Raw genomic sequence first — 72,089 nt, forward strand, 5'->3', positions numbered from 1 at the left:
TCAGTTGCACCATCCCTTGCTGGCCACCTTCACATTCTTCATCTTCGTCCTGTTGGTGGCAAAATATCATTTCAGCACATGGTATCTGTGTGCGTGTGTGCGTGCGTACATAAGCAAGACCAATACATGCCTATTTTCCTGGCAGAGAACACACTCATTGGAGTAGGTATGGCCATCACTGCCGCAAACTGGATCCATCTCCTTAGTGCAAAACCCTGCTTCATACCTATCACAGGCAGGCTCGACACAGATGTAGTAAGATTTGCTTACTCTCGCAGTCAAATCTTAGAATAGTGTATCTTTGACATACTTCTCACATGAAGATTTAAAATAAAAAATCAGGCATTGTCAGTTTTGGTCATAGCCTATTGTGCGTAGTGTGTTTTAGTAAAGGCCGCTCTTTTTTAAATATTTTTTTTGCCGTGGACTTTGTTAGATTTTGCAAGTGTCTACAATGTTGTGGTGTGTAGAATAGCTTATTGGAAAGAAAAACGCCTTTCCCTCACCTCCATGAGTCCACCTTGAACACGTGGATTGCTTTCTGTAGACAGAGCCACCACTTGCAGGGTTTGGACTACACAGACACACAACACGGTACTTGCTATACAGTACATTTTCTTAAATGGTCTAAAATTCCACTACAGGGGGAGGGATACTTGGGGATAAAAGTCATTATGTTGACAGCCATAAATGATCTTACCAGAAAGTAGCAGGTTAAAACAGAGCAGCACAACAAACTTCATTTCTTCTATGTCGTTGCAGTGTCTGATTGATAACAACTGTTTGTTTTCCCACCTATAATGCATAAGTAGTTTGGCGCTGTCCCTGATTGGTTGTATTTCAGAGGCGAGGAGGCACACAACCTTGTGCAAATGTTTAACGAAATCGAAAACACTGTTCGTCAGTATTTTTTGTGAACCAGCTGGGACATGTGAGAAAAAGACAAAACCGCTGTAAGACATTGCCAAAATTTCATACATCTACAGTATTAGGTTGCACGTTCAATAAAGCTGATGCATATAATCTCACACTGAAATTGTAAAACTAAATTTGACTTTTCAGAAACAAACTAGTTTGTTGTGTGCTATTCGTAACCATGGACATGCACACACTGCATGGGAGACTTATATGATGCTAGAATCAATGAACTATTACGATATTTTTTGGTATTTAAGAAGTAATTCAATTAAATTTACATGTTTTTGGTATCAATAATTTGCAATAGTTATTACATTTGATAGCTTAATTGCTAATAACTAATTATTAATAATCTAGGTACAGACTAATAACTAATTACTAATAACCTAGGTACAGGTTATTTTCACCCCTTTTCACCCACTAAAAACTTGTTACATCTAAATCTTTTTCCACATGGCTCAACAAACACATCCCAGTTACTACACTTAAAAGAGGCCTACAGAAATTGCCCAGACTGCTCTGTCCAGTTTCACATGTATTTTAGTAGCGCTTTTCTGTCGAGAACAGTTGTTTGGGATTGTAGAGTAAATAAGAAGTGCCAGAAGGTGGCGCCATTAGAGTGGTTATTGTACATTACAAGTCTACGTCGTCGTTTTATTTGTAAACTGAACCTTATTTTAAAGTTTTGGTTTAAATTTGATTTGACGATTTCTTTTTGCAGTGTAGTCAGTGTAGACTGTTTTACTTATTACACGACAAGGCTTGAAATAACATATTTTGCTTTTTGACCTATGCCGGTTTAGATCGAACCCCGTTTCACTATCTACGAAAACGTTTTTTTTCGTTCAATTACATATTTTAATCAGTTCCAATGAACAAACATGTTAATTTTAAATATTTCGATTGACTCAGATAAAATCCCATAGAAGCCACCGTGCGAGAGAACGCCATTATTTCCGATAGCGCCTGAATGCGCCACGGGCTATCAAACCAAAGCAAATGTTGTCCAACGGAAACCAGAGCGAAAGGGTAGAGAAGACAAGATGGAGGATTGAGTGGGTTGCACTGTGGACCAACGGTTGCGACCCTTGAGTTAGCCCGCTAGATATTAAGGACTGAAATATTCGGATAGAACAACATTATCATCCGAAGCGTGACTATTTGAGTTTTTTTTAAAGCCCCAGTGTGTGGAGGTCGGTTTTTTTTTTTCGTCTTTAGCGACGGTCCTTGCGACATCGCTAGCTTTTAGCCGCTCGTCTTTACTAGCTGCTTTTTCGAGTTAGCTGTGACTGGCTGCTCGTACAAGGCCGTGCGATCTTTCAGAGTTCCATCGATTTATACGTTGTGACTACCGCGTCATACAGTGTTTCCTAAAAGAATTCGTATTTTAACGAAGATCTTTTGTGGATGGTACCATTATGGTTTTCTTGTAATTTGCGCAAGAGCTGGTTCCCGAATTTTAGCTACCATTCGTCCATGTTCGCCAAGGGAATAAGGATTACATTTATGTTTCGCCGACTATTTGGTTAGAACGCAAAAAACAATTTCCCGAAGTTAACCGAGTGCCGATCGTCATTTGGTGGATATTATGGCGAGCAGCAGTGGCTCCAAAGCCGAATTTATTGTCGGTGGGAAATACAAGCTTGTGCGGAAAATTGGATCTGGGTCTTTCGGCGACATATATTTGGCCATCAACGTCACAAATGGAGAGGTAATAGTCATACTTACGGAATACGTACATTGTTTGTCAACGAGCAATGAAGGATGAGAACGTCAATTGATTTTAAGCAAGATTTGTTGAGTTAGCCACAGCGGTAACCTCGCCACGCAAACAAACTCATTTGCATTACTTTTCAGTTGCGAAATATCTGTCTTCAATGTTAACTTTAATTGTAAATTTCAAACTGTAACTGCCACCTAATACGTGTGTCGTTTTTAGGAGGTAGCGGTAAAATTGGAGTCACAGAAAGCCAGGCATCCACAGTTATTATACGAAAGTAAGCTGTACAAGATCCTACAAGGTGGTGTCGGGATTCCACACATACGGTAAGGAATTTCTTGTCACCTTGTGTCGTCCTTGTTAATCTACACTTTAGTTAGCAGTCGTCGCTTAGCATGCGTCGTGTAGTTTAATGATCATAATGTTAGGTACAAGGCCTGCCTGTCTGCATTACTAAAATGCGCCTTTAAGATGATTTCACAATCATCGCCAGGAAATGACCGTCATTTTATTTCCCTGCGCAATTACGGTTCGATTGTTTCTCGTTGTCAGAATAGTGGCCGTGTCATTAAAGTGTGCCCGGAGAGTGGGTTGTTTTCTCGAGCATAACAGCTGTTAGGGGCGAGGAAAGGCTGCTATGTGTGGAAATGGCCGCTCCTCTTTTGTTGTCCTCGCTCTCAACATGTCTCCCTCCTCGGTTAGAAAATGGCGGCGGAACACAATAAACAACCTTAACGTATCGTTCAGTGTTTTAATTGCATCATTATTTTAGTATTTTATTATGACAGCTCATATTATACTTTGTTTTCATATTTTATTGTTCCCAAGAGTGACGCAAACGGTCACATTCACACAGGCTTGAGGGCATTCAAAATTGTTAAGACTCCAATAGCCATCCATTTTCTGTTGTTAACCTAAGTGAGCCGGAGCCAAATGTTTGATAAATATTCATGGATGTAAGACCCAAATTCTTGATAAATATACAGAAATGTAATTTTCCCAAATTGACAACACTGGATAATGAACTTTTCACTGCCCAATGTAAGCAAGTAAGTACAATGCTTTTAAATGTAATTAAGAGACTAACGCATACAAGAGTTTGTGTGGCTTGTCCTTTAATTGAAACTTTAAATTCATCGATTATAGACGGGTTCAGCCTATTTCTGCATTCCCCACGATGCATTGCTGGCAGGCATATTGGAAGGACAGCCTCGCAAACATAGAGCGTTATTTGCCATTGGTCACACCTTGTACATTTGTCATTATTCTGAGTTAATAGTCAGCAGGATGAGGGCTTCTTTAAGATTAGAGAAAATCATTACAAACCAAAGATTTGACGTCCACCTGAAATAAAAGCAATCGATGACCACAAGCTAAGCTGTTGCTATGGTTGCTAGCCACAAATACCGCTGTCAGTTTGCAGTTTGAGGACAGCTTCACAAAAATGCAGACGCGAGGTTGTTTCCTGTATTCATTGTCATACAAGAAAATAAGGATACAAGACCCTGCACTGCCCCATGATGTTATTTGAAGAGTCATAGTGCTTATTTTGATGAGCATGTCTGGCTTTTACTGTATGATAGCGTTTAGCTCGTGGATGTTAGTTGATTGATCAATTCAAAGTCAGTTGTAGAGTGTTACTGCCGTGTAGGAGGCGAATGAATTTAACGTGTTATCAAGCTGTATTCAAGATTAAGCACTTCTAAATTAGGCACAATGTTCTCAAATGAAGTTGTTTATTTGTCACTCCAAGCTGTTGTTCCATACAAAAGTCATGACAATTAAACAAACGTCCGCTAGCTAAATGCTAGCATACAGTATAAGGCAGTTATGCTATTAGTGTTGTCACAATGCCAAAATGTATTCATATTGCATTTGTGGAATATGAGGTAAGCAGCAAAGTTAACCAATTTTTTTTTAGTCCATCTCAAGGGGTGCCCATTTTGCTGTCGGCACAAAATGACATCATAGTTGCCAGGTCTCAGGTCACAACCAATCACGGCTCAGCCTCATAAAACTGGTAAGCCGTGTTTGGGTGTGACCTGAGACTGCCTTCTGCAATTTTAAGAGTTTTGCCACTTAAATTTATATTCCACAAACAAAACATTTTTCAGAACACTGTGTTTCGAGTAGTTGTGCTGCACAGAACATAAAATTATCAAGAATAAATTGCCGTTGACTTTACTTCAATGTTTATGTAGGCAATATGACAATACATTTTTGCCATTACTGTGAAGCAAGTATGCTAATTTAATTGCTAATGAGCCAGTAACGTTACTTTGTCTGTGCATCCGTGTACATGTAGCCCGCTCCCAACTTGTCAGGTTCTACAAATTGGGAACAAAATATTTCACACAGTTCTGTATGACACTTTGCATGTCATGCTTTTAAACAAGGAGCGAAGGGGCGGCAGTGAGCGTGGCTCAGCTTGAAGTCATCTTTCCCTTGCACACCTGCAGAAGGAGGCGTGCCAGGCACTTAAAGGCGTTTTCTACATGTCGGTAGACACGTGGCGTCACGTGAATGTATTAGGGATGTTCTGATCAGGGGTTTTACGCTACAAATATCAATCATCTATGGTCTTGTGACTTCAGTGTGACAATTTCACCCACCAATTTTTCTTAAATAATTGATTAATCTGAGTTTATATTTTCCAAATAATTCATTTATCACATTTAAACAAATGTTAATTTTCTATCCATTTATTTCTCAAGAACAGGACAAGGCTTCAAATAGAGTGCAAATATACACAAGCAAATTACGATTCATTAACGTTTTATCTCCAATGTCAGAAAATTGAGGGAAATTTTGAAATTTTCCCCCAGTAAAGTCAACTGTTTGCAAAGTCCAATACAGATTAATCGCAAAAGTGATCACCGGTTTTCCCAGGTTTACATGCAGCCTTGTATTCCAATTACAAAGAAACCACAGGCCAAATCTGTACGGCATTTCATTTGGGTTCAAAAAGGTAAAAGTATAATTAAAACGTGTAGAAGGAAAATAAGTGTTACAAGTAATACTTGGGTTCGTTACCGTTCATAACCATTTAACCAGTTTTCAAATAGTTTCCTTCCATATTGGAACACTGTGTGTCACCCATGTAATATTAAAGATGATGTGCCACCTCATCACACGACGCTCTGCTACACCGTAAATACATGAATTATAAGACTGATTATTAAGATTGAGTACTACAGCAGTCGAACTTGGATGTCAAAAATACAATTCCAGACAGCAATCGCCACCCATTCTAGAATCCTACGGCCAACTGAGGTGCAACAAAGTGAGATGCTAATGCTAGTTTAGCTAATGCCTGCGTGCATGTGTGTCTGTCATTGAAGCAATATTCGAGCAGGTGTTTTGTTGGTAGCACGAACTTCCTTGTTTCAGCAAAGTCTAGCCTAAGCCTGTCTACCCTGCTGGTCTTGCTGCCCCTCCTCCACTCATATCACTGCCTGAATTACCTTTTAAATCTCTCATGGCTTATCTTTCCACCTTGGCTTTCTTGACTGTTTCCCTACTTGCTTCTTCATATAAAAATTGTATTTCTTCTTCCTGTGGAGGTTTTCACAGCCAGCACCCTTTTTAAAATGAGAAACGGCTATTCATCAGAACTAGTCATGGCTGATAAGAGTTTGAGTAACTTCGTATATCAATCAAGAACAATCTCATCCTCCTGAAGTAAAACTGACAACTATCAAAGAAGTCTATCGGACAAGTAGGTCAATGGCTTTAAAAAGGTTTGAAAGCAGCTGAGAATGAGTACAATACAGGTTCTCCACTTCCCAAGCAAAATTAGGAGGTCAATTTGAGCAAGAACGTGAGTTCGGTTGTACTTAATTTTAAAATTCAACCATGTAGTCTACTGTACTCACATTATTATTAATCGATATTCATACGCAAATCCATTAAGTTCTCTTCTTCAATCCAAATTAAACAGTTGGACAAGTTTGCCATTAAACATGCCAAGTTCGCAATGAATTATGGATTTCTCGAAAGTTTGAATTGTGCCTCGTAAGCATCTCTTTGTCGATACCATTTCAGAGGGCCTAATGATGTTTGCTTTGCACAAACCGATAATATTTCTTAATGGTGCCGAAGGTACGTACTATAGGTATTACGTACAGTTCTCTGGTTTACCGCCCTGGTGTATGTATTTTACGTAAAACGTAATGTCTTCTGATTGACTCATTGGATTTACATATTATAATCTACATATTACATCCCTGTGGAGGCAGCCACATAACATTTACGGATTTTGGAATTCGGTCCACACAAGAGGCGCACTTTTTTAAAAGATGCTTGTTCGATTTTTGAGATAATTAAACGCTTTTAAGTGCGCCTATTGGTGTGAAAAATACCATAGTCGTTTTCCCAAAGTGAGATCTTGTCGAATGACAAATCCCTAAGTGTGATGTAAAGAACAACAATGGCAAACTCAACAAAAAGTGTACAAAGTCAATACAGAAAGTGACTTAGGAAGTGACATTTCAAACTTTTTCAGTGCTTCAAAATACTACTTGGGACACGAGTTTTCTTTTCATAGCTTTTAAGCATTGTTTTCTCGTGCATGATGTCCCACCTGGTTATATCTATGCATACACTTTCGTTCAAAGGTTTTGGGTCACCCAGACAATTTAGTGTTTTCCATGAAAACTAACATACCGTATTTTCCGCACTATTAGGCGCACCGGATTATAAGGCGCACCTTCAATGAACGGCCCATTTTAAAACTTTGTCCATATATAAGGCCCACCGGATTATAAGGCGCATAAAATAGAAGCTATACTACAACAAACTGAGGTTGACTAGGGTTGCGGTATGCATCCACTAGCCAATAACCAACAAGCTCTCTGTAAACGATCGCCTTTCTCAAACGATCTCCTATAAAATGATCGGAACTGACTGAAGTTCGATCTAACGCATTGGTACTACATACCTATGTTTCCCTTCCATATCGATCCGTAGATTTACTCGAAACATTAACGGAGCAGCCTATTTTGACATGAAATAGCCTGGTGCGTATAGCAGCTGTCGTTATAGCATTAGCCATCCGCAAATTCCCATGAGCCTCAGCAAAGTGTAAACAATCGCGTTTCTCAAACGATCTCCTCTAAAATGATCAGAACTGACTAAAGTTCGATCTAACACATTGGTACTGCTTACCTATGTTTCCCTTCCATATCAATCCGTAAATTTACTCGAAACATTAACGGAGCAGCCTATTTTAAAAAGAAATAGCCTCGCGAGTACAACAGCTATCCGGTGACGCCCCCTGACTACAGTTGCCGTAATGTTGGGAAGCGATGCGACCTTGTAATTTACTAGTCGTACTAAAACGTACTGAAACATTTTGGCAGAGCACTGTGTACAACCAGTATGGATAAACAAATTAATCAATTGATCCATATATATAAGGCGCTCTGCATTATAAGGCGCACTGTGTTTTTTTTTAGTAAAATGTAAGTTTTTAGGTGCGCCTAGTAGTGCGGAAAATACGGTAATTGCACAAGGGATTTTAATAATCTATTAGCCTTCCAACACAATTAGCAATCACAAGGGACCATAGACCTTTATACACCTACATATATAGATTTTGCATTAAAAAACAGCTGTTTGCAGCGAGAATAGTCATTTACCACATTAACGATGTGTAGAGTGTATTTCTGACTGGTTTAATGTCATCCTCGTTGAAAAAAAGTATACATTTTATTTTAAAAATAAGGACATTCTTAAATGACCCCAAACTATTGAATTGTAGTGTAAGTACCGTATTTTCCGGACTATAAGGCGCACCTAAAAACCTAAAATTTTCTCAAACGCCGACAGTGCGCCTTATAGTCCGGTGCGCCTTATATATGGACCAAATTCCTAAATTTAAACTGACCCGAAGCATTGTGTCATGAAATCAATCATAAGTGGCCCGCTGAAGACTATGAATCATGAATCAAAAAGACTATGGATCATTATTTTGTCATTATAAAGTAATTTGTTGCGTCTGAAGTTGAAATAAAAAAGATAAAATGGAGAATGATTTGATTTGGATTAAAAATCTGACATGATGCATTAATGGTGCGCCTTTATAGTCCGGTGCGCCTTACATAAGGACAAAGTTTTAAAATGGGCTATTCATTGAAGGTGCGCCTTGTTGTCCGGAAAATACGGTATATTTGTCTCTCTGCTGCTTGTCTGGGGAAAGGGCGGCAAAGGTTTTTTTGGTCTCCCAAAAATCATTACTAACCAACAATTTGACACCTACCCAAAAGAAAAGGGATTGATCACCAGAAGCTAAGGTGTTACTATGGTTGAGAGCCATAAACGGTGCCGTCAGTTAGCGTCTGAAGAGAGCATTCACCAGAACGTCCACATGCTGTTTCTCATGTCTTCATTTTAGTTATCATACAACAAGATTAATTTTCAACACCCTGGATTGCTTGTTGTATGTTGTTTGAAGTTGTATAATTTACCGCAACAGCAGTGCTAATTTTGTTTAGCATGCCTGCCTGTTACTACCAACAGGTTGGACTGGCAAACATCTTTTAATAAGAACGTTTTGCCTCTTGTCACGTGCCCTACCATAACATTTAGTCATAAATATAACAGATGAGAGGTTCATTTTCCGCCTGCGTAGCAGTAATACGCTACACGTTCTTCAAACATGATTATGCCACGTACCTTTTTGCATAGCCTTTATCAGCAGAAATGGTTGAGAAAACAGATCAACAATTAACACTTGTCAGCACCGACGTGAAATCTGTTTGAGCAGTGTGTTCACATTTGAAATGCCTCATGACTTACTACCCCTTTTTCATTTGACAGTATTTGCCTTTTCTGAGGAAAAAAAAGAAACGATCACATACAATCTCTAGCTGTGAATGTTAAAGCTAATAGTGGTGCTATTGTTGAGGTAACTGTTGTTAGTGAGTGCGTTTGTGTGTGCACGGCCCTGGTAGCCTCATTATGTATTGTTGATTTTCCTTTTTGGCATGGGGGCTGGCAAAAAGTGCCTCATTATGTATGTTTATTTTTTCTTTTTGGCATGGGGCCTGCAAAAAGTGCCAGGTTAAGATAAGAGTGAGACTGTTAGATTATGTTAAATTATAAATTCAACCTTTAATGATGTTAGTCAGATCAATGTATCAGTATTTTGTATTTGCTATAAAATGCCTTGCATGGTGTTTTCCTTTTGGTTGATGATACAGAGAGCAGGGAAGAGGGGCCTTCATATACTGCAGGGGTGTCAAAGTCTTTTTTTTTCGCGGGCCACATTGTAGACATAGCTTCTTTCTGAGGGCCATTATGACTGTAAACCCAAATTAATGTTTGAGCATCTCATACTATATACAGTAAAAGCTACAAAACAAACTGACAACTCGTTTTCAAATCAGACGAGTAAAAACAAGGGGGGGGTGCGCTAATGGGACGTCAAACACTGCGCGTTCGCTTCTCTTCCGGGGGGGGGCTAATGAGACGTCAAACGCTTTGTGTGGCGGGCTCCATCTAGTGTGGAAACTGAGAAGTGCAACAGAGTTGAGCTCAAGCTTCTTGTGCGGGCCATATTCAATTATGTTTTCAGAATTTGCTGCGGGCCAATACAAACTGGCCCGCGGGCCGCAGTTGGCCCGCGGGCCGTAGTTTGGACACCCCCACTTTACGGTCATTGTACGGCAGCTATACAACAAAATTGGGACCAGTGTTCATGATACCCATGTTGGGAGGAAACTGTGAAGGTTGTCAGCATTAGTATCGGAAGAGCAGCGGTGTGGTAAAATAGGCAAAAGTTGAGCTGATAAAGCAGATTCAGCCATTGCACATGCTAGAAACTTAACCCAATGTCCCCCCCCTTCCCCCATTTAGATGGTATGGGCAAGAGAAGGACTACAATGTCCTAGTCATGGACTTGCTTGGTCCCAGCCTTGAGGACCTGTTCAACTTCTGCTCTCGACGCTTCACCATGAAAACAGTCCTTATGCTTGCAGACCAGGTAGGCAATGCTCGCACAATTCATTCACCACTCACCAGAAGTTGGGGATAGTCAGCTTTCAGGTGCTTTTGTAAGGCAACTTAATTTGGCCTAAAAAAATTCAATACACATTTCCAGGGGTTCAGTGTTTCAATACTTTTTACACAACTTCTTGTTCTCTAACAAGAAGCCAAACGGAAAATTCCACGGCAAGTATTGTCTGAATATCCCTATATTTTGTGCATGGTTGTGTATGTGTGTGAAGTCTTCAGAAGAAATGATTTTTTTTGGAAGGCATATGAGAGTACATGAGCTGTATACACATGCTGACAGGCCACGACCAGATTTTTCCCTTGGTTATAAGTGCATGTTTGTTTACTCAGCTGTACTTGTGAGTAAAAGTGTCAGAATAAATACAATATGGTAACCAACAATACTGAAAATCATGACTCATTGCCCTTGTTTTTGTTTTAGATGATCAGCAGAATTGAATATGTACACACAAAGAATTTCATCCACAGAGATATCAAACCAGACAACTTTCTCATGGGCATCGGCCGACATTGTAACAAGGTGAGACATGCAAGTTCATTTTATTATTGAGATCTACATTATAAATGGCATGTCACCTTTGCAGTCTAAATGTTAAGATTTTAAAATATACAGGACCCAAGTGTCCTGATGGAAAGTACATTAGTTGGCTGAAGCGTGGTACCATGACATTTTTTGTCATGTTTGCATACAACATTATAACCATAGCACCCATTTATTGATTTCAATGTGTGAAGAGAAATCTAAATGATTTTTTTTTTTTTTTTTTTTTTTTACAAAACTCCTAAAAGAATAGAAAGAAAATGCATGAAGACCATAAACATAAATCAAGACATTTTTTGTATACCACAGGTGGTTTATTCATTATCAAAGATAATGCATTCTGTTATGCAAAATGCTCTTCATTGTTTCTCAGGTTCCAATAAGTCTTATGTCTGGTCTTTTCTTCAGTCAGAAAGGTTTGGTTTTCATCTTCAAGTCAAAAAGACAAAACAATCCAGGCAGAATCAGCTGATCTAATCCTCTTTGTAAATTCCGGAAGTAGAAAAGCACTGCACAAGTGGGAAGCCCATTTACGGTTGCAGCGGTAGCCCAATAATACTTACATGGTGCTCTGTCACAGCAATTCTGGTTTGCCAATTTGGTTTATAAGATATACTTTTAAGACATGAGATCTTCCTCTAAGCATGAAGTGAAAGGATTATCTGTTAGCTAGTACAGTAGTACCTCTAGTTAAAAACACCTCTACTTACAAACTTTTCGAGATACAAACCGGAGCCTTGCAATTTTTATGCATATACTTACGAACCAATTTTCGACTTGGAGAATAGCCCTCTTTGGCACACGTGATTAGAGAGGTAGCTTGAGCTATTATACCGTGATCTAGCTGTAACCCTTCTCTTGCTTCCACTGGCCTTCTCTTCTCTGACACTCTTTGCACATACATATTAGTTGATTTCAGCTAAGAATGCAAGTTCACACAATATCACGCAGGCTAGGCAGTCGCCCCTTGCAGGTGGGTGGCTACGAGTATAAGTGGGGGTTAGACCTTCTTATGCAATCTTGCAGAGAAGGCTCCAACCTGTGTCTCGATCTTTCTGCCATACATTAAATAGTTAAACTGAGAAGGCAGCCTCCTGGTAATTAGTATTAGCATAGCGAGCATTAAAGATAAAGAACTGGTAAAATATAACAGCAGCAGGAAGATATAAAACATGCAGGACACCGGACCCCGAGAACTGGAATTGGTGACCCCTGACGTCGGTGGTAGTGAAAGTCTGGCTATGTGCAGTGTTCGGCAACGGTACAAGATCTCGCTCGTCATGGTATGAGCAAAGCTTTGTGGTCTTATCATTTTCCCATACAGCCCCTTCCCTTTCTTGCTATTTTTACACACGTTGACTCCGTGATTACACAGCCTTGTTTACATTTACCATGGATACCACAAGACCAAAATATCCACCACATGTGATGCATCTCCTAAAGTATACTGTACTGTATGTAAAAAGGCAAATTTCAGCCAGCCTATTTTTACCGGATAGTAAAGTACACCGTAATATAAGTGGGAAAAGTATAACTTCTGAAATTGATCAACTTCATTTCAATAGGAAACAATACCTCTGTTAATTAATGAATGCAATCACAAAATAAATTAAATTAGTAATCAGAGATTCCAATGTGTATATTTTGGGGAAAATATTTTTTAAATTGCAACTCTAAACAAGCTGGTCCGATTTTGGAGGATGTTTGGTGATGTAACTGCTACATGTGCCACATGCACAGATCCGCAAGCTAATTATAGGACTGCTGCGGCACAGCTTGACAAGTGTCATTTGCCAGCTTTGTGATGAAGTGGCGTCTGCTATTGAAGATACAAGTTGTCATTTTACTGTCTCAATGGGTATTTTTCCTTCAATAGTAAGATTCAAGACACAAGCAACATAGCTCCCTGATTGTCATTGTAATGCAGTCATGCTCGCTTTGGCACACCCACAGGAAAAAAAGAGAAAATAATTAGCATTTTTTTGTAATGACTCTCAAGGGGCAACTCTGAGCCCTTGTTGAGGTGGAGGAAGGTAGCATGGTTGTGCCGGCTCGCATTAGCGCTCTTTGGCTACTATTTGCGCTACTCTACACAGCTACGCCTCATACCGCATAACTAAACCATAGAAATGTATTTTCATCCAGGATGCATCTTTCACAAATCCTGACTAATCTCCTTGTTCCTACTGCTGAAAAACATCCTCCCTGCATGATGTTGCCACCACCATGCTTGATAGTTAGGACAATAATGGCCAGGTGTCACGCAGTTCCGTTCTCCTCCAAACATGACAAATTGCATTTGTCCGGAGTTCAGTATAAGTCTCAACATAGCAGAGAATTTTCTCATGGTCTGTGGGCCCTCCAGGTGCTGTTGGACAAACTCCACGCAGACAGGCTGCCATGTGCCTTTTGTAAGGAATGGCTTTCCTCTGGCCTAGCAACGGTACAATGCTGTATTGCTCTGCTAGAGATAGTACACCTTTATACAGCACACCTCCGTTTTGCAATTCACATTGCTTTCAAGCTGTGCGTGTGTCCGCAACTGCATGCGGTCCATCCTGGACACCCCCACCCATACAAATTTTATTAGGCTAATATTTGAAATAAAATAAAAAAAGATTACCGATCAACCGGACGCTAAATTCTAAGAATACACACCAAATATATTAACTTTTGGTTTTCGTAACTTCCAACAAATGGATGAATTAAAGCCCTTCAGTATTTAATTTTTACACAGGAAAAATCTTAGGATAAAGACATTAAAAAAATAAGTAAATAAAAGCATTAAATATTTGGTCAAATATCTCACCTGAATAAAAGTAAGTCAATTAATAAATAGGTTTAGAAATATCTCAACAATATCACAATACATATCTAAGTCGTTCACAATATATTGTCAGAAATCTTTACCAACGATATATCACAATATAGGTGATTCAAAAAGAAAAAAAATATTCATAAAAAAGTGTCAATTTGTTCATTAATTTAATGCCAAAACTTGGGACAATGTACAAAGATGTACATGTACATCTGCTTAGTGTCATTCCCTCCGATCCTTGCAAATATAAATGCTGTACATCAATAAAAATTAGACTTCATAGCATGAACATTAATTACATGTTTTATGTCCACCAGGGCAGTGCACTGCTTTCTGATATTGAAATCAATAGCAACTTGATTTTGTAAAGTACTACACTGGTGTCCTGTAAATCTAAGCACTCCACAATTAACGTGCATTAATATTAACACAACACTGTACAGGTAAACAAATTAAGTGCATTAACATAAATGACAACACTGTACAGCTGGACACATTCAAATGCATAAAAATGAACATTCGGTGTAAAGAATAGCATACTGCTTTCCGATTACGACATCAGTGGCAACTTACGTTACACGTTTTGCTTCATTCTGTTCACGTCTAATCTAGCACCAGCATACAATGCAGGAATGTCTTCGTGAAGTGCGACCGGGTAGCTCAAGTCTCGGTTCCAGTGTTGGTCGATTCAGAGTGATTTTGTGATACCTAACATCTCCGCAGTAGTGATTGTCGACTGACTTGGTTTACCTTTATTGTAACCTTTGTTTAGTTCGCTATCATAGCAAATGAGGTGGCTTTGTAGATTCATACTGTTGCTGTTACTGGCTTATTCCAAAACCTTCATATTCTTCTGCTGAATCCATTGTTTATTTGAATGTTTGCTTTGAGCAGTAACCGGAAGGGTTTGTGCCAACACTGACTGGTCGTTCATAACTCCCTTCATTTTGCATAAGCCCCCAGTTTCAGCTGAAGAAAAGCAACCCCAAAGAATGATGCTTCTGCCTCCTGGCATCACTGTAGGTATACTGTTGTTTTGGTGTTGCACAGTTTTGCTTGCGCACAGCATACCTTTTAGAATTATAGCTAAAAAACTTGCTTTCACAGGTAATTTGTCACATTGTGCTGTTGGTAGATTCTAAGTATCTGTGCAATATTTTGCTGGGCCCGTATGTTTTTCTTTCTAAGGTAAGACTTTTGTCTTGTTACCCAGACAATTGAGAATGGAAGATTGTTCTCACCTGTATTAAATAGTTAATACTTGACAGAGGTTGCTGCAGCCCACTCAATGCTGCAGCTTCTTCTACTTCTGGTCATCGTTGTGGAGAGATTGTTTTTGCTACGTCACTTTTGTGCCATATTTTCTTCACTTGATTACGACTCTCTTCACTTTGTTCCCTGGTATAACCAATGCCTAGGAAATTCATTTTACCCATCTTCTGACTTGATATCTTGGATCAGATCTGCTAGACATACCGTGTGCGGTAAAATGTGGTAACAGAACTGTCAGGAAAAGCATATTAGAACATCTGAACTTCATTGATAAATTAATTAGGGCCGCACAGACAAATATATCTTGTGATAATGGCCTATGGTATATGCATATCGCAAAGACATTTATTAATTTTGTTTTGGGATTTTTTTGCTTTATCAGCAGTAGACCAGTTCGATGCAATTTAAATGCAAATCACCACCTCAGTAGTTGAACAATGCCTAGGGGAATTACAATTCATTAGCTAAGAACAAACTAAACTAGTTTATTCTGCCACAAAAAAAACAACTAATTAGATGTCTTTTCTTTAGGTACATGAATTTTTATGCTTTTATCAGAATTTGACCAGTCCGATGCAATTTAACTGCTAATCACCACCCAGTAGTTGAACAATACCTAGGGGAATAATAATCCACTAGCTAAGAACACACTAAGGTAGTTTATTTTGCCATGTAAAAAATGACTTATTTCCTTAGATAATGTCTTTTCTTTAGGTACGTGTTAATTATCGCTATAGTTAACATCCATATTCCATATTGCATGTTTTTCCTATCTCGTACAGCCGCCAAATCAATCAGTTTCGTTAAATAGCGACACGTGTTGATTCGTTTTCAATGATGGATAATACTGTATATTGCCACGTCTTGCATTAGTAAAGGGTGTGCACACCTGTGCAACCACATAATCCCAAGATTTTTTTCTCACTCTAAAATATAATAGGTTGTACGGGTCGGATTAAGAAACCTATCCATCCATTTTCTATACTGCTTGTCCTCACGGGGGGGTCACGGGGAATTAAGAAACTTTTTTTATTTTGTTGGTCGCATTCTTTTGCATCACAAAAACCTGGCGTTTGTACAGGTCTATGTAGACTTTATATATCAATCAACATCGTGCAATTCTTGACATCTAAGAAGCTGCAGTTTGTGATTGCTGAAAGTGTGTGGCTAGCGATTGGATGACATCACGTTTGGGTTTGCACCCTCCAATCATCGTTGTGATAAAAATAAGCCAGTCAAAACATTTCTTTCTCTTTACAAACAATGATCTGAGATGTGTCTGAAGCTTTTGGAATTTCTCACATTTCTGCACACTCACCGACAAATGTGATTTGCTCTTTTTCAAAATCACATTTGAATGTTTTTGTATATTAATGTTTGCATACAAACAATGTAGCAGGAGTGAGGAAATGAAGGCAAGGCAGCAAAAACTTGAACCAGGATGTTCGTACAGATCAGTCTGCCACATCAATCAGGATCAATCTTTCCCCATTGCTCTTTACAAAACTGCTGCAGCCAGAATCCTGGGATGTCTAGCATGAATCGATCTCTGGGGGTCATTGACTTGCAGCCAATTCCACGGCATCTGAATTGGCTGCAAGTCAGGATTTTGAACATTTAGTTTTTTTCTGAAACCATTCTGACATCTATTTACTTCTGTGTTTTGGATCATTGTCCTGTTGCAGTTTCCATCCAGCCTTGTTTTAGCTTCAACTGTCTGCCCCAAGTTTTCCTGCGAATCATCCTGATAAACTTTGCTGAAATGTGAGAATTCCCACAACTTTAGATACTTTTTCAGGCTATTGTATGAATTGAATAGATCTTGGCATTTAGACTGACTGAATCCCAAAATATTTGATTGCATTAAGGTCATAGTGTGAACCCCCCCAACCCCCCCCCTTAACAAACACCTTCATCCGAGACGGTACTTATGTCTTTTTTGTTTTTCTTTTTGTGGAGATTTCTATTTTATTGTACAGGCTTTTAATCTTCCATTGTTGTCCTGACAGAAGCAAATCACACCTGTGATTTTTCTTCAGCAAATATACCCAAAAGGGACATTGTATTTGTAGGTCCAACCTTTATTACACAAGAGGTGCTTGCTCTTTTGTACAGAACCAATTGGCATTAAACTAAGTGGGTACAATCAGAATTGCCTGTTGTACTCTTGCTAACTGTGCTAAAAGGTGGATAGCGGCTGTGTGATTTTTGACCCCTGCCCCTCTACTGTCTGCCCTAGTGTTTAGACTCATCAGTGGGGAAGAGGAAAAGAAGCTTGGCGGTTAGCTCTTCTCAGGACCCATCTTTCTCAGGATTAAACCAGGTGTGACCTTTACCGCAACACCAGCTTCCTCACAACAGCAGTTGGCGCTTTGCAATTATATATACAGGCATAGTGAATGACAGCAAGACCATTAGTGTTCACCTTGCACCTTTTATACCTGACCACCAAGCTTGTACTTCATACTGTCAGAAGAGGAGGGTAAACATCAATATAATCATCCAGGCAATGGCTTTCTTGCCTCAGTCCTGCAGAGGTAGAGCCCACTAATTCCGGGGTAGAGGTCAGTAACTTTGTTTGGCCTGTGAGTCAATCAAGTACTATAAACCATTGTCAAGACTGGTATGGTTGAAGCCTTACGTAAAATAAAAGCTTTTCAATCAGCAATGATTATTTAATAACTTAATTCAAAGGTTGTAGTTTGCATAAGTGCAAAATGTGTATCTTGTGGAGATTGAAATAATTTGTTGTTGAATCATAGCCAAACCTTGGGTGTAATAGTGAGCACCTTACAATCTTACAATATTTATCCTGTAGAGTACGGCTTGTAGTACGGGTTTTGATCTTGAGCTCACAAATTAACCCCGCACTTTGTTGGTTAGCTGATGAGAGCAAGAATTACCTAATGAGTTTTAATCGTTTGTTTGCCGAATAGCCACTTCTTTCAACAGAGCTTCTGCACACTATTCTCAAAGTCAGAGTACATTCAGCAAATGAGGGTTTTGCTCACTTCAGTGTGGCTGCTTCTGCCACCAAACATGCTTTTTCTCAGTGTTCTTTTTTTGTTGCTGTTATTACAATGATGGGGGGATTGTATGAATCAATAAAAAGGCACAAAAAAAACAATAAATTAGACCGTAAAGTTCTAATCTCTGGTCAGTCTATGTTGGTTATCTGATCCAGACTACTGAAATGTTGATATTTGTGTTGGTAAAAGTTGACAGTAAATTTTTCCTCTAGCGCATGTGCAACCAGTAAACTTGCTGGTTTTTTTTTTTAATTCTTGAATAATTTTTGTTTTTTGACACTTGACTTCAGTCCATTTATTATTTATAAAAGCGAAAAACAAAGCAAAAACTGTGGCTTCCACAGATGTTTGCCAGTCGACTCTCGTTAGCTGTCGCAATTATTACAGCTAAACCTCAATTTTATGCACTTTGACTCCACGCGACTTTCTAATGCGCATTGGTCTTGGACCCCAAAGACCGTACGAACCTAAATGACTCGCACATAAACCTTAGCACATACGTCTAGCTAGAACCAGTTTAAGACTGCAAAGTTACTATCTCATGGGTTAGGCAGAGTCACCCTTCTGTATGGGGGAGGCAGAGTGGGAGGTAGAGTTAGAAACGTTTTGGACAGATTAGACATTATTCTGCAACGGTCAGATTATGGCTCCATGGCTGTGTCTTGAGCTTCCTGGCATTCACTAAATAGTTCAACTGAGATTAATCGGCCTTCTGGTTGTTACGATTAGTGTTATATAGCAAACATTAAAGATGAACGGATCTGGTGAATGGTCCCCCCAGAACTTTTCAATACCAGTCTGTGGCTTTAACCTTACCATCCAAATACTATACACTATCCAGAGTTGCACTATACTGTTTGGATTCTAAACAATATCTAAACTTTAGAAGATGACAAAATCATACGAGTAACATTAGGAACGGAAACTGAAAACTTTGGTTGGTTTTTATTTAAAGAAGCTGTATCATGCTACTTTAATCTTCCCACAACCGATTATAAACGTGTACCGTAAATTTCGGACTATAAATCGCTCCGGAGTATAAATCGCACCAGCCATAAAATGCCCAAAAATGTGAAAAAACATATAAGTCGCTCCGGAGTATAAATCGCATTTTGGGGGGCAATTTATTCGACAAAATCCAACACCAAGAACAGACATGAACAAGCAACAACAGGCTAAATGATACGGTATGCTAACGTGACAAACACAAACGAGGAGCTGAGAACGGGCCTGATGTAACATTCAGTTATTTAAAAAAAAAACTATTACATAAATAACACGTTTATAAAAACATCTGTCACTCCAATTCATTAAATCCATCCTTTGTCAACAATGCCGTGTGCCGCGCCGCAGTTCAAATTATTCCACAGGCCCATACAACGATATATAAACTATATTTTAAATAACTATCACATAAACAGTATTATCAAACCATTTGTGTCACTCCAAATCATTAAATCCATCGATCAAATTTCTCGTCCTTTATGTCATCCTGGTGACAGAGGACATGTCCAGAGGATATGGCGCTTTAAAGTGTTAATTACTTTATTTGATTTTTTTCTCTTTATTTTTCACGTTTTGAATATGTTCAAGATAAAGATATCAAAGCATGTGAAGTGATCAACTATACTAAAAATAACATGTGAAGTGGTCAACTATACTTGTAAGTGATGTGTTAATGATCAAGTACAAGATTTGTGAAAAAAACATGTCGCTCCTGAGTACAAGTCGCCCACCCCCACCCAAGCTATTAAAAAAAAACGCGATTTATAGTCCGAAAATTACGGTATATGATTATACTTTACCTTTGGCACAATGTCAGTGTAATTTCTTAACAAATTAGTTATTTTGGCCGCCTTTTTCTCTAACCGTAAGACGTCGGGTTCACTTGAACTCCGCTGTACGCGTACACGTTCGCAGGTCGACTTGTGGTGTGTTCAGTGATCACTTACAAAATAGGACATCCCAAAATTACATAGAAACTCCTATAATGCACCAAACGGCAATGACAAGTACTTGAGCACATTGCAGAGTATACGTAGAAACATTTAATAATTCATGCATGTCAACTCAAGTTGCAGGGACAGCTGCTCTGAGAAATTAGCTGTGTTTAGTCTCCAGTGGCTATTACGGAGGTGGCTCCTCACGTTGTGACATCACAATGTGAGAACTCGTAGCTTTCTTGAATCGTGCAGACTGGTGCTTATAAAAGGAGGAATGAGCAGGAATGCTACCAGATCAGTGAATGGAGATAACACCATATTTTAACATTGGTAAAAGGGGGAAAAAAAACCTTTATTCAATTGTTTTGCACTGCTTCATTTTAATGTCAACATCATTTAATGTGAACACCTCCAAGCTTCTTCCCTCTCATGATCCAGTCCCCTGACAAACTGCTTCTCTGCTTCCCGCAGCTCATCTTCTCCCATCATGATTGATTGATTGATTGATTGATTGATTGATTGATTGATTGTATATTTATTGATCCCCAGGGGTGGGGAAATTCAGGCCCCAGCAGTATTCATACCACAGAGTGGGTATACAAAAGACGCACAAATGGCATGATGCACCCGCCTAAGGCAAAAAAAAAGTTACGAAGTTCACACACATGAATTTCAGTTCGAGGAATTTAACACTCACTCTGACATTCTCTATGCTGATTTGCTTTAGCAACCGCTCACCCTTGTGCTTTTGTCAAAGGCCCTCAATAAAAGAACATGCTTTGTCAAGTAACTAATCTGCCGAAATCAGCAGCCTTGCAAGTCAAATTTTCAAATGCACGGTGGCCCACCTAATCTAAAACAAATTTTGCAGGAATTGCATTCTCACCAAATAGAGAAAAGCTGGACGAGGGCCAAGTAATTTGGCAAAAGAATTTGTGCGTGTATGATGCTCCCCTATCCACAGACAAGGGCTTCATGTACATAATATAAAGACCGAATACTTGGATGTAGAGCAAGCGCAGTATACCACCAATCCCTCTTAAAAAAAGAGGTAACCTGGTGGTAATTGACTGCATGTAAATGCAGTCATTCATGTAATTCTTACTTACATTGACACTTCCTGAGATGGGTTGATCATATTGTACCATACAGTTTCTTTCATGACAGCAACGTCCACTCTATCAACCTTCCAAAACATGACGGCTCACATTGTCGAGGGGTGGTTATGTACTGTCTTTTTACCTCCGTAAAATATTGCTTTGCTGAGGTTGGTAGGCAGACATTGCCCACTGTCTGTTTTGATTATCAGTGAAAGTTGCAGCTGATTCTACCTTTTCGGCATTTCTTTCCATCCACTACCTGAACTGCTTATCATATCACAGTTTAAGGCAGATGGCACATTAATTTGGTGTTTTGTTCAGCATAACTTTAAAGACTGCATGCTTATGTATGCACAACTTCAAAACAGATGTTAACTTTTGTTTTTAACTTGTTTTTAAAACGTGATATAGTATAACATATTATTCTACTATAACCACTATCCATAATCTCTCGTTAATGCAACATGGGTATGACATTCAGATTTGCTTTCTACTCATCTACAGTGAACATAACATGTACTGAACACAACCAGCACCTGCCGGGCGTGAAATACATGAACCGTATTATGCTTTGCATGCCACATGGAGGGATTGACATGTGCCCTTGAAGTCAAGATATTTGAACCTGAGCCTTTTTGGTCAGAGGCAATATTATCTAGTGGGGGTGTAACGATTCATCGATACACATCGATTAATCGATATAATGCTCTACGATTTATTGGCGTTGATGCTAAACTTAAACATCGATTTATATCGCCGTGTTTGACCTCGAACATTAGACGCAACTTTATTTTGAAATCCAGTTCATTGTTGCTTGCTTTCTCTTTCCGGGAGCAGTGCGCGGCGGGTTCTGTTGTGAGCAGAGCAGGCACGTGAAAGGGGAGTCGACAACTAGTACGCGGCTCCTGGGCTGGTGCTATGGCTAGTGTCCAAAAAGATGAGGAAATTTGCTACAAAGCACTTTGGATTCCAAAGAAAAGATGGCTCAACGGACAAGACACGTGCAGTTTGTAAATCCTGCCATGCGATGATCAAATATTCAGGGACCACAAATATATTAATATAACATAATATATTTAAAGAAACAACACGACATCAAATTTCAGTGTTAAAATAAGCACTTTGTATACTACAATACTCTTGTAATTTCCTAAATAAAGAGTTTGCAGTACCTTGTTAATTTTGCGTATGAATTGTTATAAATCAGGATATTGTTCTATATTTTTTATTTAAAAAAAAAAAAATATCGATCGTAGAGCACTATATCGTGATGTATCGTGAATGAATCACAGCAGGCTTTAAGATATCGGCAGATATCGTATCGTGATTCTTTGTATCGATGTGATATCGTATTGTGACAAAACCCGCGATTTACACCCCTATTATCTAGATTTCTTATATGCTGATCACGGCATTTTGTATCTATATTCTAGCGACTGGACTGCCAAGTAATAGTCCCCTGAGTGTCAGTGCTACCGAAATACCAATGAGGTCCCATTATAGCAACCACTTAACAACCTCCAACATCCATCACATCTCACAGTCAGTGTGCTATAGTGTGAGAGTGGTTCATGGTTAAGCCAACTGCTTACTTCAATTCATACAATACCTTATACTATTCATGTAATACCTCATACTTCAAAGTCAATGTTTCGAGGAAATTAAATACATCATTAGCAAGAAACATATTTCCATGTTAAGTGTATGGATTTGATTGCTGTGCATGTTAATTCCTGATGATTCCTGGATTTTAGCATGAATAACAATCGTTGTGTTGGTCTCCCTCTTCACAGTTGTTCCTTATTGACTTTGGATTGGCAAAGAAGTACAGAGACAACCGTTCACGACAGCACATCCCCTACAGAGAAGACAAGAACCTGACTGGCACAGCACGTTATGCCTCCATCAATGCACACCTGGGCATTGAACAAAGGTCCGTTTACACAGTAGCTCAATGAGACGTCATTATACGATGAGCCGGCTTTGATCACTGATGTGGAGTAAACTGAATACAGATGAGTTCACGATTAGAGGAGGAAGATTTTGCGTCAATGACTTTTTGCGTGGGATTTCAGTGTCCATGAAAAGGATGCTGATGTCTCCTAATGCTTTCATTTTGCTAAATAATATTGAACTAAAATTGTTTTTTTTTTAGTCGCCGTGATGACATGGAGTCACTGGGGTATGTACTGATGTACTTCAACAGAACCTGTTTACCATGGCAAGGACTGAAGGTATGAAAACATAGATGATAATTCCTAGAAAGGCAATGTTAAAAATAAAGAACATTCAGCTTTTGAAAAAAAATTACAGTAAAACCTCGACCATAATACCATTATACCCCTAAAAATGAAATAAATCCCACAGCAGGGAGTGGGGCAGGGTTATTCACAGGTGTGAATACTTTGACACGAATGTTTCACCTTGTTTAGCCATTTAGCAGTGCCTATGACACACACGATCAAAGTTATTGACAATTTAATCGTTGACAATTCATTTATGTATTTATTTATATGGCACGTTTATGGACACTGCCTCGTGTCTCCTGCCGCTGGCTGTATGCCTGTCTTTGGCACACATGCGCATTATTGGTAATCCCTGTCATTCGTGACGTCAACAGAAGCATTGTGGGTAATATCACCATTCCACTGAGCTAACAATTGCAATTTTTTGAAGGCGCAGCAAATGTCGCCTTCTCGTGGTTTCTCATCATGTGCGTCTGGGGGTTTGGAGAAGAAAAACTTCATTTCGCGGTTCAATCTGAAATTCCCCCTGAAAGCTAAACCTTCCTATTAAGTCTATATATATATTCTTGTGGTGTTAATCACCAGTTGTTATTGATAGGGGCACTAGAAAATATGAAATGATTCTTAAAATACAATACAACATTATGTAGTGCATTTTACGACAGCTGTGGCTATAACAGAGTGCTTCAGATATAGCAATGGGGACAACCAGAAAGACAGTGAAAACAGTATTGAAACACAAGTTAATATACACCAGCAAAACAGTCGAAAGCCAAAGATTAAAAATTTGTCTTCAAACACGTTTTAAAAATGGACAGAGAGGCGACTTCATCAATATTGAACTCTGTCCTGAATTACTTGAAACGGTCTGTGCTTGTCTTATGTCCAAGCTTTCGCTCCATCTTGGCTGACAGGCAATGCGAGGCCATGAAACAATTTTGAATTATTGTGATTCCAACTGTTGCACCAAGACAGGATCTAGCTCTGTTATTTATTTAATTGCGTTTTTCTATTGCTATACATGTTCGGTCTCTTCACTATATATATCGGTTGACGTGTGCTGATTTCCTCTTCGCCAGATCCCCCTCGTAAGAGATTCCAATGTCAATGGGTCTTGTAAAATCAAGGTTATATACTTGCCTAAGATTTAAGGGGAGGTCGTTCCAGAGGGAAAGACCGGCAACAGGCCATTAGCAATTTGAGAGCAAACAGAAATATCTTAAAATGCACTCCAAAATATAGATTATGTGCTCCTTCTTATGAGTTCCAGCATATTAGACTAACTGGCAATGCTTGGATACTGTATTACGCTGTATTAATAATGTCAAAATAATTTATTAAGAATAGCTTGTTTTACAGTATGTGTGAAATGTTTGTTTACCAGGCTGCCACAAAGAAGCAGAAGTATGAGAAAATCTCAGAAAAGAAGATGTCTACCCCGGTGGAGATCCTCTGTAAGGTAAGATACAGGTGGTGATAAAGGTGGAACTCCTTAACATTATCGGGACTATTTCCATCAGGACAACTTGGTGTTTTCATAAATGTTTCCAGGCTTTTCCAGCAGAATTTTCCATGTACCTGAACTATTGCCGTGGCCTACGCTTTGAAGAGGCCCCAGACTACATGTATCTGCGCCAACTATTCCGCATCCTCTTCAGGTAAAAGTGATCGGAGTGCGAAAATGCATATATTTCCAGTACTACTCAAGAACTAAATGTGCAGCAATTGCTGCTGTTTTCTTTTCGACACCTACCAATAAACCGCAAGTCAAGTAAACATTGGTTCTTTTTAATAACCATCCACATTCCTATGTTCTTTTTTATCTTGGGTGTCTTTGAGTTCGCTTCTGAAACAAGAGCATATTTTCCTGTATATTTTAGGACTTTGAACCACCAATATGACTACACGTTTGACTGGACCATGCTGAAACAGAAAGCAGCGCAGCAGGGGGCCTCCTCTGGGGGCCAAGGCCAACAGGCGCAAACCCCCACAGGCAAGCAAACTGACAAACCCAAGCCTAACATGAAAGGTTAGTAGCAAACAGCCAAGCGACGTTTTTATAGACACCAATTGCTCCTTGTCTCAGTTTTGTATCAACTAGGCACTACGTATTGTTGTTGTACAACCCACACACCAGTGCCCCTTAAAGCTTCAATATAGCCAAATTGGAAAGAAACACAAAACTAAAGTGTTATTCCGTTTGGAATGATGATGCCATGGGCAATCCATAGGAGGCACCTTTTTGAGAAGAGGCAAAAGTCAAAGGAATGAGATAGTGATACAATTGGTCTGTCTTGCCATAGCGAAGACGTCCTTGGGGAATTTGACTACTAACTATGTCACGTTGATATCGTGTTCCTTTGTTGGGGCTGGACAATGGGCTCTCTCTCTCTCTTACTGTTTACTAACTCATTCTGATGACTTTACTCTTGACTATACCATTTGTCTCGTCTGCATTCCTTTCCAACATTTTTTTCCCTATTAGCCATTTCAACGCCTGTTTAAAAAAATGTGGACAGGTGTTTCTCGTTAGCTATTACAAAGCAATGCAGGTGCAATATAAATTTAATCCCGCACAGTCACTATCCGTAGCCCTGTGGCATTTCCAGAAACAAGACCTCAATACAATGTAGTCCATGGTAGTGAACATTAGCGTTTGAAAAAAAAGTGCTGGATTAGGCAAAATTAATTTCAATATATACTTTGTATGAAACCCTTAACATGTGTAATGCCTGAACTTTGGTTGTACTGGAGTATTTCAAATTTGTGCCATCAAAGTATCAAATATGCTTTCTCTTGCGGCGCTAAGTTCCAGTACTTTGAATCACGATCTGATAATGCTGCCAATGAATGGCTGTAATGTTACACACGGTTCCAGTATTCAAGGCAACTATGAGGTGTATCCAGTGCATTTAAAAAATAAAACCGTTCTGTGAACTTGTTTTTTCTTTTAATTCACGAAAACATATATCTACAACCTACAGTTCTTCCATTCCAGCTAACTACATAGCTTGGCATGAGTCGGACATTTTAAAGGCAAAAAACGAGCTCAAAATAAATTAAAAATGACTAAATAAACACAAAGCGTGCTTACCCACGGTTGAAGAGCCGTATCAATGTGAATGAAAGGATGGCTATTGGTTACAAATACAGCGGAGCCTCAGTTTTCGACCACAATCCGTTCCAGAAAGCTGTTTGAGAAGTGAATCGTTCGAATTACAAATCATGTTTTCCCGTTACAAATAATGGGAAAAAAATTTATCCGTTCCAAGCCCAAAAAAACCCCGCTTTTTTAAAACATTTTTTCGTTACTTTACACCAGTGGTTCCCAAAGTGGGCGGTACCGCCCCCCTGGGGGCGGTGGAAAGCTCTGGGGGGGCGGTGAGGAAGAAAGGGGCGGTAGGGGGGCGGTAGGGGGGCGGTAGGGGGGCGGTAGGGGGGCGGCAGGGGGGCGGCAGTCGATTTGTACACAACACGCACGCCGCTCTGGCCCAGTCAGATACGACAGCATAGCTACAAAAGCAAAAGCTCAGGTTTGTAATTTCAAGCTTGTAATGTTCAGAATTTTATCTTATAATAAAAACCGCATTCTGGCGGTCAACATCATCTTGAGTTCAAGTCAACATGAAATTGGGGACTCGCCAGAACGCGCCGTGTTGTGTTGTGTTGAGCTGGTTAGGGCAATGGTCCCCAACCACCGGGCCGCGGCCCGGTACCGGTCCGTGGGTCACTTGGTACCGGGCCGCCAAGCCGCACAGAATTTTTTTTTTATCGACGATCAATTAATTCAGGTCAAGACGCTCGTCCCGGTCACGTGACATGTTTCCCCAGTCGAGCCCGCAAAGAGATTCAGATCTTTTAGAGTTGGGGGGGGGGGGGGTAGGGGGGGGGCGCTAGGAATTCACTGGGGAGCCAAAGGGGGCGCCAGCCTGCAAAAGTTTGGGAACCACTGCTTTACACCATAAACTGCATAAATGAGTAGGTAATGTATAGGTAAATAATAAACTGAATTAATAGAGTAGTCTGCTATTCATATCAGCAGTGAACAATAGTATTAACAGTGTTACCGGAATGATTTGCGCACGGGCCGCAGAAGAAAACGCTTAAGAGAAGGTAAGTGTCAAGGTATGGAGTGTGTCAAGGTAAGGAGTGTGCGTGTGCAAGCGAGTGCACTAACTTAGCGAGTGAACATATTATCCCGCTATAGGACCAAAAAGTGCCAACACAAGGTGTTCACATCCCGCTATGGGACCAAAAAGTGCCAACACAAGGTGTTCCCAACACCCTTTTATGGTCAGATTAGTATGGCCGATATATGCCCAGATACGCATATATGCCCAGATACGCACTGTGCTCACGGCAACGTTTTATCATGCGCCATAAGCCACTGCACCGTCCATTACTCTGTGCTTGTCGATGGTCCTATTTATTCATGTCATTTCTTTCTCAGTCGCTACTGTAGTAATGTGAAGTGTAGATATTTTATCAACCTTTTTTTTTTTTTTTGTCTCTGACCTCACATGAAAGCAAATGGTGGTACTAAAAGGTTTCATGTCTGCTACCTTTGTGGGCAAAAAATGTGTGCGCAATGTGCATTGTTCAAATTCCACTGCTAAATTGGTATTTTAATTTTCTGACTTATTCTTTGATGCATTAATAATTTTTAAAAAAAGCATGTTATTTTGCCTCATTCAAATCATGCAAAAACTGTATCACATCTTAATATCCAAACATTTAAATATGTGAATTAAAGTGCAATCACATTTGTAAATGATTGGCTTCTGGTTTTTGAAATGTAAATAAACCAATCTACTGTGATAAAACAACAAAATTGCAATAACTGCATTAACCATTAAAGTGAAGTCTAACTGTAACTGTAGTCTTGAAACAAATCTGAATAAGGAAAAACATTGCACCAAAATAATGCAAACTGCTACCGCTTATGTTGGGGAGCCTGAGGACTGTATCGGAAGTTGGCTCGGATAGTTATGCTCTTTTCGCCCCCGGGTGTCGGTCAGAACACGAGGGAAGACGTGGTTTAGTTTTGATTGCTTTACTGAATTATTGGCAAAAAAGTAACAGCCACTGTGGCTCATAGGGGCATACAGGCAAACTGGCTAAAGGGTATTTTGTGAAGGGTGTTTGTGTGTGTGTGTGGTTCTGCAACAGACAAAAATACAGCACGTCAACGCTCCACTTCTTACGTCACACAACACTCGTAGACGGCACACATTACATAACTAACTGCGCGTAACGATTCCGCTATACTGAATAACCATAAATGAAATATTCTCTGCAACACCAAACATAAGTCATCGAGACAACAAAATACATTTGCTGGCAACCGTTAGTCGCCGTACTGCTGCGTAACGGCTGCTCGTATGATGGAGCGCGCCGGAGCTGTCAATCAAACGGCGCCCACACGAAGCAAACCGCGATCGGACAAACTGCACCACAGTGGACGGTAGTAACAATGAAATGTATATACTCACTTTGTGTCAAAGACGCACACGATCAGAGCAACATACTCAGTCAATACCTGCAACTTTTAATTTACCGCTGCGCACAAGCTCCAACAATCGCGATAAGCTGAGGTAACTTACGGTGACGTAACTTCGCTTTAAAGGTATCTGGCGCCATCTAGTGTTGTGAATGGTTATATTGTCTAGACCCCGAATGTAAGACGACCCCCACTTTTTCAGTCTTATTTCAATGTAAAAAGCATAGTCTTATAATCGGACAAATACGGTATTTTCAAAAAAGCCTCAAAACTCATTGGACACTGCTACACACTGCAGTTGGACAATGACCCAAAGCATGCAGCAAAGGCAGAGCAAGCAGAAGCAACATTCTATTCATGGCTGCTCATGCAGACTATCAGCTCCAAGCTGCGGCTTGTGAACTGGTGGGACAGCCAACTTAGCCACATGCAGCCAAGTTTATGGGTACGGGTTGTGAACTGCGCTTTCGAGCTGCTTAAGCTAAACATCTGCTCCACCTTAAGTACCGTAAATTCCGGACTATAAACCGCACCGGATTATAAGACGCACCATCTAAAATTGGGGGATATTTTAGTTTTTTTCTTATATAAGCCGCACCGGACTATAAGCCGCACGTGCACACGCGTTTTTTACAAAGAAAGACCGTTCACAGAAAGCCTTTTTAAAGATTTAACAACATACTTTAACATGTCTTTCTAAACATTGCCTGTGACGCAGCAGTAGTACCGCAGCAACACGGGAGTGTGCACGCGAGTTATTAACAAAGAAAGACTGGACACAGAAAGCTTTTTTAAAGTTTTAATAACATACCTTAACATTTCTTATCAATGCGAGTTATTAAGAAAGAAAGACTGGACACAGAAAGTTTTTTTAAAGTTTTAATAACATACCTTAACATTTCTTTCCAAACACTGCCCATGCCGCGGCAGTAATACCGCAGCAACACGGAAGTAACACAAGACTAATAGGGCTGGATTAAAAAAAAAACATACCCGGTAAAAGTCACTGAGACGCGGCGGTAACACAGCAGCAACACGGTAGTACAGCACCAACAGGGCTCGTTAAAAAACATACCAGTAAAAGTCAAAAAAGAGCTTCATCGTCTTCATCTTCCTCCAGTGCACTGAAACCATCGAAGCATTCCTCCTCAGCGTCCGATTGGAATAGCGTTAGATATCCTTCGCCTCACACTTTTTCAGTCTCTCTTTCGTCGTCGCTTTTATGCATTTCTTCGAGTGTGATGAGTGTCTGTTCATGTTAATTTTATTCATGCACGAAGCGCTAAATTACATTAAACTGGCGAGCGACACGTATAGCTCCAGAGTAGACGGACGGGACCACGAAATAAAGAAAAGGGTGACGCAACCGTCTTGACAAACTAGCACGTCTTCTTCGGCGCATTATCTCTTCTTCGTCTGTCTCGCTCTTGCTTCCTGCTAGAGCGCCCCGGAGGCCGTAAAAATCCAGAAATACGCCCCGCCGCCATTTAAGCTCTATTTCCCTCTTTGACAGCCAAATCGATTGCTTTTAACTTAAAAGCTGCATCAAATGCATTTCTTCGTGTTTTCCATGAAGGTGTGTTCATGATGCGAGAAATGTTCAAAACACAAACTAGCACTTCTTCTTCGGCGCATTATTTCTTCTTCGTCTGTCAGCGAGACAGACGAAGAAGAAATAATAATAATAAGAAGAAGAAGAAGCAATCCTGCTAGAGCGCCCCCTGGAGGCCGTAAAAATCCATAAATACGCCAAGCCGCCATTTGAGCCTCGGGGTTCAAAGTAACCTTTTGAATAAAATGCATTAAAAGTTCACGTTCATTACAACTTGTTTTTGGTGAGCAAAATGTCAGAAGAATTTAATTTAAATGCTGATTGATTGGGTTTTAATACAATGCAGATGGTCCAAACAGCGCCACTGCTTTGTGTAATCTCTGAGTCACATGGCAGAGTAAGAGAAAGGGTTTAGAGCCCTTTGACGCAGGTCACCTAGCGTACATTCCTACCAAAGCTCATAATAGTCACAAGCAACACAGCCAGAATAAGCAACAGCCATAGTAGTGTTTCAAAATAGTATTTTTGTTGTTGTTTTTTTCTTCAAGATACTGCAGTGTATAAAAGTGAATTTTATTTTATTTTTGTCCATTTTTCACATGTCCTGAGTGTTGTTAGTCACCTAAATGTTGAACAGAGGGTGTGTTTTACCAAAGTCAAATTCCTTGTTTGGCACGCTGAAACCTGGCGAATAAAAAAGTCTTGAATCTTGAATCTTCAAGTGATCAAGTCATCACAAAAATCACAAAAAAATCCCTATATAAGCCGCATATATACTTTGGAAAAAAGTTGCGGCTTATAGTCCGGAATTTACGGTAATTAACCTTCGCCTCTATGGCGGCAAATAAAATGCACTTAAGAAGGCAATGGTAATCGCTAAGATGATGTAGCCAAACCAGAAAAGGTGTGCGTGAGTGTAAAGTACGCGTTCAAGTGGCGAGCAACCAGCCACTAGCAGGTTAGTTAAGTGTCTTGAAAGAAAATAAGAATACAATAACCAAGCAAGCACGCACCCAAAACCCCAAAATGAATTAGGTCTGTCAGCCAGTATTAGGCGCTTGTGGAAATGTGTTCAATATTGTTGGTGTTATTTAATATACTAAATATTTCGGATATCAGCGATGTATTTTTCTTTGCTCTATTTTTAACCCAGAGTTCTTAGTTGTGTAATCTATACAATGATGGGTCTCAAATTACCTTTTGGTTTAAAAATCAACTTGTTGTAGTGTGCGGTGTTAATGCAATGCTGCACGTGGATACCAACAAACGTTAAAAGTTTCGTGACAAGTTTTCCCTCCGAGCTTCGCAGCTGCACAATTGCGTATTGCTCGCGCAGTCTCTGCGCACAAGAAACTCTAATATCTAATGTTAGACGTGATCTAATCTAAGTGGATGAATAATTTTCTTTCTCTGCCTTTTTGTAGTGTAAATTGGTGATTGACAGGTGTCCAGCCAATGATATGATATGGTTCACTTACGCTACATAGCCAATCATAGCATTGACAGTGCCTGAAAATGTATCCTGCCCATCCGTGCCGTGCAGGTTAGCTAGCTAACAGTGCAGCGGAGTCAAGAGATGCAAAGGCTAAGTTAGCTAACCCCTTATGATGGCGAAACGAACGAGCATCGACACATCCACTTGCCAAGCCAGAATAAATAAGAGATGCGGCGGTCCTTTTAAGATGGAATGGTTGTCGGAGTGTGTGCAAATAAGAGAGCAAACAGTGAAACTGGGTGTGATTTTCTCCTTTTCGAGTGAGAATGGTCGACTATGCAAAACATGCAGTGAAGGCAAAGTGGTGGGCGAGTTTACGGAGGGAAAAATATGGACTAAATGGAAGTTTGGCTACACCTCAAGTGTCACATTCAGCAGAAATGTCATTTGAAGGCTGTTGGAATTGTACAAAGACTCAAGATGGGGCAGGGGATCGGTACGCTATTGCGGGGGAGCACAAAAGACCGACAGAAAAGGAACGAGCTGTCACACAAAACTAAATTGACCCCGAGTTAAAGTTTTAAAGTTATCATTGACATTTATTTATTTATTCATTCATTCATTCATTTCATTTCATCTAGTGTTGCACACAGTGGTCCAAGTGTGTACAGGGAGCTTGTGTGTTTGCAGAGACACTTGAAAAATTAGAGGGAACATTGTTTGCGACATCTTATCAGTGTGCGTTCACAGTAAAAACAGGTAAACACATCGGCCGGACGTGCACACTGCACACTTTTCCATTTTTCTACGGCAGTTACATCGCAGTGGGGCCGACATTTCGCTATATCAGGAATTTTATTGGTTTAGTCCAAGGGACCACCATTGTAACCAAGAAGCAACTCTGGGACCTCTGCTTTGGCGGAATATTATTATTTTCCACCAAAGGAGGATAGACCTCTACAGGCTATTTATTTGCCTCTATATGTCTATTTTGGGAATCTCAGCTACATTTGACATAATTTGGATGGGTAAATGATTCACAAAATCAGCTGGAAAATAAATCTAGTCAAAACAATAAATCCATTTTATTTTTATGAATGTTACAATTGTTTTCCATTTCCAATTTTGCGGACCACCTGCAATAACACCACGGACCACTAAAGGGCTGCGAACCACCGTTTGACAATCAGTGCTATATGGTTATGTAAACAATGTTGCGTCATTGTTCAGTCCAACAGCTGAAAAACGAACAAAGAAAAAAGTAGAAACATACTAGGTATGCCAAGTTCTTCATTCAGAGTCATCCAAGCCTGATCCCGTTTTGTTTTGTCCCAACATAGATCCCAAAAAGTAATGTACAGCTCGGGATGAGCATGGACAGCGATGATTTTTTTTTTATTGCAGCCCACCGTTACATTGCGCAGAATGTCATGCGACACATTCCCAAACCTGAATGGCTGACACAAGGCGTAGCAAGTAAAAATTAGTCTGTGGCGAGGCAGAAGCCTTTTTTGCATTGCGCGTCGACGCATCCCAAGCTGCATAAGTAACGTGCCACATTTCACTGTTAATAACTGCAACGGCGTTACAAGGATCAACATAGTAATTGACTAGATTATCCGTTACTGGAAATCTACTATCGCTATTTGTCCCAACACTGATGTAAATCTGTAAATAATGAATATCTTCATTGCTTGTTGATTACTTTAACGATTTTACCTCGTGTTGAACATCTGTAATAGTAGCTATAATATTGGTATATTTATTTGATTAAAGAACATCTCTAACTTTACTTAAGTAAAATATAATGCCATAGTTATAGGCCAAAGGTTGTCTGAATCCTCAATAAGATTCACGTTACTGAATCTGGCCCTCCTTGCAAAAAGTTTGGACACCCCTGTTTTAGAGTCACTGTGATGGTGTTTGGAGCCCAAAAGTAGTGAGTTCAGCTTTTTGAACAAATTATTACCTTGAGAGCTTGAAGCTGCGTCCTTGCTGTCTATCTAACTCTGGTTCATTCACTTTTGTTAAGTTTGTGTCTTCCCCAAAAAGAGCACGCATAATACTTGCAGGTGCAGTCTTGGGTTTGTCAGCATCAAGCTAATGTTGTGACTATTGTGTTCGTGTCCACAGGTTTCTGAGTCGTCTCGCTTCCCAGAGAGGAGCTGCAGAAATGCTGGCGAGCAGGACAAACAAGGCTCGCTTTATCGGACAAGCGACAAAGAAAGTCTGTGTCCCCCTTCCATCTGTCTATGTAATGGAAATATATAGATCTACACACGTGTATCTGCTGTGTCATCTATATATTTATGTGTATATAATGAAATTCTCCACTCTGAAAGAAAAGAAACAATGGAATTGTAGGTGCTTGGATGTGGAGGCTGTAGTTCCTTGCCCTACCTAACCTTGACCCAACATACCTTCTCAACTATCCCTGTCCGTCTTCCTTTTCATTGTTGACTTTTTGTAAGGTTTCGTTGGAAACAGTTTAAAACATTAGTCAGCTCTTGTTTTTCCTCACTGTGGGAACATCTAAAAGCATCTCTTCCCTTCACTACCTAATTATTTCATTCACTGCTTTTATCAAGCAAATGTTTAAACATGTAACCCTGAAAACTCTTCTCCTTTTTTGTTTCTGAAGAGCTGAATAAGAAAACCCTTGAACCCTTATTTACTGAAAGATGAACTGTTGGATTTTTTTGTTTTGTTTTTTCCTATGGTGGTTAGGAGATTGCCTGTTCGCGTTATAAGCAGCTGATGGCAACAGTCTATTGTAGATTGATTCTCTGGCTCGCTCACTCTCTTTAGAGCTATGACTTAATTAAATCTGTTGTAAAACAATGGTCTTCTCCAGAACTACCAATAAAAACATTACACAACTGACGTCTACTGGCAATTTTCTGTCCACCGTGCTACCAGTTGGATCACTTGGGTAAAGCTATCATCATATGAAGGGTTAAACGCGAAGCAGCCATATTGTTGCTTTAAAAATGTAGAAACTTCCGTTTGTGTGAAATAAGGCAGGTGAGATTTTCAAAGGCTAAGTTGGGCTTGTTTTAATTGTTGGGGTGAGGGTGTGGCAAGCATTTAGCTTTCCCTGACATGTTCTTTCATGACTTGCATTTTGCATTCTGTTGAACAGACAGCAGCACTGTACCGTGCAAAAATCACTCCTGGTTTTACTGTTTTAGCAGAGGAGGCATATAATGCAAAATTCACTTTATCTTATAGTGCACTTGGAGTCTCCAGCATTGTATAAAGTTTTCATCTAATCCCGCCAAGTCCTTACTCTTATAACTCGTTTGGGGGATATTAAGTTTGTTAAATTTGATCCATTGTCTTTTATGTATTTTGAACAATTACATCACATTCTTTGCAGCGAGACTGACAAGTAATGGGTGTGGCCAAACGGTTTCTCAAATCCACCATCTTTATTCTTGTCAGCGAGTGGACAGTGATAACATTAAGTTCATCTGAAGTCGTGGTTCTGCAGGTTTGTCGTCTTCACTGTCCTCTCTCTGGTCAGATTCTGGCTCGAACATGTACGGTTGGATGAACAAGCTGTCTGTTGACATCTTTTAGTCAATCAAAAAAGTTTGAGCACCACAAGAAAACTACCTCCGCTAACAAACTACAAATATGTTTGACCGGAGAGAAGGCAAGGCACCCCCACCAGGCGTTCTGTCCTGTCTCTCATTTGCATTTAAAGAGACCGCACCAAAATAACTTGCTCTCACACTCCTCAGCACAGGGGTTAAAGGGCGGGGGGGGGGGGGGGCTGTGATGCTATGAGGAATTCAGACAAAAGCATTGTTGTTCCACTTTATATAGGCCACAACTGAATGATTAAAATGTAAAAGGGAAGGATTTATGGCAAGACTATACTATAATAATGCCTCAGATTTATGTGGCTTTTCTCTCAACACTCCAAGACATATTTTACAATGGATACTGTTGCGTTTTGTTCAAGATGTCTGTCGTCGCGGAAGGAAAACAAAGATGTCGAGTAATAGTTGGTTCTTTACTTGCAATCTTCTATATATATATATATATATATATATATATAGAAGATTGCAAGTTGCAAGTAAAATATATATATATATATATATATATATATATATATATATATATATATATATATATATATATATATATATATATATATATATATATATATATATATATATATATAAGGCAGACATTTGTTCTGTTATCTCCTGAATGTCCTGTTATCTACTGTACGTTTTGTATCTATGTATCATGAAGTTACGGAGTTGTGCCTTATATGTAATGGAAAATTACCAGCTCTGTGTGATGTGTCTGTGCTCTGATGGAGCAACTATGTTTGTATAAATTAATAATAGTATTCACACATTGATATGATAAAGTATATAGTAAGTTTGTATAAACTAATAAGAGTATCTACACATTGATATGATAAAGTATATAAGTTTGTATAAACTAATAAGTGTATGTACACATTGCTGTTGCTCCCTCTTCAATACATAATTCATACATGATGGTTAACTCCATTCTGTAGCTGTGGCTTCCTTTGGGCAGGCTGACAAAAGCACCCACCCAGCCATGCATGAGTTGGGTAAATGTCTTTGCTCAAGGACTGACCTGGCGCCCCCCCCCCCCCCCCCAAAAAAAAACAACACTACACCATTATAATACTGATAATCATTTGTATGCTATACAGAAAGGTATTGAGGGAAAGTGGTAGTGTGAACTGATTTGTAATCACTTAAATTGTGTGGAAGTCTTAAATCAGTCACCTCACTGGTCCTGATCAAAACTTGAATGTTTAGCCTGATAATTGTGCACGTTTTAATAGCTGTGGGTAAGTTTCCACATCTGTCCCCTGTTGAGTTGAAATTTGTATTTTGATTGTCAATGACACCCTGCACATTGCAACCATGGCTACGCTGACTGAGGAGTGCTGGGGAAAGCTAACAAACGGTCAAACAAAACTGAAAACAAAATAGTCATGTTAGCAAACCATATTCAGGAAATACCGCCAGTAAGCTTGTTTGTTACACTAATGTTAACTGTTTCAAATTGACTTGGGCTTTCTTGAATCACACAGCTAAGAAAGAAAGGAAAAAAACAACAATGCAGTCTGGCAAGTGGAAAAAATGTATCAAGTCTTCAGTTACTAGCTGTCCAACCAGTAGAACGGTCCTGACATTTAGATTGCATGCTGCCTTAATGAAAAACCTCATTAATTAGAAGAATCCCTTGACTGCGTTTGAACTTTGGCAGAGGTCACCAACCAGCAGCCATCGCATGTTTTGTTTTACAAGTAGTGTGTTGATCATTTGGAAATTGAGTCTGGTGAGTTGTTACGAGTTACAAGTCTGCAAAAAGAGTGCTGCTTGTGCCATAGATATCAACAGTTTCAGAAATTGTGCCACAAGACTCACTATTGGAGTTTTAGTTACCCTTTTAACTTTAAATCCATAAACCCACATGCATAAATAGTAAAAAAAAATTTGGCATGTTTTGTGGTCGTCTAGTTATTATGGTTGGGCTGTTGTGAACTACTGAGCTGCCTCGATCATGTCATTATTTTGTTCCAAACAACTTTTCATTGTGTCATGTAGATTGTTGATGAAAGCCAAGTGCGATCTATTTCTTTTTAGATCGTTCTCATGCTTAAGCTGTAACTAGGCCCGAAGTGGTGTCAAATTTAGTTTTGTCGAGTGCCACTTTGTAAATGCGGCTTCCCTCGGAGGGCCGTTAAGACAGTGCAACCAAATAAATGTTTGTCTCGTCAAATTGTCATATTCCACAAGAAAATAAGAGGTTACTTGGTTTGAAAACAGATGTCAATGATAGCACTTTCTTTAATTATTGTTCGTTACTGTAAAAATAAATTTAAATCTCAATTATTTGGCAAACATTTTGGTAAAGATTTTAGTGAGGGTTATGACAGACATGAGTTGCTTTCACAGGCCACACAAAATGATGCAGCGGGCCCCCGGGCCTTGAGTTTGACACCTGTGAACTACGGAGACTTCAAGACAAAGGTCAAATCTTATTCTAATGAACAGGTTCAAAACTGATGGACACAACTGGCTTTTATTCAAATAATGGACGAGTGTGACTTTCAGACCCAAAGGCTGTGCTGCAAAATGCTTATTCAGACAGCAATGGTGGAAACCAGCCCAGCCCTCCTCAAGGTCTATGTGCTGGTTGTCAGTAAATGGAAGGACGCTGACATACCAGTCTATTGGGAACCTGACGTGCATTTGGAATGGAGGTAGAACATACTTTGGTCGCTTGCACGCTGTAACAAGATCCTATATAAGAATTTATAAAATGATTCTGCTGAACAAAGATGTTAATGAATTGTTGGCGGAGAAAGCCTCAGGGGAACTGTCTCACACCCACTAACTTATTGTCAAAAGCTGGAGAAACAAGTTGAACAAGTGCAACCAGTCCATCAACTTGAAAATCAATCGAATGCTTTGGAGAGGGGGAAAGGTGATAAGAAGTCACGTCTCTCCCTTTTGCATCACAAAAAGAGAAAAACAAAGTGTTATATGTTTTCTCCTTCCCCAAGGTACAGCTCACTGCATATGATTGAAGACTGAATGTTCTGTTAACTGATCACGGACAGAGCAATACTACTAAACCATGATAGTTTCTCCTCCTACTTAATTTCTTTTAATTCAACTGCAAGGGAAACTAGAAATGTTTTGATGAGATGCATTTTCATAGAAATACTTAAAAGCAAGGGTCAAAATTTAAGACTCGTTTCATTTAGTCGCTTAAAGTGTGTCCCCTGCTACTGGACTGGTCAGCAGTTAATAATTAAAATACAAAATGGTCATGTCAAGGGAGTGACTGTTGAAGAGAATCGGTCAAAACAGGCTGGGCACATGCGCTTCCTCTGGTCAAGGCTGTGACCGGGACAATTAAAACCAGACTAACTCAAAAAGCTGCTCCAAATGAAAGGAGTAAGAAGTGTTATTGAAATAGAGTGACCACTGCAAACTGGATCCAGATGAATGCATTCACGTCAACATCTAATGACTCAAGAGTGATTACTGCATTTACCAATGTCAAAAGGATGGGCCAATGATCAGAAAGGATATCTTCCGCTGAGTGTGTTATTTTGAAATCACACTGTCTTTACCACTTTAATTATTTTTGGGGGGTTTTTCTTGATCTTTTTTGTCTCTTATTTTTTTCCTTAATTTCTTCTGGTCTTTCCTACTGTCAGTCATTCTGTTTTCTTGTCTGTCTGTATGTTTTTCTTTTTTCTTTATTCTGCCTTTTTTTTCTTTCAGTCTTTCTCTCTATTTTGCTTTGGTTCTTTGTTTTTTACTTTTTCTTACTGTCGTCTCTTCTTTTTGCTTCTTTTTTCTTTTTATTTCCTTTCTTTCTTTGCATAGTTGCCCCACTTTAATGTTTAGGATAATCAAACAAAAATATAAAGATCAGACAAAAAGAACCAAAGTGAGCATAAGAAGCAGTTTTTATATTTGGATTTGATATATTAAGGGTAAATAATAAAATCAACATTTTAAAGCTAAACCAAACCCTGTGTGAAAAAGTAACTTGCCCTCCTTGTTAATCATGACGTTACTGTGGTGTTAAAAAGTTACACATTTTTCAGTTCATTTTCACTGACCACACCAAAGCCTGATTACCTCTAGATGTGTTCAATCAAGAAATCGCCAGGCATAAATAATATCCATGGCAAAGATTACAGTTTACTTTTCTGACTGCTCTCTTTTTTTGCACATGGCCATGTAGGTTTAGATTGTTTCCCCTCCCTTAATGAAATAAAAAATAATTGGGCTTGTGGGCAGTAATTATTGAAGTAGTAAAATCTTACATGGTATCAGTTCGGCCAATGTTTTGGAGGTCAATGACCTTTCACTTTTAAATTTCTTCTTTATGGGCTCAATAAGGTGTCATGAATGAGTAATACATTTCAAACCTGTTTGATGAGTCATGTCTGAGTATGAAATGATCATCTTAACAAGGGTGTGTCTGAACAGCATAAACTGCATACGTTGGGCAAAATTTTACACATTGAGTGTAATGTCTGTGAATCAAATCACTGATATTTCAAAAGGAAAAAAAATGGAGATGTGGCCGGCATGCCCTCATCAAAAATAGTATTAGCAGAAACGTGCTGCTCGCACAAAGTGCGCAGTAATGACATTGAATAGCTGAGGTGTGAGTTGGTTTGCTTCACTGGGAACACACCCTGCACATTGTCATTATACCTGTTTAAACACGCATACACAGATTACTATGCCACTCCTTTCAAACGTGGAGGTGTATTGCCTCATGGGAGGGCCAAACCCATAGCGCTCAAAGTACGTTTCGAGACACACACTTTTATCCTTTAATAATTTCACAAATAAATCACCATTGTCTCTTCTATCAGTGAATAAAATGTCTCAAACTATTCTGACAGACATCTGAGCTTGATTGTTTGACTCAAATATTTTGTTATGTTTAAGATGAGTTAAGCAAGTTTCGTCTTTCCATGTGTCCAGTCTTTGTCAGGGCCAGCAGTGAGCAGCTTATGTTTCATTCAATTATTCATATTTGCAAAGTTACTCAAGTTTGGAGCATGTGAAACTCAACCAGCTGACAGTTGATGTGAGCATTTCTGCTTGACTTTCAAGAATGCTTAATAGGTTTAATGCTAACACATTACATATATCTATACTTAATTTAGACACAATAATCACCTCAATGTTGCTTTATATGCATTTTTGTTATTTGTGTGACTTGGATCAAAATGGTTGTGGGACAAAGTGACTGTAATTGTGCGGACCTAAAAAGGTATTGAGGTATTTGTATCAAAGGGTGTTAAGAAGCTTTTCCTATAGTGTGTTAGTGTTCACTTGTGACAGGATGAGTAAATTACGTGAGTGTAAATGATGACCAGCACAACAGAGATCTACATCATCTGCTCCCAGTTTGCACATGCACTCCATTGTTTTATTCACTCAGCAAACACACATGCAACAGTAGGTTTTTGTTGCTTTTTCCTCCTCCTCATAGCATAGAAACAATTAATTCACAAGAGCAATAGAAAAATCTTGATTGGAACTACTGTAACTGTTTTTAAGAACTTGTAATTCCTCTTTTTTCTGGCTTTGTTGACTGATAAATCGCATGAGTTTTACGGCTCTCCTTTGGGGCGTGGGGCAATGTTGTAATCAACCACGAGGAGGAGAAGGAGGAAGGAGAAGGGGAGGAAAGTATTTCTTTGTGCGGGCATGTAAGTCATGACAAAAAGCTGAGTCAGCGGATGACTGCGCCGCTTGAAGCGATAACTGCGCCACCCCGTGGCCAAAACAAGTGTCCGTTTAATCGTCACTTGAATGAGCAAGTAAAGGAATCAAAATCGTCATTGCTGTGTAGTGAATTGCAATTTGTGTTTATGTAAATACGTGCATGAATGTATGCATCAAAATGTACAGTTATTAAAAAACAAAAAGAGAAAACCCATACAGTACTTAAACAGAAATATCTAGAACAGAAAACAAACTAATTGTGATATTACTGTATACCAGTACCAAGTTTTGCACTCCTCTGTATGTATATGTATATTTTATACAGTGTTTGAATAGTTTATACATTTATTGGAAATGTTAAGTAGTTGCAGGCATGCCTCAGTGGTCATCTCCCAATGCAGAGGTGCAGGTTTGATCCCTGGCCCTGGTGACATGACCAAGTGTCGTTAAACTGAACCTTCAGTTGCTCCTAACCCGGTCCACATGCTTAGTATCATTGTTTCATGAAACATGAAAAGCATAAGATTGCTTGCATTATTTTGCAATTCAACATCTTCAGGCACATTAGACTAACAAACTATTTTTTTTAATTTTTTTTTTTAATCCATGTCCTGCATGTTTGAACCTAGCATATGTGAATACGTAGCTTATATGCGTGTGTTTGAGCTTACTCGGCAGTACCAGCCTTGAAGTCGGTCCTCTCACGTTGAAATGATACTGGATTGTGACCCGAAATCTAATGTTACAGTTGAACATACGTACATTTTATGGACTAAAATAGACAGGCACGTGGTCATTACTCTGAGAACATGTGAAAATAGAAGTATAGCATCGGTTTACTCTTGGCAGCTATAGCAGCGTACGACTTTCTTCATTCAATGCATTGCTCAAACTAAAAAGAGCCTTCCCTAAACCTTTCCCACAAAATTGCGAACAATTATCTGAAAGGTCTTCCTTCGCTAACTGATGACGTCTGACTTAATATTTTGTATGCATGGGTCTTGTTTAGATTGCTTTTTTAAAATTAGTTTGACTGTCCAGGACAGTCAATCACATAGTATTATTATTTTTTTTTTTATAATTTGAATGAATCATTTACAAAATTATGTCATGAGTACATAACATCATTAGACAGGTAAAGTGCTGTATGTTCCATAGCCATGTTAGCTTTTCATACACATCTGGAAGACTTTTGACAGTCAAACAACCCCAAAATTACAACAACACAGATGGATGAGGATCATCATCGTGGAATTTTATTATACAGTGTAGTAATTTTGCCATGAAACATGACGCACAACAATATTTCCATATCGTTTATTCAACATTAAAACTCACCTTAATTTGATTTTGACGCACACTCAAATTTTATTAGCCCCTGATTAACAAATAGTCGCTTGGCCTCGCTCCTAAGAACAGTATTTCCAGGAATCCCCCTTTTGGATGGGTCAAGGGATTCCTGGGAAAACTGGACCCCAGGAGAGAGAAAAATTGGGAAAAACAACATCAAGAAGAAAATTCCAGACCGGTATCTTCCCGTGAAGTTTAAGGTATTCATGAGGCAGGTGCCATGGGACAAATTATGCAATGAATCTAATGTCTTAAATAAAACGCATATCTCAATAAACATGATTACCATAGAAAGGTTAATACTATAGAAAAGTAAAATAATTTCTGTTGCTAATTCTAAAAGTGAACTGCTTCCTTGAGCCACCTGAAAGGAACAACAGCCCTTGAGATTAATATGAAACACATTGAAAAATGCTGTTCAGGAGGCAATGCTACCTAAGTTTAATAATAATAATAATATTAATTCTGATCGGTTCTTGTGGCATTTTAATTTGTTGTGAATTTGATGTTTTCATTAGCTATAAGCAACTGATGATTTTATAATCTTAGAATTATTTAAAAAGTAAATCATTAGTGTAGTGTTTTATTTGGTGACTGAATTGATATAATAAATGAGCCCCCCCTTTTGAAAGAAGTTAACGTTCCACATTTCAATTAAATGAGATGCACCCGTATACTAGTTTATGTACTAAATATTTAAGTAGTAATCAGGAAATTAGTTCAGAATATTTCAGTAATATTTTTTCCCCCCTTCAATATTAAAAGCCCAGTCATACGGAAAATCCTCCAAATTGCCCTTAGTTGAATCGCCTGCTCCTTGTTGATGTGGTCATTGGAGACCTGGCCGCGCTGAGGCCTGTGACGCAGTCCTCCGTCCCGAGCTACAGTGCTTCATCTCAGACTACCAACTGACCAGAGATGCAGCACTGCACCATGGGCCGCAGGGAGGGACCGCCTGGGAGAGGGCGAGAGAGAGAGAGAGGGCAAGAGAACGAGAGAGCGAGAGAGCGAGAGAGAGAGAGAGAGAGAGAGGGAGGGAGGGAGGGGAGAGATGGAGAGATAAAGAGAGAGCGAGAGAGAGAGAAAGAGCAAATTCAAACTGCAAAGACACTTTTACGTGGGAGGGGTAAACAGGAAATGACTGAAACCCTCAGTGGACCATCATAATTCAAACTTCCTCTGCTGTTCTCTCTCATGTTACACACACATAGACAAGTTTTCAGATAATGTTACTCAATTGCTCTGAGGAGAATTTGACATCTTAAAAATGATAGCGTTACAAGTGCAAACGTACGTATGTGTCTGTGTGTATGATACTCACCTAGTATCTGCTTACATGCACATCTCATCTGAAACATAACACAAACACACACATTTTTAATAGGGTATATGATCTACACCAGAAGTCACCAATTTTGGTGGTCTAATCCAATCTGTTTAAGATACATCCCCACTGTAACACGTAATTCAAATCATCAGCTCACAGCAAGCTCTATCAAGCCTGAGAACGATCCTGATGATTTGAATTAGAAGTGTTGCAGTGGGGATGCATCTAAAGTTAGTGTTGATGACCCCTGATCTACACTTAGCCCTAACGCTTCTAAAAACTAATCCAACATAATTTTTAAGTATAATTAAAAATCAATAGTCAAAATTAAATAATAACTAGCTGTAACGAAAACTTCAAAATGAATCTAACCCTGGAGGACACATGCGTGTGCATGTTCTGCATTAAGTCAGACAGCTGCCACTTATGTGGGTAGACACACGAGAAGGCACGTGCTCAGAAGCGTCGACTGACACAATCACGCTGGAGCTGGCTAATGAAACCGCCATGAGCAAACATTCAGGGAGGTCATAATGGACACAGCTCTCAGCATAATGTCAGCCGTCTGTAAAAACTGAGCATTCGTCGTTTTGCATTGTATGGTAAAATGTGTCAAAGTCACGTACCTAACTCAAAGTGTGGAGTGTCCAACAGTGAGTGGAGGTCAGCTCATCTTCATGGCAAGCCCTGCTAAACAAAATAGCATGTTAATAAATACAGCCTGCCAGTTGCTTTTCTAATAAATAGGCTAGTAGCACAGACAGCGGTGTTTTGGTGGAATACTCCGACAGAATGTGTTTGACTGGAAACTCCGTCGCCCCATATAAGGTCTCAGTTGCCCTTTTTATTTTTGGGATCATGGAAAATGGGATCACTGCACTGGATAAACATTCCCTCTTTCAGACTGTGATTGCTCCCACAGATAGATTGTCACCCCTCCCTACTAACCTCCCCCACCCTCCTTTTTTCCAGCTGGCTACATACATTCCCTTTTCTAGTCACGGGGGGGAGACTCACTTAAAGGGGGGCGGCAATTGGGGGGGGGGGGGTCTTCTCCCACGAGCTGGGCTCAACAAGTCCATATTAAGAAGAAAGGCCTCTCTCACACTCTCTCATGGCAGGCCAAGTCTTGAGGTTTGTTCTCAGGAAGTGTGATCTACTGTACATATACACTCTACCAATAAACACATCTGCCCTCTCTCAGACTCTTGGTGTGCACATGTGACATCAAGTCAAAACCTGCATCCTGTTCCCAAGTGCTCAGAAAAATATGCGGAATGTGTGACAATACTATAACATTCAACCAGCTTGATGGTCTAACTTATTTCTGGAATAATTTTACAACATTTAGCCTCATGTTAGGTTACCTCTATGCAAAGAGGTACTATAGGTTACCTCTTTGCTAACATGTGGCTATTAATGTCCAGGCAAGCATAGCTGCAATGCAACTGAACCAACGGCTTCCTGCATTTAGAAGTAAATCGCAAACATTTACACTTGAACAACATCACAGAGACAGGATACTCAACACTCACTATGAATAATACTAAAGTACCATTTTTTTCCCATGTATAATGCGCAGAATTTAATTAATTTATTGTCCTAAAATCTGGGGTGCGCATTATACGGAGGCCGCCATTACAGATGCGCTTTCTTCTCTGCTGTTCACTTCAAACACGCTCCATACGAACACAATGCTCTTGTATCAGACGCTTGCTCGATCACCTGCTCGTTTGCTGTCACAATGTACCCTAACACAAATCCGAAACATTTCTTCGCTATTGAGTTTGCTAGCGCATGCGCAGTGATACTGACCGGCAGAATAAAATCCGGTTGTTCCCAAAGATGATCTTTTTTCTGAAATAATTTTACATTTACGGACTTAAGTAGGAGTCAAAATTTGGGTGCGTATTATACATGGGGGCGCATTATACATGGAAAAAAACTGAACTTTTTTAGACTATGTATGTGCGCGTGCGAGGAGAGAAAATTTCATTCATGTGTTTAGAATGGCAGTAAGAAAGTCATTGCATCCTACTGCCTTGAACTGAGCTATACTACTACTATACACACATACATACGTACATACGTACATACATACGTACGTATGTATGTATATGTGACTATGTATATATGTATATAGTATATACATACGTACGTATATATACACATACGTACGTATGTATATACTATATACATATATACATAGTCACATATACATACATACTGTATATTCTGTGTAAGAATTGTTCTTTTTAATTAATGTGAATACAATATACAGGCAGTGTAATACGTGATAGCAAATATAGTAGGTTATTTGGGAGATTTGTGGGACAAGCCTATTAACTGATCACACAAATACAAACTGACACACACACACTAACACCCACACATTGTATGCCACACATAACATCCATCCTAGAAGACTCACATACTATAAACACCAAAGGTGTTTCTCTACACACACTTAAATAAATGGATGTGATTAATAGAACCACACAATGTAACGATGACGTTACATTGAGCCTGAAACATAAGTCTGTGTGGAGACAGATTCACGCAGCATGTGTGCGGGAGAGAGTGTTTGCGAGTGTTTATACAGGCCATGATAACAGCCAGAAAGCCATCTCTTCTGGTTAAACTAAACATTTCCTTATATGGTCTCATTTCCCCCTCCCAGTTCTGTAAATCACACACAGGAAACTCACTCCATTTGACTTTATCTGCTGTCATACAAAGGGTCGCGCATGCGCGCACACACAGGCACACACACACAGGCACACACACACGCGCACACGCAGTAAATCGGCAGAAAAGAAAATAGGCACCCATAAAAACATAGATAATCATTTAAATGTGTACATTCTATTGCCAAATTTGGAAGTTGAGGGGCGCATTATGACAAGAAGAGCTATAGCAGGAAACCCTATATACATGGTGTGTCTTTGAAATTAGAATTGCTATCAGTGGGGCAGTTCATAGTAGGGTCAGGGGTAAACTGAACAAAGTGGTCTCATGCAAGTCGTACATGAAAGGAGACACTTCCAAACTTGCCAGAGGATAGATGCCTGTTAGCAGTTTAGACACATCTCCATACCATGAGCCAGTGTGTCCAATGTACCATTCAATTTTGTGTATCAAGCGCATATCATATATACATGTGTATATGTGTATATGTGTGTGTGGGTGTTGTGCGTGCGTGTGTGCGTGCGTGCGTGTACGAGTATGTGTATGTGTATTAAGGCCATGTTGAAAAGGGGGAAAAAAAGAAAAACAGAATCACATTATAATCCTGAGATTAATGAAAAATATAAGAAACAAATGTGTATTTTACAAGAATTAGATTGGAACAGTACACTATAGAATAGAATAGAATACTGTAGAATACTTTTGATTGTTTTTAGTTATTTTTAGAAAAAAGTAATTCAATGAGAATAATAAGATTAATTTTACGAGAGTAATGTTTAGCATTATATATACTGAATGTATATACAGACACAGACGCACACGCACGTGCACACACACACACACGCACACACACATTCAAACACATTCACACACACACACACATGTAGAGGGGACGTAATTTCGATCTCTGTGCGTCTTGACATGTGAAGAAATTGACAATAAAGCAGACTTTGACTTTTGACTTTGATATATGATATGCGCTTGATACACAAAATTGAATGGCAATGAAGCAACATCACTGGTTTGACCTCAACAATAAACAAATAAACAATGCGTGTGCATCTGAATATGTGTCTTGAGATTTCCCCTTTTCCTCTCATGTGAAATTGACCCTGGGAATGATGTTCTTTCGGTTCCCCATGGGACGTTGTTTTGGGGGGTGAGTTTGAGGGTTGGGAAGGGGGTCATGTGAAAGTTCAGTCAACTAAGTACATACAAAACCACTCCCCCAAAGATGTTTCACTGCAAACTAAACTAAATAAAGTATTTCCTGCTTTCTCTTTTCCCAAATATATTCCTTTGCAGTAGCTGCTGCGGTGCGTGCGTACATGTGTGCGTGTGTATGTGCGTGTGCGGGCCTGCGCCTGTGTCTCACCTCTTGGGAAAGCTCCCATCCATCTGCGAGTAAATGATCAGGCAGCATTCTGAGGGAAAACAAAGTCATGAGCTGTGAAATGCATAAAATCCAAGTCTTATAAATCCCTCATATAGTTAACATGCTGTCCGTAGAGATGTGCAGGATGTTAACTGGCCACAGCACCTGGATTCATTCAAGTTTTCATATGTTTTATACAAGAACTGTATGCTCTTACAAAGATAAAGCTCTAAACTCCCAGTAAAGTACATTTGGCAAAAAAAAAACGTTGCGGTTGTCAAATCCTTGCATATGAGAAATATGATGAAATATAACAGGTTCAAACTTTTTTTCTTTTTTATTCAAATTTCAATTCATTTTAAATAGGTATAATTTCAAAGTAATGGAATACTCCCGAATTAATGGATGAGTATAAGAATGTATGTTGTTTCTGCTTTGCCCCGTGAAAAGCTGTGTTAAGGTGTGTCACTAAATGCCAGCTCCTGAAAATTCAACCACATCAAATCAACATTTTCATCAAATAATATCTATTATGGTATATATTGGTGTGACAGAACTTTCACTTGATGCCAGTTCTTGCGTAATCCCATCACTTTCATTACTATGTTCTTATTGATGCCTTTTCTATGGCATTTGTCCACATGATGCTCAAATGTTAGTTTGCTTTGTGAGAGGCGGGGGACACCCTGGACTGGTAGCCAGCCAATTGCAGGGTCATTACATAATGATAATGTTTGAAGGCCGGACATACGAATGCATGGACAAATTGGGCCTACTAAAAGTCTTAATTGGTGTCAGATTGCGTAATGCAACTTTCTGACTGTACAAACGAAATGAAATGATTTAATCATGAACTAGAGAGGCTGCGCTTGTCAACATCTGCACTCACTGGGCAGTTAATTAGGTACACATGTCTGATGTGGTATTATTATACCATTATACTGTGAAAGATGGATCAAAAATCCAGCCTGCCTTAATAAGAGGATATTCCCCATATGTCGGAGGATGTAACAATCGGTTCCTTATTGTAGCTGTAATAAGCAACAGTATACAGCAACACTGAATTATAGTAATTCTAATAAAATGATCAATAAGCAACTTCAGCACACATGTAACTGATACATTCATTGTGACCCAAATCAAATAAAACTGGCGGCCTTTGGAATGTTATAGCTGATTCCAACTAATTGTGAATAAAAAAATTGACGTTCTGTTGCCCTACCTTGTTTGGAGACATCATGTCATGGTCTCGGAGTGAAGGTCTCATTGGCGGATCTTCCCGTTTGCTTCTCTAAAGAACTGATCAGCATCAGTGTGAGACCCTCCTGGCCTCTGCGTGTTGTCTTTATGAAGCAGATGGACTTCCAAGGCATGCATTCCTCTGTTACCTTGTATGGTCACTGGGGGGGGGGCGGGTCCTACTCCAGAGAATGGCCCCTCTGCACATGACTGATGGTGCCGATGTCAGATGACCTGAGAGCCTTCAACCGCTGACCTATGGAGTCTGTCTGGGAAAAGACTGAGGACGACTGGGAGAAAAGCAAAGACGAAGAGGTTAATGGGAAAGGGTCCGGTGGGGGTGGTGTTGGGGGGGGGGGGGGGGGGTGGCTTGAGGAGAGTTAGAAGGAGGACTGGAAAGAAACCGAAGTTGAGCTGAAGTTGCTCACTGAAGTGAGCAGGGAAAATACAAGAAAAGAAGGAGTGCGTGTAGACTGGACACATTTTATTCAGTCAATAGGGGGAAAAAAAAAAAAAGAGGTTGACATTTTTCATATTTCTTCTCAATTTGAGCTTTTTCTGCTCGGGCAGCTGAGTGGACAGCACACTCAAATAGCATGTGGAACTGATTACAGCGAGAGACGGAAGAGGGTTATTATTTAGAGTATCAAAGCGCATGCACACAGGCGCACACACATGCGCCAAGCATTTTAAGAGTTCCCATCAGGACAGGATTAAAGTCATTGAACATCCTTTTTGTTGAGACGTGTGTATATTTGAAGTTCACCAGCATATAAATTAAAATGTAGGAAGAATATGTGTGGTCGTAACTATGCAGTTACTCTATGGCTCTTTCATGACCTTTTCACAGCAGTCATATGAATATAGGATGATACAGGGATTTGTTGATGTTGATGGAACAGTCCACACCACCATAATTTTCTTCATGTCACATGTCTGTGTACAGTAGCAAGTAGACTGCTAACTGACAAATATTATGGCCAAGCACTTGTTAACAGATTGGCTTTGTTGGTGGATTAAGTCTAATGATTGTTTTAGTTCGATGCATTTATTCAGAGGATTTCTCTTATGATTTGCTTATCAAATCTTTGTCATCTCATGCAATCACTGTACACCGCGCAGTATGTTAGACTAGACCAGTGCTTCTCAAATAGTGGGGCGCGCCCCCCTTGGGGGGCGCGGTGCTATTCCTGGGGGGGCGCGTGTGACCCTGGGGAACAGGCTTTTTTTTTGGCAGTACTAGAATAAAGTGTAATTGCGCGTTTACTACAGCAGGGGGCAGTGGCGCTCTCATTGTTACTTCTGTGACGTTTGCGACAGTGCAACATTTTACGACTTACAAGACAAGTTAGGATAGTCACGGTGGGGAGGGGGGGCGCGAATAGTTTTCTTCTTGCTAGGGGGGGGCGTAACAGAAAATAATTGAGAAGCACTGGACTAGACTCTATTTTAAAGACTGGCATGTTATTTCATACACGAGTGTAGGCTGATGGATTGGATCTGCCAGTGGGAGGACTGCGCTAGTGTGGGAGGGGTCACAGCTGACTTAAAAACTTCAGCCATGGCCAATCATAGCATTCCTTTCCTCTGTTTAAATGTACTCCATTTTTGATAAGGCGGAAACACATCTGCACAGTGAAGTGGGCACATGGAAACACCCACCATCATTCGTGTGATGGCCCCACATAGCTACACCATACCGTCCAGTGCGATGGTTTTTACATGATTCCAAGGGTTGATGACATATACTATATGAATTAAATACATCTGAAATCTTTTACATGTGCTTGTAAAGCTATAAAAATATCTGCCTATCCCCAGGTTAAATTCACCCAAATCGTGTTAAACCAGCAGTGTCAGTATATGAACGTGGTTTGCGCAGACATAAGTTTAGACCAACACTCTTTTTGCAATTCAAAAACCTGCCCATGTCATGAATATGACTTGTATAAGTGTTGAGTTATACAGGTTTCAAGGCACTGTCACTGGGGGTGGTCCCAAGCCTTTTTGTTCAGCTGTCACTCATGATTCCACGCCTCGCTCATTTGGGTAGGTGGCTTTTGGCTGGATGGACCGACGGATGTACAGATGGAAGTTTGACCATTCATTCAAAATACAGCTAAGTGTTTCAAAATTGATGATTAAAAAAAAAGTCAAGTAACATGAAAACACTTCCAATGTTTATGTAATGTGTTCAGCTGAAACAATAGTTCACACAAAAAACTGTCTTGGGTTTGACAGTGACAATGAGTTCATTTTCTGGTGAAATAAAAGCTGCCAGAGAAGGAAGCAAGAGTGAGAGATGATGAACATTACATGAAGGGAGAAGGAGAGCAATATTTGATGAGAATCCAAGAAACAAGTGGAAATGAAGTGAGGAAGGAAGTTAAGTGGGAATGGTGGCGAGACGAAAGTGTAAAAAAAAAAAAAACAACAACCAAAAGGGAGCATGTGACTGAGACGTGAGAAAGACAAGATCCAGATGTCAAATGTACATAGAAAGCTTAATGAGATTTCAAAATACCGTTAAGGTATTCAAAATCTAATATGCGCAGTCTTGGGTCGTAGTTCATTTTCATTCATTCAAGCTCAGTGCGACACGTGGAAGTCAAAGAGGGCCAGCCAGCGTAGATGGGACGAGTGAGGGCAGAATAAGCTCTTCTCTCCGTCTGCTGTCTTTTGTCTTAATAAGGTAATGTTTGGACACGCTTCACTGTTTACAGCAGCTTACCAGACTGGGCCATTAGAGATGGCAACCAACCACGGACACACACACACACACACACTCACACGCATTAACACACAATGTGGTCTTATCCCACATATGGACTGGAGTCCTGCAGACATTTAACAACAAAATAAACATGTTCTTTCTTTTCATTTGCCATAGGAGGAGTAAAAAGCTTCGGCGATTGACTGCTCCAAATCCTCGCAGTAAAACAAGAAAGACTAGGTTTTGTAATTCTCTCAAACCACCTTCATAAATGAAATACTTTTCGTAGCAAGAGTCATTGTTCAAGGCCCGGACGGATGCCTGGATCGAGACTTGGGTTGAGAATTGGGTTGCATTTTATATGCGGCCCTAAACACGATGTAAAATGATGTGACGTAAATAAGAAATAAAAAAAGGTCGTGACAATTGGGCATTCACTACATGTGCTTGTTCGAGACATTGTTTTACTCATACAGTGGAACCCCGGAAGTCAATCGCCTCAACATATTCGGCTTTCAATGCAAAATGCTGGGAAATCTTTGTCCCGATTCTCCAACTTTGAAAACCAACCCGACTCACGCGGCTTTGTAAACAAAATATACGTAGTTCATTCCACCTGCTGTGAGTCAGCGTTGGTTGGTCAATGGGGAAAATTGCTTTGGAACTCAACGGTTTTGCTTGTCAACGCTCCTTCTGGAACAAATTAGCATTGAGATCCGAGGTTCCACTGTTGCATATTGTGATTTAGCATTTTGGTATGGAAAAGACAGGGACCTTCAGTGGACTCAGGTACATTGGATATTGTTAATGAACTTTATGGACACCTTCATTTGTACGCCTGACCACTTACAACTTTAGAAATGGACAGAAATGTGGAGTTTGTTTCCATTAAAAAGAAAAAATTCAATACATATGGTAACGGTCCACACGATGCCCGTAAAAGTTCGTTGTGAAAAGTTCTTCCACGCAGAAAATATTAAACCATTTGATTTGTGCACCAAAGAACAGTCATGCTAGGAAAAAGAGCAAATGATAGCTCTTGAGTATTTCCAACATAATTAAGGTTACATGGCTTGCGCTTTGTCAAAATTATTTTGCAGATTAGATTAGATGATGCTCAGACTGTGTAGAAATAAAGTAGCTGTTTTGTGTCCACGGAAGTTCAATGACAAGTGAGAACTGTGGCCAGTTTCACTTTGTTTACATTTCATGACAGCGGCAGACCAGTCTGCTTCACTTGAGTATGTGTATGTCTTGTCTGTCCTCCCAAATTGTCAAAGCAGGAAGCGCAGCGATTAGTGGTGTCGAAATTAGAACGTGTACAGGTGTCCCATCTCCGGCTGCCAGAGGCCTCGGCGCTTTGGTCTGTAACTCGTCTATCATTTTTGGTATTATTGGAGCAGAAGCCATGGTAGCCATAATTCCACGGTCATGTGCATGTAGTTTCCCACTCACTTGTAGTAGCTGTTAAGTCTGAACAATGTGTAGCAATGCATTTTAACCTTGAAATGACCTCATACTTTTTATTTTATTTTATAACATCTGAACTTTCTTTTTAAAACTACTTTTATGGAGTAGACTGTTGCACTTAATATACTCAAATAAACTAAAAGTTAAAGTAAAAAAAGTCAAAAGGAAGGCAAATTTAAAATAAATTTCTCACTTTGTTTTGACAGAGTTGTCTTTCTTAAATTAAATGCTTTAGAAATGAGTCATTTTGTTAAAATTCACACGTACAACATAACAAGTAAGATAAAAGTTAAGAGAGCATACATAAAATTTCTCTTAAACTTTAAACGTTTAGCTTTTAAGGGTGACTAACCATTATGTCAGAGCAAGTGTCGTAGAAGTTGTGACAAAGACAGTAAGTTCATTTCCTGCCGAGTTTTATTTTCCATAATGTGAAATAACCTTTTCTTATAAACATATAAACAGCATGGAGGAACATGACTATCTACAATGTCTGTACAACTGTTGCTTAACAAAAAAAAACAGTGGGGCTATTTTTTATTTTTTTACTCTGTTCAGTCACCGTTCAATAATTGCTTCAATTGTTGACATTTATCAACCCCTAGTCCACCAAGACGCATACAATATTTGACAAATTCCACACTGCAAATGTGACAAGTGGGTAGAAGCGGTGTCCAGGATTAGTTACATGCCAACTTCATGTCTAATGACCTACTGACTGACCCTGACAACAAATGACCAGTGACAATCAAGGCACTGAAAGTACCTCTGACAATTTGGGGTGAGGATGGGTGAGGTGTGGGGAATGCAAGGCCTTCAACAAATCAAATAGAAATCGGATCCAATACTATTTCCAATCATCTCCCTTCCATAGGTGCGGATATGGCTCTGAGCAAGATTCAGGACACACAAAAGGACAGGGGCAGAAGTCAAATCAAGAATTGACAACATTCCAACTTTTCGTTGACTTTAGGATTCAATGCGCTTAGTTGCAGGGATCCACAACTTTTTCCCAAGTGCACGTAATAGACCCTTTAAATTATCTTTGTCGAGCCCTTCCCAAAAAAACCAATGCATCTTGGGTACGAATTTTTTTTCCAGGGTGAAAATGTGTCTGTAAAGTGACCTAACTGACAACTGAAAATTTGTGTTTCTGGTGAATGATGAATCTAAATAAATAAACAAACACACGGATCGCGCGCGCGCGCGCACGCACGCACACAAGCCATGATTATAATACTTAAACGTATCTATAAACTTTTTTTATGTAATGGAATACTGCAACACTAAAATGCTTCATGAATGAAAAGTCAAGACATGTAAGACAAAAGCTTGCGTTATTTGGAGTCATGTTGACAACATGCCCATTTTGCTGCATAATGATCTTTGGCCCCACCCCACAGTTGCGTTCAAGAGTGCGGCGCAGGTCGGATGAACCGGGCCGGCAGCTCGGACACTAACGCAATTAATGCCATGTTGCCATTTCCCAAATGGAATGGAGTCTTATGTCAGTCAGAATGTCTTAAATGTAGTCGTCATCAACTGGTTCGCCGGGCGTGTCACAGTGATGGAGGAAAAGAACCACGACTCGCTGAAACACTCCTCTTTTGCTCTGTCGCCGCTCAGAGATCTCCTCGCCAATGGTCTCCATGCAGATGTCGGCCGAAAGCTGACCCTTCCTCCTCGGGGCGTAGATGGTGGCTAACGCACAACAGAACATAGTGAAAGGCCGTGGTTGTTGGGGCCCAAATTTTTGATTCCCTTTTCAAATAGGAGATGTGACACTCACTGCTCTCGTCGTCCTCAAAGTCATAGCGGGCGTAGTTGTTGGGGTTGGCAGCTCTCAGAGTTCTGAGCCATGGGAAGTCTGTTATCATGCTGTAGGGGGCACCATCCAACAGACCTGAGTAAGCAGGACATGGAGGTTAGTTCAAGTCCGTTAAACACAGCAGTACCTAAGTACAATTACAGAATGGGTAAGGGGTATTATTTGGGGGTCTGCAACCTGCAGCTCCAGACCCGCATGTGGCTCTTTCATCCATCTGCTGTGACATACTGTAACTTTGGAAAATTATTCAGAACTTTTGTTCAAATTCAAATATAATTTTACTGTCCCAGGTGCTGATGTGCGACATCGGACGCCAACATTTACTGAGCAGTTTCATATGACAGTAAGGATCGTGGTGGAAGAAAAATGACGTTTAAAGGCTACGCCATAAATGAACTAACCCTGGGAACCCTAACCCTGGAAAATTATTCAGAACTTTTGTTCAAATTCAAATATAATTTTACTGTCCCAGGTGCTGATGTGCGACATCGGACGCCAACATTTACTGAGCAGTTTCATATGACAGTAAGGATCGTGGGGGAAGAAAAATGACGTTTAAAGGCTACGCCATAAATGAACTAGTATGTTAACTATGTTACAAATAAGCATAGCTCGAGCCTCAAGGGTGACAGTTTACAAGTGTGTGAAATTGAAGATGAAGTTCACAGCACTGATGTGTCGCTATTTGCTGCGGTTTAGCCGGTCTGCTCCAGACAAGATAAAATGCCGGAACACAAAAGACGACGCAGCAGATGGATAAATGAAGTCCGGTTTTTAAGTGAAGACGACTCGAACACACATTGACTTATTTGAACGTAAGCTTCACCCAAGTGTCTTTTTTTTAGTTAAAATATTTTTTCTACAAGCAGTAAATAATTATGTTCATTGTGGCGGTTGACTTACTTTTGAAATGCAACACGTTTTTGTGGTGGATATGCACAGTAAGTGGCCTTAGAAAGCTGTTTTTTCAACCGGGCCAATGCCCGTGTATCGTGTCAATACACGATAGTAGAAGAAGACAAAAGAAGGAACGGGAATCCAAAGTGTGTATCAATGTAAGAAGCAAATCTTGTCCTTAAATCATGGATTGGTGCCTTGCTTAACCTTTGTTAAATTACATCTTCGGGGCAAGGAGAGACGTAAAGGTACTTCCATTGGAACATCAAAAAGGACAGCAGCACTGTTTAATGAATTCAACTCCACTTTTTCAAAGTGAGGTCATTGTGCGACTGTACTGCTGAGTGAGTATACCTAATAGGGCTGGGTATCAATTCAGATTTGGAAAAACGATTTGATTTGATTCACTTTGATTTTTTATTCAGTTAATGTCTTGTACTTTTGTTTTCAACCTTTTACTCTCTATCAGAGCCTCTTATTGTTACATACAGACATGTTACATACATCTTGTTTTCTTTCCTTTGACTCTTATGGTGTGTTCACTAAGGCTCAAGACTTCTAAAGGTTTTATTTTCTGTGGTAGATAGCTGAAAGTATTTAGAGTTGCTGATCCCCTGCACTAGACAAATGTGCTGCCTCATCAAATTCCCAATGAGGGAATTTTTGTCCTGTACTGCAGTGAGCTGTACTGGAGTTGCATTCATCGAAGGGTTTCCGAATGTGTTTTACCCTCTAGTGTATAAATGTCTCGGCCCCAGGGATATTTAGGATACTTCTTTACATCTTCTTCTGTCCTGGTGGCCTCTGGGAAGAACTCGTACTTGATTAGCTCTCTGAAAAACAGATGCACAAACATAGTGAATATTCAGACTACTCAAGCAATTATTGCAACACTTGTGAAATTACAGCTTTCGCTTCTTATTGTTTTTCTAGTGTTCCCTATTCGCATACTCACATCATGCATTTGATAGCACAATTGTGGTCAGACCTTGAGCAAAGGTTTATTTAGGAATGCGGTCCATATTATTGATATTACCTTCTTTAATAAACCCATAACGAAAATACACACGCGAGTTCACACGTGTTTCTTAAAATTGTATTTTTCGTCACAAGACTTGTCCAGCATAGAGGCCACAACCTGGAGCTCAGAAAGGTTTAGAACATTTTGACTTCCCCTGTGGCCTTTCCCCAGTGGAATGTGTCTGGAAAACGTTCCCAAGGGGAAACCTAGCTGGATGGATGAGCCAACTTATCTGGCTCCTCTCGATGTAGATGTGAAAAGAACTGAAAGAACCTCAAAAGAACTGAAAAAAAACTCATTTTGATGGACAAGCTTCTCAGCCTATCACCATTCGGGCCATTGTAAAAGGGGGAAAATCGCGAGGAGGAGGAATATGGGTCTACATCCGTGACGAATGGTGCCGGGACTCTGTAGTGGCAAAGTGTCGAAGGCGACAGGACCGCGGCTCTTAGTGAACTGTACCAGGCTGTCAGTGAAAAACAGACGGCGCACCCTGATTGTTTCACCATCTTCGCTGGGATTTTAATCATGCTAACCTGAAGTCTGTTTTTCCGAGGCTTCACCAGCATGTTAATTTTCCAACACGTGGTGACAGCTTCCTGGACCTGGTCTACTCTACACATAAAGGAGCTTTCACAGCCGCCCCCCTCCCCCATTCTGGACTTTCTGACCATATCACTGTTTTGCTTTTGCCCGCATACAGACAAATGGTGAAAGCATCCAGGCCAGTTCGCAAGCGGGTAAGAGTGTGGCAGGCGGCCACTTGCAACGATCGGACGGACATAGAGGAGTATACTGACTCTGTTTCCTCTTACATCACAAAGTGCATTGATGATGTGACCTACTCGAAATTCATCGTCACTCGGGCTAACTGGAAGCCATGGCTGACAGGGGGTGTCCTCAGGCTGCTGAGGGCCAGGGACAAAGCCTTCAGAGCAGGGGATGAGGCTGGCTTGAGGACAGCGAGGGCCGACCTGTTCCGGGGCATCAAGGAAGCAAAAAGGGCATTCTCTTGCAAGATTACCGCCCAGTTCAAGGACAGCAGGGACGCACGGAGCCTATGACAGGGCATTCAGACCATCACGGTCTACAAGCCCGCGCCGCAGAGCTGTGAGGGCAACATCCGTCTGCTCAACGTTCTTAACCGCTTCTTTGCTTGCTTCGACGCTCAGAACAGGACTTGCCCGCTAAAGACCACTCCCGCTCCACACAAGCAGCCCCTGTGCCTCTCTGCTGATAGCGTGAAGAGGACGCTTGCCGCTATCAACACCCGTAAGGCGGCGGGCCCTGACAACATCCCAGGTCGAGCGCTGAAGGACTGCGCTGGGGAGCTGACGGGTGTCTTCACAGACATCTTTAACATTTCCCTGCAGCAGGCCATTGTCGCTTCGTGTTTCAAGGCTGCCACCATCGTACCTGTGCCGAAGAAACCTGCTCCGTCCTGCTTCAATGACTACCGCCCCGTGGCACTGACGCCCATCATCATGGAGTGCTTTGAGCGGCTTGTCATGGAGCACATCAGATCCATTAGCCCCAACCCACCATGGACCCCTTCCAGTTTGCGTACCAAGCCAAACGCTCCTCTCAGGATGCCATCTGCTCTGCCCTCCACTCGGCCCTCACCCACCTGGAGAGAAGGTGCTCGTATGCGAGATTGCTGTTTGTGGACTTCAGTTCGGCCTTTAACACCATTGTGCCACAACGACTCATCTGCAAACTCGACAAGCTGGGCCTCAGTACCTACCTCTGCAACTGGCTACAAGACCTCCTCTGTCAGAGGCCTCTGGTGCTACGTGTTGGTGACAGAATCTCCGCCAGCATCACGCTGAGCACGGGGGCCCCCTAAGGCTGCGTGCTCAGTCTGCTGCTCTTCACCCTGCTGACGCATGACTGCACTACAACTTACGGTGGCAACCGCGTGCTGAAATATGCCGACGACACGACTCTGGTGGGTCTCATCACCGGGGGCGACGAGACTCAGTACAGGTCGGATGTCGACCTTCTGGCCACGTAGTGCAGGGACAACAACCTCCTGCTGGACGTCAACAGGACCAAGGAGATTGTTGTTGACTTCCGGAAGGGTCACACCCAACACCTGCCACTGACCATCGACGGTGCTGTGGTGGAGAGAGTGAGCAGCACCAGATTCCCGGGGGTGCACATAAGTGAGGATCTCTCTTGGTCCACCAACACCGCATCACTGGCGAAGAAAGCTCAGCGCCGCCTGTACTTCCTGCGGAAACTCAGGCGAGCAAGTGCTCCTCCGGCCGTCATAACTACATTCTACCGTGGCACCATTGAGAGCGTTCTCTCCAGTTGTATCGCTGTTTGGGGTGGTAGCTGCACTGAATACAACATGAAGGCCCTGCAGCGCATAGTGAACACGGCTGGGAAGATTATTGGTGCTCCACTCCCCTCCCTGAAGGACATTTACACCTCCCATCTCACCTGCAAGGCGACCACGATTGTGAGTGATGGGAGTCACCCCGCTCACTCTTTGTTTGATCTTCTGCCCTCTGGGAAGAGGTACAGGAGCCTGCGCTCCCGCACCACCAGACACACCAACAGCTTGATACTCCAGGCTGTTAGGATCCTGAACTCTCTCCCCCCTTCTGCGTAACGTCCTGTACTTTTGCGCTATATTCTGACTGTCTGCTGTATACACACTTGCTCCATTTTTGCTCCTCTGATTTATTATGTTATTTGTTTATTTATTATTTATTCATCACTCTTATTTATTCATTGTTTGTGCCTTCTTGTTTTTATTTAATTTATTTATTTATGTTTGTTGGTTTACCTGTATGTATATTGTGTACTATGTCTTGTCACCGTGGGATAGTGGGAACGTAATTTTGATTTCTTTGTGTGTCTTGGCATGTGAAGAAATTGACAATAAAGCAGACTTTGACTTCAGAGGAATCTAATTTAGGCCTTTTGTATCCATGATTTTGTCCTTTCAGTCATGCCCAACAGCTCGTGACCATAGGAGAAGGAAGGAACGTGGATTGACTGGTAATTTGAGAGCTTCACCATTCGACTCAGCACTTTCGTCAACATGACAGACCAACGGAGAGTTCCCAGGACTGCAAACGCTGCACCAATCTATTAGTCGATCTCCCACTTAATTCTTCCCAAAATACCCCAAGAAACTAGAGCTCCTCACCTCAGGGAATTAACTCCTCCCGACATAGTGAGGACACTATGACGTCAAATGATGGCGCCGCGGATGTCAACCAGGGTGAGTCGCTCTCTGTTTCTTTGTCTTATTTTGTGTGTTTTCTGTGTCCTCTGCTGTCCATCCCGGATCACTTTTACCAGAGAAGCGCTGTTAAACATCGGACAGTCTTCTTCTGGTATTTTCTCTCCTGTTCTCTCTGATTCAGACTGTTTGTCGGAGATTCTAGCCGGAGCGGCGGTGTTATACAAGCTAGCGCGACGGCGGCGCGGAAAACGAGCCGGAGCACTCGTAAAGCTGAGGCAGAGAGAGTTCCGTTCTGCCCTACTGTCAATTCATCTGGCGAATGTCAGCTCCTTGGCGAACAAGATGGACGAACTGCTGCTCCTCACTTCAAGGAACACGGACGTCAGCAGATCCGCCGCGCTGTGCTTCGTTGAAATGTGGCTCAGCGAACGAACCCCCCAACACGGCGTGGAGCTAGCGGGGTTTAGCCTAACTCGTGCAGACCGCAGCGCGGAGCTCTCCGGAAAATCAAAGGGAGGTGGTCTCTGTTTCTACATTAATGAACGTTGGTGTACTGATGTCACGGTGTTGAAAGAGTTTTGCAGCCCTCTCTTAGAAACACTTTTCATAAACTGCCGGCCGTTCTATTCACCACGGGAGTTCTCCTCAATCGTCATGGCGGCTGTTTACATTCCACCACACGCACGTGCGAGTGAAGCCACGCAGATGCTGGCTGACCAGGTAGCAGACATGGAGAAACTTCTACCAAATTCACTAATCATTGTTCTGGGTGATCTTAACAGGGCAAACCTTGCACACGAACTCCCCAGATACAGACAGCACGTAACGTGTCCCACCAGAGGGGCACAGACTCTGGACCACTGCTACACCGTGATCAAGGATGCATACCACTCTGCAGCTCGTGCAGCTTTAGGACTCTCGGACCACTGTCTAGTTCATCTGATCCCGGCCTACAGGCAGAAACTAAAAACTTCTAAGCCTGTGGTGAGGACTGTGAGGAAGTGGACAGTGGCGTCAAGGCAGGACCTCCAAGCCTGCTTTGACTGCACCGATTGGGGAGTTTTCGAGGCTGCAACTTCAGACTTGCATGAACTCACTGACACTGTCACATCATACATCAGTTTTTGTGAGGATCTGTGTGTGCAGACTAAGACCCTCTGCACGTACAACAACGACAAAACTTGGTTTACACCGAACATCAGGAGGCTGCGCAAAGTCAAGGAGGAGGCCTACAGGAGCGGCGACCGCGACCTGTTCATGCAGACCAGAAACACACTGAACTGAGGTCAGGAAAGCCAGGAGGTGTTACGGGGAGAACCTGAAGAGACACCTCTGCCAATCCTGATCCCTCAACAGTGTGGAAAGGTCTGCAGAGCATCACGGGGTACAAGAAACGAACCCCCCGTCCTGTGGAGAGCCCAAGGCTTGCTAACCAGCTAAACAGGTTCTACTGCAGGTTTGATCGGTCCTCCCACACAACGGGACTTCCTGCAACACAATCTACATACCCACCTCTCCCCACAACTACTCTGTCCACACCTCTACCACCGTTGTCACCTACTCTCTCTCTTGCAGAGGCCGCGCCCGCACTCCAGATCCACGAGAAGGAAGTGCGCCAGATGTTCCGGAGACAAAAGACCAGGAAGGCACTGGGCCCAGACGGCGTGTCACCTTCCTGCTTGAAAGTCTGCGCTGAGCAGCTGGCGCCCACCTTTGCACGGATCTTCAACCGTTCTCTGGAGCTGTGTGAGGTTCCCTCGTGCTTCAAGAGCTCCACCATCAAGAAGCCCGCCATCACAGGTTTGAATGACTACAGACCTGTCGCACTGACATCTGTGGTCATGAAATCTTTCGAGAGGTTAGTGCTGAACCACCTGAAGGATGTCACGTGCCCCCTGCTTGACCCCCTCCAGTTTGCCTACCGGGCAAACAGGTCAGTGGATGATGCGGTCAACATGGGACTGCACTACATCCTGCACCACCTGGACACCCCAGGAACGTACGCCAGGATGCTGTTCGTGGACTTCAGCTCGGCGTTCAACACCATCGCTCCTGACATCCTCTAACAGAAGCTCATCCAGCTTGCGGTGCCTGCTTCCACCTGTCAGTGGATCACCAGCTTCCTGACAAACAGGAGACAGCGTGTGAGGCTGGGGGGCATCACATCTGACACCCGGACCACCAATACTGGAGCCCCTCAGGGGTGCGTCCTCTCCTCACTGCTCTTCTCTCTCTACACCAGTGCTTCTCAATTATTTTCTGTTACGCCCCCCCCCTAGCAAGAAGAAAACTATTCGCCCCCCCCCCCCCTCCCCACCGTGACTATCCTAACTTGTCTTGTAAGTCGTAAAATGTTGCACTGTCGCAAACGTCACAGAAGTAACAATGAGAGCGCCACTGCCCCCTGCTGTGAAAATGCGCAATTACTTTATTCTAGTACTGCCAAAAAAAAAGCCTGTTCCCCAGGGTCACACGCGCCCCCCCAGGTATAGCAAGGGGGGCGCGCCCCACTATTTGAGAAGCACTGCTCTACACCAATGATTTCTCCTCAGGTGACTCTCCTGTGAAGCTCCTGAAGTATGCAGACGACACCACTCTCATCGGACTGATCCAGGACAGGGATGAGACTGCGTACAGACAGGAGGTGGAGCGGCTGGTCCACTGGTGCAGCCAAAACCATCTGGAGCTGAACCCGCTCAAGTGGAGATGACAGTGGATTTCAGGCGAGATCCTTCACCACTTTTACCCCTCACTATCCGCAGTAATACTATTCTCTCCACAGACACCTTCAAGTTCCTGGGAACCACAGTCTCTCGGGACCTGAAATGGACCGGCCACATAGACTCTGTCCGGAAGAAGGCCCAGCAGAGGCTGTACTTCCTGAGACAGCTCAAGAGGTTCAACCTGCCGCGAGAGCTTCTGACGACTTTCTACACTGCCATCATCCAGTCTGTCCTCTGCACCTCCATCACTGTCTGGTTTGGATCGGCCTCCAAACAAGACAAGCACAGACTGCAACGGACAATCAGGACTGCAGAAAAGATCATTGGAATCAACCTCCCATCTATCCAAGACTTGTACCTGTCCAGGACCAGGAAACGTGCAAGGAATATCTCTACAGACCCGTCTCACCCAGGTTGCAGTCTGTTTGAACTACTCCCCTCCGGACGGCGTTACAGAGCTCGGTATGCCAAAACCAGCAGACACAGAGACAGCTTCTTCCCCCAGGCTGTTGCTCTGATGAACTCACACCACTCTTAGAGTCTCAGAGTTATTACTGTGCAATAACATCCTGCTCTCCACACCTTTTTTGAATTAGTCTACACTGTTTGTACTATGTGTCCTCTCTGCATCCATTGCAGCCTGGTCATCCTGGAAGAGGGACCTTCCCGTCTGTGGTCTCTTCTCAAGGTTTCTCATTTCCCCTAGCTGGAGTTTTGAGTTTTTCCTTGCCCTTTTGGGTGTTTAAGATCAGGGGATGTTTGAGAATATTTGCTATTTCTCACATGTTCTGAGTGTTGTTAGTCACCTAAATGTTAAACAGAGGGTGTGATTTACCGTAGTCAAATTCCTTGTTTGGCACGCTCAAACATGGCGAATAAAAACTCTTGAATCTTGACACTACCCTTTCCCGAATGAGGAACCATGGTGTCATATTTGGAAGTGCTGACTCTCATTCCAACCACTCTACACTCAATTGGAACCACTCAAGTACAAGTTGTAGATTGATCCAAATCTCATGCTACCACAGATAACTAATATCGCCACTGTCTGGCAGAAACCTCGCACTGGCAAAATGACAACTTCACAGTGACTCCAAAAAACACCACCTTATTTTGAGTTCCCAGGAGCCACATTGTTCAAATTCAATTATAGCTTGTATTGCTGTTGCACACTTGCATCAGCATACCACCTAAAAAAATTAACGTACTAAAAAAAGACCCTGGCATTGATTAAAATAGGACAAACAGAACCCAGCGGCAGCCAGTTCTTCAAAGTCCATGCTCACATAAAGCGGCCAGGGCAAAACGCCTTAAACTCCCACCAAGAAAAACAACTTTGAAAAGTCACAAAACATATGACTGTCCAACACAATCGCCATATTTAAGGTCTAAAGCCATGAGTAATGCAATTCATAAAACTATGAGCCGACTTACCAATATACGATATTGATGTTAATACGAAATGGCATCTTACACAGGAGTCTACTACTGAAGCATATTTATTTAAAACAAACAAGCCATGTAGCGAACCTTCCTATCTCCACCCTTCATTGTCTAAAAAATGGTCCCGACGTTAAAAAGAGGCGACTCCCTGGCCGAGCCACTGGCCTCTCCGGCTGGACCTCAACTAAGTTGCAATTAAGAGCGTCAGTATTTGGCAGTGCTCATTTGTTTTTAAGCAATTTTCATCGTTTTATATTCGGTAAAATTGCATAAAAATTATAGATGAAGATTTCAGAATAAATCTGGGATAGTACTCACTGGCTGATGTTGGCTATAGTGTCCATCCAACTGCGAATGCGGACCTTGTTGCGTATATTTGGAGGATTGCTGAACTCATGAACTATAGCGATATGATAGGGATAGGGACCCTGGAAGAGCTGACGTTCCAATGCCACAGAATCAATCTGAAAAGAAGGATGATCCAGTTAAGCATAGAGACTATTTATTCAAGTGGCAAAAAACATACACCGTCCAGAACTACTTAAAGAGGAAGTCAAGTCAAAAATTTGATTAGCAATATGTTCTATGTGCCCTCACAAGTCTAAGTATGGTACTATGATTAATGTTGCAAAGGTGGGATAAAAATTAGGAACTCGATCACCTGGTGGATGGTTAGAAGCAACTGTGGCTAAAGGCAAACTATGGCAGGGTTTCTACTTTCTGGACTAAGATTTGACACCTGTGCAGTAGAGCTGTGCACGAATGGGTGCTAATCTGTTCACTTGTTTGAGTGGGCATGGTAAATTAATAATTCAATTATTATTTGTGGACTCCAATCCTACATCACCAAAACCGGCAGGACAATCAACTGATATTTACCTGTGAGCTCGTTTTTGGCCATTTACAATTACGGAAACAGTATCATCATTTTTAAAAAAGCCGAAAAGCACTGTGTGTACCTATGTTGTGAAAGCAACGTGATGAATGAATCATGCTGCTTGTGCAGCAAACATGACAAATGCTATTTTGCCCTCCCTGAGCGTGTTTTAAGCCCTTTAAAGACACCCCAGTAGGAGTTTACCGTCAAACTAAAGACAACAAAAATAATTACACTCATTGTACAAGACAATACAAGACAGACTTCATTTTAGAAACATTGTCAGTGCTAATATTAATGTAAAAATGCATTGAGAGGGTAACAGAAAATCAGCATCGAGTTTTGGGAGTGATATTCCTTCATAAAAGGAATATTCACATACAAACGCTCTGGTTATACATACAGGCAGGAAATACAACAATTCTCATAGTCTTTCTAATATGTTTTTTGTTTTTACAGTTTGATTTTGTCTTCTACACTTTATCAACAAACCTAATTCCGTTTAAGTTAGGACGTTGTGTTTAACAAATAAAATAAAATCCAATCATTTGCACATCAGGTTCAAGCTATATTTAACAGATTATACTACAAAGACAAACTGAAACTTTCTTTTTGAAATATTTTTTTTTGGCTTTGAATTCAGTGAGAGACAGGTCTGGACTGCAGGCAGGCCACTCTAGTACTTATTTTTTTACTACAAAGTCACGCTGTTGTAACACATGCCCAAAGTGATTTGGCATTGGGTTGCTGAAATAAGCGTCCATGAAAAAGACATTGCTTGGGATGGCAGCATATGTTTCTCCAAAACTTGTACAGGATGTACCTTTCCACACAACGGGTACTTTCAAAGATGTCTGAGTCGCCCCATACAATCACAGATGCTGGCTTTTGAACTTTGCGTCCATAACAGTCCAGAACTGTTGTTTTTGTCTTTGGTTCGGAGGACACAATTTCCAAAAAACATTTGAAATGTGGACTCGTCAGACCACAGAACACTTCCACTTTACATAACTCGTTCTTGGATGAGCCTGGGCTCAGAAAAGCCAGGGACGTGTACACTGAGGAACATTGTCCTCAATAAATAAAGTATCAGTTAGAACTTTCTTGTCTTTAAAAGGTAATCCACTAAATAAAAGTTGAAAATAATTTACAAATCATTGTATTCTGTTTTGTTTAACACAGGATCTCAACTTCATTGGAACTGGGTTTGTACATCAAATAAGAAATATAAGAATGTATTTGCATGCATCCACGATGCCATACTGACCCAAATAGGCCAACGCACAGCTGGTATGTGATCCGAGTTTTTTTTCTCATTTTTCTTTTCGGTTATATTTACGTAAGTTGAGTTTTGTAAGTTGAATAAATACTAAGTTTTGAACTCAATCAATATTTGTGTTTATTAAACATGATTTTAATATGAATCAAAAATATTTGTGATTATTTTTTCCATAGTCACCAGCCCTTGTTCCTTAGCAACAAGATGGTGCCGAAGCAATTTTTTTTTCATACTGGACTGAGCTTTGGTTTGATCACAAACACAGCAAATACACTAGGTGGTGTTTTTTTTAGTGAATAACCAAACAAAAACAACAAAAAAACCAAAAAAATAGTGAATAAAGAATGTATTCTGTATAAACAAGTCGCAGTGCATAATGACTGGACTTTGAGATGCCCTGGCATACTGACCTGGTGCATAGGACGCATGTAGATGATGCGGTTGCGCTCAGGAGGCATTCTCAGAATCTGATCCAGGACCTGTTCCATGTTCAGCTTCTTGCATTGTGCATAGTCAAACCTGTTAACAATAGGAGCGCTTTCCACTCGCAGCTGCTTCAACACTCGACATCGGGTAGCTTTACTCAAGGTAAGGGAGACACAAGAGAAAGGAAAATTTGTGATCAATCACAGAAGTCAAGAGGGGCACAGTAGAAAAATATATTTGTGACAGGAAAAGGTAGGTGCATTCATTGTACAGTACTAAACCCTTGCAAGTATTGTTGAATTAAAAATTGTTGGGGTCGGGCAGAATCCTTGTATCTCCAAATTGACCCCAAAAACGTCAAGTTTGTTCACATTAGCATTGCATTGTGAAAAAGAGCAAGCTATTTTCAACACTTTAGATTGGTCAATAGTTTGTAAAAATAATACCCACACGTGTGGATTGACCAATATGTGACTTATGAAGGTTTGGCCTGACGGCAGTGACATAACATCCATGTTTGTGAAGTACCATGAATGAACATCATCTTGGGACAGTCTTTAAGGACCAGGTCGGTGATACCGCAGTTGGTCAGAGTGATCCCCACCAGGTTCTTACTCTTCAGGGTCAACACCTGAAAGAGTTATGAGAACACTTGCTAGTCAACTGCATTTTCATTTGCTACTATGATTATTTGCTTGAGGACATTATACTGACAGAGCAATTATCACTTGACATGTCAGTAAACCTACGGGTGGAAGAGGAGACAAACGGTTCGGACCATATATGGACATGTACACGGTTTCGTTTTAAGTGTGTGTGCGCCAGGAAAGCCTCTAAGTTAGCAACATACTAAAAAGCTTTTTATTCAGAATTTCAGTTTATGTTTAACTTATGAACAGCAAAAGACGTGTGTGTGTATAGCTATCACTTGTTCAAAAGAACCTTAACATACTTTTTTGACCATATTAAAGAAAAGTCAAGTAGGCTTGACTAAAGCTGCAAGTCAGGACCAGATTCTGTGTCAAATGTGACACCTAGTGGCGCAACATGATTTACGTTTGGTCAGTACTATCAAACAAGGACGTTAAAATAGTTTGTCTTTTTTAAATATGTAAATGATACATCGTAGGATTACTCTTTATGTTGCATTTTTTGTTTACATGGCAAAACTGTGGGTCGATGAAAAATGGCGGGGACTGATAATGCAGATTTATTTAAACAAGGATGGAAGGTGGAAAACTATTTTTCTAAGCAGTTTCACTTTAGAAAAAATAACTTATACAGCACAGAGAAAAAGCATTTTCCCTTGGCTCAAATTCTTGTTTCCATATTTTCTTCACTTTCAAAACTGAAATTGTCAGAGATAAATATTAAACACGACTCAAGTGAATATAAAATGCATATTTTATACTGTAATTTGTTTTATTAAGGAAAAAATCTATTCAAAGCTACATTACCTCCCTTTCCTGCACATTCCTGAAATTAACATTTTTTGTTGTTGTTTCACAACCTGCAGCTTGGGTTTTATTCTTCATTTTGTGTTTTGAAAGTTAAATGGTGAAATAACTTATTTTGAATGAAGGGAACCATTTTCGCCTCACAACGACGTAATAGAGGCATGGATGGAATGGGAAACATTAAAAAAATTAAAATCCACCTCTACTTGGCGGATTTTACTTATTGTGGCATTCTTTGGAATGTAGCCCTCACGATAATGAATTGAGCGCTGTAATCTAAAATCTGCATCTACCATTAACCCATGCTAAATCATAATTATAGCAATATTTATATGAAAAATCACTTCCAAAATATGTGTAAACTGCCCATTACTGCGCTCCATTCGTAGCCTTGAATTATCAGTGCCGTCATAAACTGAAGAATCTGCCACAGTGAAAAGACACAAGAAGTTTAGCATGCGGTTGTGTGTGTGTTTACCTGTATATGGTCATCCTCTGTCACCGGGTCCGAAGTACTGGTTGATTTGTCAGCCATTCTCCTCCTCCTTGTTGCTACCCGAGGCCTGGTTCTTGGAAGATCTGCTCATCCATAAAAACACCAGTGTAAAAAAAAAAAAAAGAAACATTTATCTACTAGGGGTGTAACGATACATTGATACACATCGATTAATCGATATAATGCTCTACGATTTATTGGCATCGATGCTAAACGTAAACATCGATTTATATCGCCGTGTTTGACCTCGGACATTAGACGCGACTTTATTTTGAAATCCAGTTCATTGTTGCTTGCTTCCTCTTTCCGGGAGCAGGGAGCAGTGCGCGGCGTTGCTGCACGTGAAAGGGGAGTCGACAACTAGTACGCGGCTCCTGGGCTGGTGCTATGGCTAGTGTCCAAAAAGACGAGGAAATTTGCTCCCCTTTAGGCTTCAAGTAATTCGTTTGGAAGCACTTTGGATTCCAAAGAAAAGATGGCTCAACGGACAAGACAAGTGCAGTTTGTAAATCCTGCCATGCGGTGATCAAATATTCAGGGAGCACAAATCTCGCTGCACATTTAAAGAAAAAACACATCAAAGTTCAGTGTTAAAATAAGCACTTTCTATATATACTACAATACTCTTGTAATTTCCTAAATAAAGAGTTTGCAGTACCTTGTTGATTTTGCGTATGAATTGTTATAAATCAGGTTATTGTTCTATATTTTTTATTAAAAAAAAAAAATCGATCGTAGAGCACTATATTGCGATATATCGTGAATGAATCGCAGCAGGCTTTAAGATATCGGGAAATATCGTATCGTAGTTCTTTGTATCGATATTATATCGTATCGTGACAAAACCCGCGATTTACACCCCTAGTATCTACATCAAGCAACACGTCCCCTTATCTTATTGGTGGCTTTGACATGTTTAAAAACCATGATTGAAAATTATCGTAATTATTATTTTTTTTTACCTCAGAAAATCTAGATCAGGGGTGTCAAACTCATTTTAGCATGGGCCACTTTCTAGTTACGGCTTCCCACAGAAGACCGTTATGACACCCATCAATCCATTTTTCAAACCACTTTTTGCGGGCGTGCGACATCCCAGCAGACATCAGGCATTAGGCGGGGGACACCCTAAACTGGTTGGCAGCCACAGGGCACACATAGACAAACCACCAAACACACTCACACTCACGCCTACAGGCAATCAGGAGTGGTCAATTGGCCTACCATGCGTGTCATTGGAATGTGGGAGGGAACCATAGTACCAGGACAAAAGCCACACAGGCAAGGGGAGAACATGCAAACTCCACACAGGAAGGCCAGAGCTGGAATTGAACCCGCAAGACCTGCACTGTGAGGCGGACATGCGTGTGCGACACTGTGCTACGGACGTTATGAAAGTGCCGCCAAATAAAGGTTTAACAATCTCGTATTAATACATGTACATAAATCAATGGATTACTAGTTTCAAAATCAGAAATAATTTCTTCAGTTTTTGTTCAAAAGGCTGTAAAAAAAAAAATAAAAAAATCCCCGTGTCGGACAAAAATAAAGGAATATCTAATCTATTCTAATCTAACCCAATCCAATCCAAAATGACATGGCAGGCCGGATCTGGCCCCGAGCCTGGAGTTTGACACGTGATCTTGATGGATCTTTTTCAATTGTTCATACTATTTATTACCTGTCTCTGGCATCAGGGATACAGAAGACATGCGAGTGCAGGACCGGGTCAAAGGTCGTCTGGGTGGAGAGTTCTCATCACTGGCCAGAGTTCGCTTACAACTTGAACGCTGAGCCACCGGCGTTCGTCTGTGCCTCTGACCAGCTGGTTGTCCTGAAGTCATGTTTTCAACAGAACCTTTGGATTCTAGATGCGCAACACTAGCAGTACCAGAAGTTTGCCTTAATCCAACTTCTCTGGTGCTGCAGTCACCACTATGTGCTCCAGCGTGGTTTACTGTGCCCCCATTAGTCCTGTCACTTCCAGTAGCTCGCCTCTCAGGTCCCTGGGCTGATCCAGGTTCAATTATGTCCACACATTGGGTCAGCGGCCTTTCTGCTGCCCCACTGACACCGGAGCCTTGTACTGTGCCATCCTGCCCTGGCCTCGGTGAGGTCTCCCCTGATTCTGTGTTGACGCCTTTATTGCTAGTCCTCCGACTGTTCTCGGATGCAGCCTTCATGTCAGCCTTGATTTGTTCACTGGTCACCTGACAGCTCTTTTCACAGCGACCCTCTGACGCAGGAGGCTTCACCCGATTTCCCGAGACCAACGTTGATCCAGGCACATTATTGTTCCGCCGCAGAGGAGTCTTTCCTTTACCTGGAAACACAGATACATTAAGGTTAAAAGTATACTCGAGCACAAATTTTATTGATCAAAGCAATTACCATATCACAATTGTTGGGACTATAAACTCGAAATCTGACCCAAAATGGTCATCCCCTAATCATGTTGATGGCAGCAAACAAGTTGGATTGAATGTTCTGCTTCTAACTACGAAAGCCTTTTTATTTTAAGCTTAAGATCACTTAACTAGAACCCTGCATTACATTGTTGACAAAGGTAGAATCCTAGGAAATGATTGCAGTTTTTTGCTGCTGCAAATATTGAACTTTTTTTGTGGCAATTGCCACATGCAAAATAAGGTGTCGGTAATGCATCTTTTGGCAAGAGACAGAAGAAGACTAATAAGAAGGAACAGAAGACAAAGAAAAAGTAGTACTTATCACTGACATATTAGTTTGCTGACAGCGAGTTTAGCATGCTGCATTTGCTACAACAATGATTATATATTTACTTATAGTACAGAGACAGCGCTTTTAAAAAGTACTAAGGGTTTTAAAATGTATTAAGTGATATAAGATTGTACACTGGGGCAGGAAGGTGTCTTCTCTTATTGGATCTCAGTACAG

General features: G+C 40.9%; 3 protein-coding genes and 2 long non-coding RNA genes across 15 annotated transcripts in view; 2 read left to right on the forward strand and 3 right to left on the reverse strand.

The window, feature by feature from the left end:
• Nucleotides 1-519: 519 nt before the first annotated feature.
• On the reverse strand, nt 520-2,861 carry LOC133161092 (uncharacterized). 2 transcript variants are annotated; one of them, XR_009716002.1, is made up of 3 exons: nt 2,658-2,861; nt 701-922; nt 520-574 (listed from the first exon to the last, which is right to left on the reverse strand). It is a non-coding gene; the product is annotated as an uncharacterized LOC133161092 (long non-coding RNA). The 2 variants fall into 2 exon arrangements; XR_009716004.1 differs by having other exon boundaries at nt 2,647-2,861.
• csnk1a1 (casein kinase 1, alpha 1) lies at nt 1,916-34,973 on the forward strand. 4 transcript variants are annotated; one of them, XM_061289301.1, is made up of 11 exons: nt 1,917-2,629; nt 2,858-2,964; nt 10,496-10,622; nt 11,076-11,174; nt 17,525-17,608; nt 23,151-23,290; nt 23,513-23,591; nt 24,988-25,062; nt 25,155-25,261; nt 25,484-25,596; nt 34,224-34,973. In XM_061289301.1, the coding sequence occupies exons 1-11, from the start codon at nt 2,507-2,509 to the stop codon at nt 34,229-34,231; spliced, it is 1,062 nt and encodes a 353-aa protein (XP_061145285.1). In that variant the 5' UTR covers nt 1,917-2,506; the 3' UTR covers nt 34,232-34,973. The 4 variants fall into 4 exon arrangements, with proteins under 4 accessions (XP_061145279.1, XP_061145285.1, XP_061145272.1 ...); XM_061289288.1 differs by having other exon boundaries at nt 1,918-2,629; nt 25,484-25,632; XM_061289295.1 differs by lacking the exon at nt 34,224-34,973 and having other exon boundaries at nt 1,916-2,629; nt 25,484-25,637.
• An 8,701-nt stretch (nt 34,974-43,674) lies between these two features.
• On the reverse strand, nt 43,675-49,618 carry LOC133161354 (uncharacterized). The gene is made up of 4 exons (XR_009716076.1): nt 49,325-49,618; nt 48,103-48,151; nt 44,666-44,726; nt 43,675-44,061 (listed from the first exon to the last, which is right to left on the reverse strand). It is a non-coding gene; the product is annotated as an uncharacterized LOC133161354 (long non-coding RNA).
• Nucleotides 49,619-53,923: 4,305 nt separating this feature from the next.
• Nucleotides 53,924-72,089, reverse strand: part of fbxo38 (F-box protein 38) — a 47,909-nt gene continuing 29,743 nt past the window's right edge. For 5 of the 6 annotated variants that reach the window (XM_061289631.1, XM_061289641.1, XM_061289649.1 and 2 more), the window contains 8 exons: nt 70,855-71,496; nt 69,156-69,256; nt 67,749-67,851; nt 67,205-67,371; nt 64,957-65,102; nt 56,979-57,082; nt 55,314-55,427; nt 53,924-55,225 (listed from right to left, as the gene is read on the reverse strand). In XM_061289631.1, the coding sequence (XP_061145615.1) occupies nt 55,047-55,225; nt 55,314-55,427; nt 56,979-57,082; nt 64,957-65,102; nt 67,205-67,371; nt 67,749-67,851; nt 69,156-69,256; nt 70,855-71,496 (1,556 nt within the window). In that variant the 3' untranslated portion in view covers nt 53,924-55,046. Of the gene's footprint in view, nt 55,226-55,313; nt 55,428-56,978; nt 57,083-64,956; nt 65,103-67,204; nt 67,372-67,670; nt 67,852-69,155; nt 69,257-70,854; nt 71,497-72,089 lie in introns of those variants that run through there. The other variant, XM_061289666.1, reaches the window with a different exon arrangement.
• On the forward strand, nt 60,236-64,091 carry LOC133161299 (uncharacterized). 2 transcript variants are annotated; one of them, XM_061289686.1, is made up of 3 exons: nt 60,236-62,272; nt 62,386-62,675; nt 63,025-64,091. In XM_061289686.1, the coding sequence occupies exon 1, from the start codon at nt 60,482-60,484 to the stop codon at nt 61,754-61,756; it is 1,275 nt and encodes a 424-aa protein (XP_061145670.1). In that variant the 5' UTR covers nt 60,236-60,481; the 3' UTR covers nt 61,757-62,272; nt 62,386-62,675; nt 63,025-64,091. The 2 variants fall into 2 exon arrangements, with proteins under 2 accessions (XP_061145670.1, XP_061145669.1); XM_061289685.1 differs by having other exon boundaries at nt 60,236-61,757; nt 61,829-62,675.

This window comes from Syngnathus typhle, linkage group LG1 (assembly GCF_033458585.1).
Source record: "Syngnathus typhle isolate RoL2023-S1 ecotype Sweden linkage group LG1, RoL_Styp_1.0, whole genome shotgun sequence".
In the NCBI taxonomy this organism is placed as follows: domain Eukaryota; kingdom Metazoa; phylum Chordata; class Actinopteri; order Syngnathiformes; family Syngnathidae; genus Syngnathus; species Syngnathus typhle.

Excerpts from the sequence above, each read along its gene's own strand:
- csnk1a1 (XM_061289288.1), top strand. The coding sequence starts at position 2,507 with ATGGCGAGCAGCAGTGGCTCCAAAGCCGAATTTATTGTCGGTGGGAAA. Across the intron at positions 23,592-24,987 it reads TACCATGGCAAGGACTGAAG|GCTGCCACAAAGAAGCAGAA; the intron begins GTATGAAAACAT and ends TTTGTTTACCAG. Across the intron at positions 25,262-25,483 it reads CTATTCCGCATCCTCTTCAG|GACTTTGAACCACCAATATG; the intron begins GTAAAAGTGATC and ends TGTATATTTTAG.
- LOC133161299 (XM_061289686.1), top strand. The coding sequence starts at position 60,482 with ATGATGGCGCCGCGGATGTCAACCAGGGTGAGTCGCTCTCTGTTTCTT.